This window comes from Setaria viridis, chromosome 3, assembly GCF_005286985.2.
Source record: "Setaria viridis chromosome 3, Setaria_viridis_v4.0, whole genome shotgun sequence".
NCBI lineage: Eukaryota > Viridiplantae > Streptophyta > Magnoliopsida > Poales > Poaceae > Setaria > Setaria viridis.
The window spans coordinates 18936873-19007011 of record NC_048265.2 but is presented as its reverse complement, the minus strand read 5'-3'; the positions used below and the strand labels follow the sequence as shown (position 1 = coordinate 19007011).

The 70139-nt window shown below is 47.5% G+C and overlaps 4 protein-coding genes, 1 non-coding gene and 1 pseudogene across 8 annotated transcripts; 5 read left to right on the top strand and 1 right to left on the bottom strand.

Moving 5' to 3' along the window:
* Positions 1–20522: 20522 nt before the first annotated feature.
* LOC117849115 (zinc finger CCCH domain-containing protein 44-like) lies at positions 20523–24799 on the top strand (annotated as a pseudogene).
* A 2970-nt stretch (positions 24800–27769) lies between these two features.
* On the top strand, positions 27770–37911 carry LOC117848444 (uncharacterized protein At5g08430). 4 transcript variants are annotated; one of them, XM_034729855.2, is made up of 16 exons: positions 27771–28313; positions 29002–29081; positions 29536–29729; positions 31265–32135; positions 32395–32510; positions 32755–32814; positions 34054–34104; positions 34360–34430; positions 34585–34754; positions 35279–35335; positions 35405–35461; positions 35665–35721; positions 36211–36273; positions 36407–36466; positions 36596–36658; positions 37120–37911. In XM_034729855.2, exons 1-16 carry the CDS (start codon positions 28126–28128, stop codon positions 37515–37517), a joined length of 2556 nt encoding a protein of 851 aa, XP_034585746.1. In that variant the 5' UTR covers positions 27771–28125; the 3' UTR covers positions 37518–37911. The 4 variants fall into 4 exon arrangements, with proteins under 4 accessions (XP_034585748.1, XP_034585749.1, XP_034585746.1 ...); XM_034729857.2 differs by lacking the exon at positions 36211–36273 and having other exon boundaries at positions 27770–28313; XM_034729856.2 differs by lacking the exon at positions 35279–35335.
* Positions 37912–38198: 287 nt separating this feature from the next.
* LOC117848445 (uncharacterized) lies at positions 38199–39188 on the top strand. The gene has a single exon (XM_034729860.2). It carries the CDS (start codon positions 38461–38463, stop codon positions 38998–39000), a length of 540 nt encoding a protein of 179 aa, XP_034585751.1. The 5' UTR covers positions 38199–38460; the 3' UTR covers positions 39001–39188.
* A 12202-nt stretch (positions 39189–51390) lies between these two features.
* On the top strand, positions 51391–53361 carry LOC117847261 (NAC domain-containing protein 48). Its single transcript, XM_034728436.2, has 3 exons — positions 51391–51763; positions 51867–52144; positions 52616–53361. Exons 1-3 carry the CDS (start codon positions 51406–51408, stop codon positions 53123–53125), a joined length of 1146 nt encoding a protein of 381 aa, XP_034584327.1. The 5' UTR covers positions 51391–51405; the 3' UTR covers positions 53126–53361.
* A 3071-nt stretch (positions 53362–56432) lies between these two features.
* Positions 56433–59953, bottom strand: LOC117847800 (gibberellin 20 oxidase 2). Its single transcript, XM_034729086.2, has 3 exons — positions 59117–59953; positions 58656–58980; positions 56433–56968 (listed from the first exon to the last, which is right to left on the bottom strand). Exons 1-3 carry the CDS (start codon positions 59689–59691, stop codon positions 56633–56635), a joined length of 1236 nt encoding a protein of 411 aa, XP_034584977.1. The 5' UTR covers positions 59692–59953; the 3' UTR covers positions 56433–56632.
* A 7926-nt stretch (positions 59954–67879) lies between these two features.
* LOC117851135 (small nucleolar RNA Z247) lies at positions 67880–68016 on the top strand. Its single transcript, XR_004639493.1, has one exon. It is a non-coding gene; the product is annotated as a small nucleolar RNA Z247 (small nucleolar RNA).
* Positions 68017–70139: the final 2123 nt, after the last annotated feature.

Genomic DNA, 70139 nt, shown 5'->3' with positions numbered 1-70139 from the left:
GGTAACAGGTTCGACCCACGGGAGGAGCACATTTCCATTTTATTTTACCGTCCTATTTATTAGCTTAAACTTACATGTGGGACCCTCTTTGGTTTATGACATTTTTGTGGAGCTTATATTGTTACAAAACCACCATGTAACAGTGAGTGACGATTTATTTTTGGCTACAATGGCAACTTTTATGACGTTTCATATCTTTGTCACTAAATTTGCTCGGATATCAAACTTTTTGATCTTTTCAGCCAGCAACGTCTTAGATCTATGATGAGAACAAATGTGTCATAAAATTTTCATCATAGATCAACACATTTCTAGTGGAGGGAGCATCAACATGAATGGCTTGAACAAGGGTGATGATTGCATAGCTTGCAAGTGCAAGGGCACAGACAACGTGGATGGCAAGTTGGCAACACGTCGCCGGCCGCGAGATGCACATCCTCCCAATCTGATTTTGTAGTTTGCACCAAAGAGGCAGGCAAAAAGCTCTAGGAGTTGGTATGATAGTTTTCAATCCTTGTTTAATTTTAGAAACTCCTTGCCAAGTCTCATAGATCACTTATGGAGATTAACACCATCCAAAATGCTGCAAAGTAATATGTAATATGTTTTATGTAAAATTTGTGATTCCTTTTATTCAAAGTGGCTTTAGAGGTAGAAATGAATGTTAGCGTGACTGAAATTGCTGCACGGGGCAATTTGATCCATTCCTAACTGAAGCAAGGACCAAAGTTAAATAGAAGACTAGAAAAAGGTAGCCGTAGTGTGCTTTAGAGATCCAACTGGTAAAACCAATGCTATTCTCTGAATTCACATGTATGAAGTGCCATTTCACAATGTGAAACTAGTACTATTTTCCAAATTCTCCCTTGCAGAAATACAACTTACCCATTGTACAAGAGCTCTTTTACGGTACACAATACTAAACTATATTAGTGTTCGAAAAGGACTAGTATAAAAATATTCGACGGTCAAGATTAATTGTATACTACTAAAACCTTCACCTGTGGTATGTGTAGTATACATGAGTAGTATAGGTAGTATAAGGGTATCATGGTAAAAGAACACAAATGACATCACTATGATTTTATTTTTGACACTAGCATAAACTTTTACAATGTAATAATTACTAAATTATCCATAATAATGAACAGTTATATCTTATATATATACTATATGTTCACCAAAGACTTTAAAACGTTGTGGCAATGGTCGTATTCATTTTCCTTATGACACAAAAGAATCCTTCTTAATGTTATGTTGCCAATAAATATTGGGTTTGTCTAAAAGTTTTTTTCCTTGAGATGTAATCATAATGTTTATTGCCTTAGTATTTATTATTTAAGGTCACCTTTTTACATGGTGGTTGCCTTTCATAATGGTAGCATATTTTTTGATGATATGCTATGAATACTGCATCTAGACACGACGGGTGGGTTGGGACTGTCCTGATCGACGCCCACTACTGACACCGGTCACTCCATGCCCAGCAAGCCGAGGGGCCGCGGGCCTACCACCCCACTACACACACTCCGCAGCCGAATCAGCAAGAGCCAAAGAGGCACCCTCCTCCGTCTCCCTTTCCTCCTCAGAATCCGCACTCGGTCGCCACGTCTCGGTGGCCTCGGCTGCCCATACTCTCACTCTCACACTGTCACCCTGTAACGACCTTGGTTAATCAGCCAAGTTAATCTTAATCCAAGTCCCAAACCCCGTTGACTCAGCTCTTCCTAAGCATGAGAGCTCAAGTCCGGTTCTCGGCCCCGACCCCTGAGAACCCGACCAAAACCGTCGGTTCTTTCTAAGTCCCAAAGCCAGTGTTCCTTTCAATCTTCGACGCCCGCCGCTTCACCCAGTCGCCGGCCGCGACAGGATGGATCCACGCGCCCTCTTCCCCAATCGTAGCGGAAGCCCCCTGCAACCCTTTCTGCCTCGCCTCGTCTCGCTCGCATGCTCGCCGGCCGTGCCTAGGTGCCCCGTCGCCGCCGTGGCAGAGTTTTGTCACTGCTGCGTCAGACCGCCTCGCGACTCGCGCCCATCATCTCGACCGGATCCCCGGCTGCAAGACCCGATGCCTTCCGGTTTTTCCGCCTCTTCACAGTCGCGCCGCCCACGAACTCGCTCCATGATGATTCCGCCCTCGCCAACCCCGACTTCGGCCGCGACAGCTCCTTTTTCCGCCTCGCCAGTAATGAGCCCCGGCAAGCCGCTGTTTCGCGCTCGCCCGCGCCGCCGCTCGTCCTGTCACTTCGCCAGTTGCGACCTCGCTTACAGCGCCTTCCTTCCGGTCAAACGCCCGTCAAGTCACCACCCACAATCCGCCGCTTGACGCAACCAGACCACGCCCGCCTTCGCCAAATCTAAATCCCAGCAAAACCGCGCCTGCGCCGCCTTGTCTCCAGTGCCCAATGGCCGAAGACCCTGTCTCCGAAGCTCTATTCCGCCGCCCATCGCCGCTCAATCACGACCATGGCAGCGCACTCCATCCTTTTCTTCCTGGTCTTCGTGCTGCTCAAACTCTCTCTCTTCCACGCAGCTATAAGAAGAAGTACCAGAGTCCCACCGGAGTTTCCTTCGCCATTGCTGTTTCGCCGCCCCTACTCTGAGCGCACTTGAGCCCTGCTACTTGAACTCTTGAGAAGTTCCCATCTCCGCTCAAACCCGCTCCTCCCCAAACCATCAGCCGTTTGCTCCTCCACGCTGTGCTAGAGCTCTCTTGTCGCCCACAAGAAGCTCCGCCGCCGTCGGAGCACCGTCAAACCTCGCCGCCGCCCAAGCCTAGTGCTTTAGTCTTCCGCCCAAGTCTGTTCCTTCCCAACCCCAAAGCTTCACCAGTAGACCTGAAGGTAAGCTGCCGACCCGTTTCCGGTTCGCCCGACCCCTTTTTTTTTTTCCGTCTCGCCCGACCCTGTCTGTTCGCCGACCCCTATCCGCCTCGTCGGAGGGCTCGGCTGTATCTTTTCCCTGGATCCGAGGGCATCTGGGTAAAATATCGGGGACTCCCCGGTGTTAAATCTGAGGACCCCGACACAGTTATTCCTCAAGTTTAAGGGTTAGATCGCAAGTTCATCCCCATCCGACCCTTTTATCCTGTTCTCCACCAACTGAAGTTGAACTTCCCCCACTTTTTCTGTAGACTTGCTACAAGTGTCTGAGCTTAAACTTGTATGTGTTGTTGAAATAACCGTCTAAACACTAACTCCTACATTTGCGTTTGTATAGAGATACATCTCGCCGACGGCACCTACGAGCTACATCCGGCGCCTAAAGACGGACCAGTAGCTGAGCTGCCGATCCCAGAAGCCGAAGCAGCCCCCGTTGAAGACCAGTTCCCTTCCACCCCGCTTGAAGGCAAGCCCCGGAGCATGAACCCAACTTTCTAAACTTGCACATGCCTTCCTTCTCATGAATGTGCATTTACGTATAGGAGTTGTTTGCAACCATAGATGCATGACATAGTTCCCTTGATCTGAACACTAGTCTGTTGGGTCGAGTAGTTGCAATGCCTAAATAGGAATCGGTAAAAGCCGAGTGATTTCCTGTCACTCGCGAGTTATAGGAGTTGGTTGTTATTCTTCTGTTTACAACTATAAGGACGATGGACGGGGTAGGGTTATGGTTAACTCTTTTGGTGGTCGGCTGATCGCCCCGTCTGTTTATTGAATCTGTTAAGGCCCGACAGTGGTGGTGTTCATGATCAAGTGTTTGAAAGTACTAATCTCATACCTATTATGGGATGGGGAAGCCTAGTACCTGATTGAACCTGGACGTGAGCGGTCGCTCCACTGTCTCTGGAACGAAGTTCCCCAACGACCGCACGTGGTGGCAAGTGTGGTCACAGAACGGCAGAGGTCGGGACTGTGGAACCTTGCACTAAGGGAAGTGGACCCGACACGGGTTAGGGAATTGATGGGGAAGGCCGACACAGGAAGCGACCCTCGGTGGTGCGCGGATGTCGTGAGGTTAGGTTTACCATGCATGGTTAAAGAACTTGAATCGATTCGTTTGCTTCTCACAGTTTGAGACTGCTTGATCGCAATACTACACTGAGTAATGAAGGAGTACGATGATGACATGGTCTTGATGATGAGCTTATATACATAAGGTTGGATCTATGTTTGCTTAGTAAAAGTTGCCAATGTAGCCTGGTTGATGAACTTAGAATCTGAGCTAAAACTTGAAAATAAGGACCTAACATAGTGCTTTTGGCAAACAGAACCCCTCAGCCAAAGAGCCTTGCATGACTAGAAGTGGTGGAGTAGTTCTTCCCACCGGTCGGTTAAGTCTTGTTGAGCTTAGAAGCTTAGCCTTGTTTGTGGCTTCTCTTTTCAAGTGAAGTTGCAATTTCAGAGCTTGCTGCTAGCACTTGGCCGCCCCAGCTCCCTCCGGGTTGGACGGTTGAGTGGGATCCTTCCTCGAACGGCGGGGAATGGGATCATTGATGTCCTGTCTGGCCTCACCCGGGACATCTGACCCCGACGATTAGCTTCCGCTATGCTTTTGCCTTCTGCTGTTTTGTTTCGAACCTTGTAAAACTCTGATTTTTTTTAACCAGTGTGTAATGAATTGATTAAGCTAATTGTGGATCTGTTGTATTCTCTGGAATGACTCACCTTCGTGTGGGTTATGCTAACTCGGTCCTGTCAAGTGGTTAAATCAGATGAAATCCAACGGCACGTCCAGTTAACTCGATTAAGGCATGAGGATCGTATGTTAAGCGACTTAACCGTGCTTTAGTTGAGTTAATCTGACGTGTTCCGCCAGAGCTGGTACCAGAGCTGGTTTAGCAGCACAGAGAAAACAATGGGTCCTAAGACACGTTCTTTTTGAATAAAATTTGCAAGAAAAGTGTTGAAAAAATCTCGTACGATCGTTAAGGACGACTTTAGTACGAGAGGCCCTAGGGGATTTTGGGGTATTTTAGGTGGCTATTACTTATTGGTTATTTTGCTAACCCCCAGCACTTCGCCACGTGTATCATACGTATGCCGAGTTCCGCATCACGAGTATGCGAGGGTTGATAGGGAGTTCTATTCAAAAGGACCATATCATCGCGGTTGTTTCACCCACATTTATCATACGTGCGTAGGTTCCATATGTTAACTCATACGAAGGGTGGTATGGTTCAATTCAAACGAGCCTATCATCCCGGTTGTTCGCCCATGTCTATTATACGTGCGCTGATTCCGCATCTCGAGTATGCGAAGGGTTATATGGTTCCATTCAAAGGGGACCTATTTCCACGGTTGTTGTGTTGTCCATGCAGCATTAAACGCATGGGTGCCGTTTCTATAGTGAACGGTAATGCTTGGGGACGCTTTCGTGGGTGCTGGCACGAAAGGTTCAGGTGGTTGTGTTTTCTGCAGGTACACTAACCACGTTCGCTTAGGGAAACGCTACTAGAAATCGACTAGCTACTATAGGGAGAGACATATTGGTTGCCTTGCCACCGACACTGACTGCGTAAGACCAAAAGTTTTTGGCAGTTGTTTTGGTTGAGAGAACGAGGTAGGTCGTGCATGCGTCATGAACTAAAATCTGTGAGATCACCTCCCTAAACCAACCTTGCCTTGGAAAAGCTCCTCTTCGCTTTAAGAATTTCTAGCTACCTTTCCAGCTTGCACTCTGGTCAAGTCCGAGTGCTTTTCCTGCCCGATCTGTTCTTCTTAGAGTTTCTATCCCACGCTTGTTTCGGTTCTTGCTTCCAGATGGCTGCTCCCGGACACGTGTTGTACGGCGCTGATGGCACTTCCCACTCTACGTGCCTACACTTTGAGGGTTTTCCTGCTATTTTGTGGGATACCTTAAGGTGGTTTGGGTACCAGTCCCCGTCTCTGTACGTGGGACGGGTGTACCAGGAGCACAGAGTGCAGAGATGCAACGTGCAGGTGGTTGTACCACCACCCCCTGTGCAGCCCGAGTGGCCCCCGCTCGAGGTCTTGACTTACGGTCACGCTCTGGAGGACACCTGGGAGTCGGCTGCCCTGCAGGCCCTCACCCAGTTTTGCCGGCTACACCCGCTTGAGGTCACTTTGGACCCAATCGGTTTGTTTCCCGCCAGGGATCGGTTGGACCCGGCTTGGCTTGACCGCGTCAACATCATGGAGGTGTTGGTAACCTCCCATTCGTTGGTCACCATCTCTACCACCACCAGGTGCATGTCAGCCCTGTACCGGCTGATTGAGCTTCAAGGCCGAGCTATGGCTGTCTTGGCTCGGATAGCCGTAGACACCCAAGGGCATTTCAACGCCGCCAAGAGCGACTTGGTGGAACGGTCATATTAGCTCATTCAGAGAGGCATACAGATCCATGACATGCAGGCCAGGATCTTTGAGCTCGAGGAAGAAGTGACAAACATGGAGGATGGCATGATCCAGCTTGCCGAAGAGAAGATGGAAGTTGAGATGGAGCTCACAGTTGTGAATGCTCATTTGGACAAGCACCACGCCGAGCTTGATGCTATCCATGCCCTGGAGATGCAGCTGGACGAATAAGGAGACCTTGCGGAGGTAGTGGGAGCGTCCAGTATGGACATTGAAGATGGCGACGCCCCTTCTCCAACTCGTAGTGTTCCCTCAATTGGCAATATAGATAACTTTTAGGTTGAAGACTGTAGGAATCTAATCTTCTGTTGTACTCCTCGGCAACCTAAGTTTTGGATAGTGATGTAATAGGTTAGCCTTGAGTTGAGTGTTCCCCCTGCATTGTGAGAACAGCAATGAAATGATCTTGGTGAAAGCAGTTCTTATTTTTCCTCCTCACTCTTGGCTTGACTTCTGACCCTTTGTGACACGCCTTGGATGCCAAGTTGTGTGAGTTTTGTGCTGTGACCACACACAAGTTTTCTATGGGTCTGACCCAAGCTTGGCCGACCCCGAGTAGTAAGGTCGGATGCGCTCGACCCCTTGAGGCAGGTCTCCGCCTCGCCCGGCCCCGGTTACACGGTATCGCTTCGCCCGACCCAAGTGCCTAAGGTCGGATATAGAGGAACCTCTGGGATACGTTTTGACTCGCCCGAGGTTGTATGCAGAACCGAGCTAGTTGCTAACTGAGATGGCAAGAAGAAGTGTATATCTCCTTAATGAGAAATGTGGTTGTGTTGCACTATCGGCAGGAGTCACATTTGAGGATTTAACGTATATGTTCCCGCATGTTTGGAATACTTCTGAGGTTATGGAATTAATGGAACGTTGACTCTTGCAGATGGCGCACCGCACCCGATCTGGCTCTGTGCCCAGTGGTAGCGAGCAGAGGCAGGATCTTACTCCGCCTTCGCCCCCACCTTCGCGGAAGCCATCTTAGCAGCTCAAACTAAGCTGCTAAGGCATATTGTCCAAGGACAGCAGCAGCAGCCCCATGGAGGGAGGGCTCATCAGCAACCTCAAGTTGCTCGTTATGAAGACTTCTTGAGCACGCAGCCCTCGACCTTCCCCAAGACTGAAGACCCGCTCGATGCCGACGCATGGGTTCGTACGATCGAATCCAAGTTTGAACTCCTCACCGCCCTGTGCCCTACTCAGAACAAAGCCCGGTTCGCAGCTCAACAGCTGCGTGGTTCCGCCCGACTTTGGTGGGATCACTACCATGCTATGCTGCCGACCGACTATGCTGTCAGTTGGAACGAGTTCAAGACCGCCTTCAGAGGGCATCACATTCTAGAAGGTCTTCTGGAACGCAAACTCAACGAGTTCTTGGCCCTCACCCAGGGAAGCTGTGATGTCCTACACTATGCACAGGCCTTCAACGACCTGTGTCGTTACGCCGGCTATCATGCGGATACCGATGAGAAGAAGAGGGATAGGTTCCGCAGAGGCTTGAGCCTGGAACTCAAGGAGAGATTGAATCCCATCAAGGTGGATACCTATAACGAGTTGGTGAATCTGGCCATCTCTCAGGAAGACTGCATGCAGGCTCTCAAGGCCGACCAGAAGCGGAAGGCCTCAGCGGCATTATCGAACCCACCCGCTCGAAGATTCAGGATGGTTCCCCCTCAGGTGCCCCACCAGCCACAATAATCAGGACGATGGATTACTCGCCCTCCACCACCAGCGGCACCTCGTTTCCCCATTTTCCAATCGCAGGCGCCCCGGCCGACCTTACCACCGCCACGCCCTATGAATGGCAACCGCTGTTTGGCCTGCGGAAATGAAGGGCACTTTGCCAAGGACTGCCCCAGGAACAAGAATCAGCAGCCTGGCCAGAACCCCACGGCCAACAGGGGAAGAAGGTCCAAGGTGCAGGTTCGCTAAGGACAGCTCAACTACACCAGCTTGACCAAGCTCCCCGAAGGTGCGCCAGTAATGACGGGTACCTTCCTTGTCCATAATCAAACTGTTGTTGTTTTGTTTGATTCGGGAGCCTCCCATAGCTTCATCGGGAGTAAGACTGGTGAGAGATGTAAGCTGAGTGTTGGTCATACTAAAGTATCATATGTGATATCCACTCCGGGAAGAAAGATAGCATCAGACAAGATCGTTAACTTTGTACCTATCCAGCTAGGCCAAACTCTTTTTAGGGAGAATCTCATCATCCTTTACCTAGAGGGAATAGATATCATCTTGGGGATGGATTGGATGACCCGACACCAAGTGGTTCTGGATGTAGCTGCCCGAGCTCTCCACATCAACTCACCCTTTTATGGCAGCTCTACCCTACGCTTGACCCACCCTGTCGGTGTTTTAGACCGGCAACCCGCCTAGGGGGTACCCTAGGTGGTCTTTTATGCGGTAAGGGTCGTCGAGAATCAAGGAATCAATGGTGACGCAAGGAACACGATTTAGACAGGTTCGAGCCACTAGATCGCGTAATACCCTACATCCTATGTGTTGGTTTGTATTTGATGAACTGGAGTTGTCCTCGTGTGTTGAGGTCTGTCCAGGTTGGGTGTTGAGAGGGGTCCCTGCCCGCCGTTATATACACGGGAGGGCAGGGTTACAAGTCTGAGTCCTAGTCGGGTATTATTACAGAGTTCTACTCGGTAATGGCCCGAGTAGTTTTCCATAAACATACTTGACTAGTCCGAGTAGGATACGCCCATCCTTGTTCTGATCTTGTCCGAGTATGTCCCTTGGTGGGCCGTCCAAGGCCTACTCGTGGACCTGGGGTGTATGCCCGACACACCCTGAGTACGCCACTCCTTGTGCGTACCCTGTATCAGAAGCTCGGATAGAAAACCTTCCTGTTGTCTGCGAGTACCCAGATGTGTTTCCCGATGACTTGCCCGGCATGCCGCCAGATAGGGATATCGAGTTTGCCATTGAACTGCAGCCAGGCACCACCCCGATATCGAAGAGACCTTATCGGATGCCACCCGCCGAGCTGGCCGAGTTGAAAACCCAACTACATGGTCTGTTGGAGAAAGGCTTTATCCGACCCAGTACTTCACCCTGGGGTTGCACAGCCCTGTTTGTAAAGAAGAAGGATGAAAGTCTACGCATGTGCGTGGACTACCGACCCCTCAATGCGGTGACTGTCAAGAACAAGTATCCACTTCCCCGCATTGATGTTCTGTTTGATCAATTAGCTGGAGCAAGAGTGTTTTCTAAGATTGATCTTCGTTCTGGTTACCACCAAATCAAGATCAAACCCTGTGACATTCCCAAAACTGCTTTTTCCACAAGATACGGACTCTACGAGTACCTGGTTATGTCCTTTGGACTCACCAATGCACCCGCCTATTTCATGTATCTCATGAATTCGGTTTTCATGCCCGAACTAGACAAGTTTGTTGTGGTGTTCATTGATAATATCCTGGTGTACTCAAAGAGCGAGGAAGAACATGCTGAGCATCTTCATGTGGTTCTTCAACGGTTGAGAGACCATCAGCTTTATACCAAGTTCTCCAAATGCGAATTCTGGTTAGAGAGTGTCAAGTTCTTGGGACACACCATCTCTCGGAATGGCATAGCAGTTGACCCCAGCAAGGTACAGGAAGTCATGGACTGGAAGCCACCCACTTCAGTTCACCAGATCCGAAGTTTTCTTGGACTAGCAGGCTACTATCGGCGTTTCATTCCGGATTTCTCCAAGATAGCTAAGACGATGACTGAACTGCTGAAGAAGGAAGTCAAATTTGTGTGGAGCAACAAATGTGAAGAAGCCTTCAACACCTTAAAACACTTGCTGACCTCAGCTTCGGTTTTGGCTCAACTCGACCCTTTCAGGTCGTTTGACATATACTACGACGCCTCTGGCACTAGACTTGGGTGTGTTCTTATGCAAGACAACCGAGTCATTGCCTATGCCTCGTGGGCGTTACAACCTCATGAGCTGAACTATTCGACCCATGATCTTGAGTTGGCAGCAGTGATTCATGCCTTAAAGATATGAAGACACTATCTGATGGGCACCCACTGCAACATCTATACCGATCACAAGAGCCTCAAGTACATCTTCACTCAAGCCGACCTTAACATGTGACAAAGAAGGTGGTTGGAGCTGATAAAGGATTATGATTTGGAAGTGCATTATCACCCGGGCAAAGCCAACGTGGTGGCAGATGCTCTTAGCCGCAAGACTCATTGCAATTGCTTGATAGCAACCAATTTCACAGAGACCCTGTGCCAGGAGATGGGAAAGCTCAGTTTGGAAATTATTTCCCATGGGACCCTCGGCCATATATCTCTTGAGTCTGTTTTGGAAGACCGAATTGGGTCAGCACAGTTAGAGGATGAGGAAGTAAGGCGAATCAAAAGGAAGATTTCATGGAAGGATGAAGGGTATAAGCAATTCCGACAGGATGAGAAAGGGAGAGTGTACTATGGAACTCGACTTGTCGTACCATCCGACCCCAATCTCAAGAAACAAATCTTAGATGAAACTCATCTCTCCAAGTTCTCAATCCACCCTAGCAGCAATAAGATGTATCATGATCTCCGTCAAACTTTCTGGTGGAGTGGAATGAAGCCAGAGATTGCACGATATGTTTCAGAATGTGACACCAGTCAACGTGTCAAAGCTAGCCATTTGAAGGTAGCAGGTACCCTACAACCCCTACCTATTCCCTCTTGGAAATGGGAAGACATCAGCATGGACTTCATTGTTGGACTGCCCCTTACATCGCAGCGACATGATTCCATCTGGGTTATTGTGGATCTTCTTACCAAGTCCGCCCACTTTCTTCCTGTTCACACCACCTACCTGACCAAGAAATATGCGGAGTTGTATCTTGACCGCATTGTTTCCCTGCACGGTGTGCCTAGGACAATCATATCTGATCGAGGAGCTCAGTTTGTAGCGTGTTTTTGGGAACAGCTACAAGCATCACTTGGCACCAAGCTCATTCGTAGCTCCACTTATCATCCTCAAACCGATGGTCAGACCGAAAGAGTAAATCAAATCCTTGAAGATATGTTAAGAGCTTGTGTTATTCATTATGACAAGAATTGGGATAAGTGCTTACCATTGGCAGAGTTTTCCTACAACAATATCTACCAGACTAGTTTGAAGATGGCACCGTTTGAAGCCCTATATGGTTAGAAATGTCGAACACCTTTGGAGAAAGACAGACCTATGGCCCTAACATAGTAGTTGAAGCAGAAGAGCAAGTGAAGATAATCCAAGCAAATCTGAAGGCCGCCCAATCTCGACAGAAGAGTTACTCCGATAGGAGAAGAAGACCCCTGCAATTTGACCTTGGTGATCACGTGTATCTTCGAGTCTCCCCAACCAAAGGAGTGCAACGGTTTGGAATAAAGGGAAAATTGGCTCCCCGTTACATTGGTCCCTATGAAATTGTGGAAATTTGTGGACTCGTTGCTTACCGGATCCAACTCCCAGAACAGCTCTCGACCATACATGATGTTTTCCATGTATCCCAACTGAGGAAGTGTGTCCAAGTTCCAACTGAGGTCTTGGAATAGGAGCAACTTCAATTTGAGTCCGACCTGACTTACATCGAGTACCCGGCCAAGGTCCTCGACCGAAAGGAGAGATGTACCCGACGGCAAAAAGTCAAAATGTACAAAATCCTGTGGAGCAACCACACAGAGGAAGAAGCAACCAGGGAAACAGAAGAGTTTTTGAACAAACACTTCCGAGGTTTTCTTTCCAACCAAGGAGGTAAGGACTGCACACCCCCACTGGTTGCCCCTACACCCGAATCTCGGGACGAGATTCTTTTTAAGGGGGGTAGGCTGTAACGACCTTGGTTAATCAGCCGAGTTAATCTTAATCCGAGTCCCAAACCCCACTGACTCAGCTCTTCCTGAGCATGAGAGCTCAAGTCCGGTTCTCGGCCCCGACCCCTGAGAACCCGACCAAAACCGCCGGTTCCTTCTAAGTCCCAAAGGCAGTGTTCCTTTCAATCTTGGAGCTGTGGAACAACCAAGACTGACTGGTGGACCCGCAATCTCTTCCCTCGGTTCTCTCGAGGCAGACGCGCCTGAGCAGCATGCGCCTGCTTCAGAGCTCCCTCGCCGCGCGGCTTGATCTCTACGATGCCCGCCGCTTCGCCCAGTCGCCGGCCGCGACAGGATGGATCAGCGCACCCTCCTCCCAAATCGCAGCGGGAGCCCCCTGCAACCCTTTCTACCTCGCCTCGTCTCGCTCGCATGCTCGTCGGCCGCGCCTAGGTGCCCTGTCGTCGCCGTGGCAGACCGCCTCGCGACCCGCGCCCATTATCTCGCCCGGATCCCCGGCTGCAAGACCCAATGCCTTCCGGTTTTTCTGCCTCTCCACAGTCGCGCCGCCCACGAACTCGCTCCACGACGATTTTGCCCTCGCCAACCCCGACTCCGGCCGCGACAGCTCCTTTTTCCGCCTCGCCAGTAATGAGCCCCGGCAAGCCGTTGTTTTGCGCTCGCCCGCACCGCCGCTCATCCTGTCACTTCGCCTGTTGTGACCTCGCTTACAGCGCCTTCCTTCCGGTCACACACCCGTCAAGTCACCGCCCACAATCCGCCGCTTGACGCGACCACACCACGCCCGCCTTCGCCAAATCTAAATCCCGGCAAAACCGCGCCTGCGCCGCCTTGTCTCCAGTACCCAATGGCCGAAGACCCTGTCTTCGAAGCTCTATTCCGCCGCCCATCGCCGCTCAATCGCCACCATGGCAGCGCACTCCATCCTTTTCTTCCCGATCTTCGTGCTGCTCAAACTCTCTCTCTCTTCCGCGCAGCTATAAGAAGAAGTATCGGAGTCCCACCGGAGTTTCCTTCGCCATTGCTGTTTCGCCGCCCCTACTCTGAGCGCACTTGAGCCCTGCTACTTGAACTCTTGAGAAGTTCCCCTCACCGCTCAAACCCGCTCCTCCCCAACCCATCAGCCGTCTGCTCCTCCGCGCTGTGCTAGAGCTCTCTTGTCGCCCACAAGAAGCTCCGCCGCCGCCGGAGCACCATCAAACATCGCCGCCGCCCAAGCCTAGTGCTTTAGTCTTCCGCCCAAGTCTGTTCCTTCCCAACCCCAAAGCTTCACCAAAAGACCTGAAGGTAAGCTGCCGACCCCTTTCCGGTTCACCCGACCCCTTTTTTTTCCGTCTCGCCTGACCCTGTCTGTTCGCCGACCCCTATCCGCCTCGCCCGAGGGCTCGGCTGTATCTTTTCCCTTGACCTGAGGGCATCTGGGTAAAATATCGGGGACTCCCCGGTGTTAAATCTGAGGACCCCAACACAGTTATTCCTCAAGTTTAAGGGTCAGATCACAAGTGTCTGAGCTTAAACTTGCAAGTATTGTTGAAATAACCGTCTAAACACTAACTCCTACATTTGCATTCGTATAGAGATACATCTCGCCGACGGCACCTACGAGCTACATCCGACGCCTGAAGACGGACCAGTAGCTGAGCTGCCGATCCCAGAAGCCAAAGCAGCCCCCGCTGAAGACCAGTTCCATTCCACTCCGCTTGAAGGCAAGCCCCGGAGCATGAACCCAACTTTCTAAACTTGCACATGCCTTCCTTCTCATGAATGTGCATTTACGTATAGGAGTTGTTTGCAACCATAGATGCATGACATAGTTCCCTTGATCTGAACACTAGTCTGTTGGGTCGAGTAGTTGCAATGCCTAAATTAGAATCAGTAAAAACCGAGTGATTTCCTGTCACTCGCGAGTTATAGGAGTTGGTTGTTCTTCTTCTATTTACAACTATAAGGACGATGGACGGGGCAGGGTCATGGTTAACTCTTTTGGTGGTCGGCTGATCGCCTCGTCTGTTTATTGAATCTGTTAAGGCCCGACAGTGGTGGTGTTCGTGATCAAGTGTTTGAAAGTACTAATCTCATACCTATTATGGGATGGGGAAGCCTAGTACCTGATTGAACCTGGACGTGAGCGGTCGTTCCACTATCTCTGGAACGAACTTCCCCTGCGGCCGCACGTGGTGGCAAGTCTGGTCACAGAACGGCAGAGGCCGGGTCTATGGAACCTTGCACCAAGGGAAGTGGACCCGACACCCGTTAGGGAATTGATGGGGAAGGCCGACACAGGAAGCGACCCTCGGTGGTGCGCGGATGTCCTGAGGTTAGGTTCACCATGCATGGTTAAAGAACTCGAATCGATTCGTTTGCCTCTCACAGTTTGAGACTGCTTGATCGCAATACTACACTGAGTAATGAAGGAGTCCGATGATGATATGGTCTCGATGATGAGCTTATATACATAATGTTGGATCTATGTTTGCTTAGTATAAGTTGCCAATGTATCCTGGTTGATGAACTTAGAATCTGAGCTAAAACTTGAAAATAAGGACCTAACATAGTGCTTTTGGCAAACAGAACCCCTCAGCCAAAGAGCCTTGCATGTCTAGAAGTGGTGGAGTAGTTCTTCCCACCGGTCGGTTAAGTCTTGTTGAGCTTAGAAGCTCAGCCTTGTTTGTGGCTTCTCTTTTCAAGTGAAGTTGCAATTTCAGAGCTTGCTGCTGGCACTTGGCCGCCCCAGCTCCCTCCGGGTTGGACGGTCGAGTGGGATCCTTCCTCGGATGGCGGGGAATGGGATCATTGATGTCCTGTCTGGCCTCACCCGGGACATCCGACCCCGACGATTAGCTTTCGCTATGCTTTTGCCTTCTACTGTTTTCTTTCGAACCTTGTAAAACTCTAATTTTTTTTAACCAGTGTGTAATGAATTGATTAAGCTAATTGTGGATGTGTTGTATTCTCTGGAACCACTAACCTTCGTGTGGGTTATGCTAACTCGGTCCTGTCAAGTGGTTAAATCGGACGAATTCCGACGGCACGTCGAGTTAACTCGATTAAGGCATGAGGATCGCGTGTTAAGCGACTTAACTGCGCTTTAGTTGAGTTAATACGAGGTGTTCCACCACACACCCCACCAACCCACACACACACACATTTAAACCCCTCTCCACCTGATCAACTCCCCCCTCCCCCCGCTTGGCTCCATTTCTACATTGCATTAATAAGAATTGAGCAGAGCATCCCATCCGATTCGGCTCCCCTTTTTTCCGTCCCAGCATCGGTGGTGTTGATCACGCTCGCCAATTGGTAGGCGCCGCTAGGGTTGTGCAGCGATGGAGAATCGGTCGAGGAGTGGGAGGCACTACCATGCGAGCGGCAGCGATGGAGAGGGTGGGAGCAGCACCAAGCGCCCGCGGTGGGTAGTGGAGGAGGAGAAGGTGAAGGAGGTGGACGGGAAGGATAAGAAGACAAGGGTGGTGGATGGTGTGGGATTTTGCTTCATTTGCAAGGACGGCGGCGACCTCTGCGTTTGTGACTTCAAGTTCGGCACCCGGCGGTGCTCCTCTCTTTACCTCGTCTCATGATCCCCTGCACCGCCGCTGGTTATGGAGAGGAGAGAGGGAAATGTTGGTTGGTGAGTCACGGAGCCAGTGGGAGTGAGGTTTGAACTAGAGTGTGTGTAGGCAAGGCGGTAAGGGCGGTTGGGGGATGAGCAAAGCCACATGCTTGGCGAAGCTGCAACAATTGGGAGGATGCCTGTATGATTGTGCGCACTCTTTAGCATTGCGGTAGCAGGGGCTAGTGCAGTGTTTCCTTAATAGTTGATGCAGGGACCAGGGTTCTGCAAACATCTGACCAATTATCAGTTCGTATGTACCTTGATTGGTGCCTGTTGATTTGTGATTGATTCGTCCTGTTTGCGGTGAGAACTGCAACTCTAGGTTGAAAACGGTATCGCTCTTGGTTGCTTTTCTTGCGGCACATGTTGTCAATTGCTCGACTCTTCTTCGCCCCAGCTTCGCGTCGCTTGAGCCAGGTGACTCGGGCGGCCACTGCACCTCCCCGCCGCTAGGCCCGCCTCCACCGCTCCTTGCCTTACTACCACCGGAGCCGCGAGCCAGAAGTCCAGCGAGCGGTGAGGAGGGTGGCGGCGAGGCCACCTCTGTCTCTCTCGAATCCCACTGTAACAACCTGGCCTAATTAAACCATGTTTAGTCTAAAGTAAGGTCATTGGAGCATAAGAGAACAATTGGCAACTGTGAAGGCAAGTAAAAAGACACTTTTGCCCTCACAAGCTAAACAACTGTTTATGCCATAACTCAATTTTTTCTTTAAGAACTTAAAAATCTCTCCAAGTAAGAGTTGTAGAACTCAACTTCCCTAACAACTATTATTTTTTGTGTTTTCTTTGAATCTGAGCAGAAGACCTTCAAAAACTCGAAATAAAATCTGCACCAATTTAAGAAAAACAGATAAAGACCCAACTTTGTAGCTCTTTATCTAAAATTTTCCAATATAAACTCAAGATGAACTCTATACAAAAGTTTTAGAGCTTTGAGCCCTTAACAACTTTGACTAAAGGAGTAAGGTCTAAATCCACACAGAAGGCTTTCAAAAACTAGGTCAAAGTTGACCAAATTGGTCAACTCGGCCCAAGACCTGCAAAACTAGGCTAAGTCTGGAATCAGTTCAAACACGCATCTTGGCATGAGCTTATCTCACAAATCTTGAACAGAACACCAGCAAAACCCTTTATAAAGTTTGAAAACTAAGTTCATACCACAACTTCATCAATTAAACCCTAGTCAAATTCACATAAGAAGCTTTTCAAAATTGAAGCTTAAGTCAGCCAAAATCTTGAAAACAGCCAAAAACCACTGAAATTCTCCCAAGTCTGGAAATCAGGTATTCCCTCAAACTTTGAAGCTGTTTATCTTCAAACCTGTTGCAAATTTGAACTCGGTTCAATTACAAGAATTGAACTTGAACTTGAGGACTACAACTTTTGTAAAGGAAGTTAATGTCGCGCAGTTCAAGAAGCTGAAGTTAATCACACTTAAGGACCGCCCCATCGCCAGATCCCATAGATCCCTCGCGCCAAGAATGAGCCAGAGCGTGCGTGAGCCGCGCTCCACTCGCCGCCCGTCCCGTGGCACAAGCTCACCGGTGTCATTCTATCGCCCCGTCCTCAGCCGCGACAAGTTGGGTCGACGCGCCGGCTGCCCAGTCGAGCGCGCGGTCGTCCTACCCGCTGCCTCACCTCGCCTTGCCTGAGGGCGCGCCCTGCCGTGGCTCTGCGCGCTTGTGCCCCCGCGACGCTGCCGCCTCCGCCAACCACCGTCCCGACCCTAATAGCTCCTCCCCGCCTCGCCAATGACGCGTCCCCGCAAAGCCGTTATTGCCGCACACGCTCACTTCGCCCCACACCTGCACGCCTTGCCTACAGCGCCCTCGCCTGCCGCGCCACCCTCCCTCCTCCGCGCCAATGGCGCCACCGCCATTAATGGCCGAAGCAGCACGCCGGCTCCCCTCCGGTACCATCCTCTGGCCCCGGAGCTTCGCCTCGCCTATATATGGCTCGCCAATCCCACCCGCTGGGCTAGCTCGCAAGTTTACCTCGATTTTTGTTTTGTTTTCGACAGAAAATATTCTGAATTTAAAAATACACCATAAATTGTACAAAAATTGGAAAAATGTCAAATCAATTTTGTTAGACTCAGTATGAAGTATAGTTTTTGATAAAAATACTTTTGGCACATGTATCTACTAGAATTAATGTTATATGTTTTAATCCTTATTTAAGCTATTTAAATCATAGTAAATCACAGAAAAATGCTAAAACGATGAATCCAACTCTCAAGTGTTTGTTTCAGAGGATGGAAGCTTATAAAAATAATTTGGAGCCTAGCTTAGATGTTTAAGTCTCTGTTTTAGTTTTATAATTGCAATCTAAGGGTGCTTTTGTCTTTTGGCATAATAATTCATCCAGAGGTGAGAAAAATGTGAAACCACTTCGAGTAAATCAGTGGTGAAGCCTAGTTCACAAGAAAAAATATGAAACCCTGTCTGAAGGTTCATGGAACCTACCTACCTTTTTAGAGAAAGATAAATAAGAGGAATATATGGAATATAGATGTCCTTCGTTAAAAATCCTAAAAAATTCACCAAAGACTTTGTTGCTTCTTTGTAACTTTCTATTAAAATTTCAGCAACAGACTCTTTGAATAACTTGAGTTAAAAATGATTAAGTACTTGTCACCTTGGGATGATGAAATAATTTTAATTATGTTTGTACTAATTCAATGCGCCCCAAATTTTTACAGTAACCTAATGATGTTATATCTGATCTACTGCTAAATTAGCAATGTTATACCCCACTGTTTGAAGACTGAAATAAAATTTGGAAGATGGACTTAATTAAATGGGAGAAAGAAACTTTAAGTAAGAGTAATGGTCTTTTTCGGAAGAGGTACAGAAAACATTCAGAAATAGGATAACTTTCTGATCTAAAGTTTAATAAATTTAAGTTATATATATGTACACAATCACCATCAAATCAACCCCGGGTTTTATACCACAACACACCTTACCTCATCAAGATAAAGAAAGTTTAGAACCTTGTTTAGGTGAATGTGGTCATAATGTAATTTACACTTCAGCAATAATTCATGTTTTGCATCCTGTATGAGAAAGCATGGAAGTTTGAACTTGATGTATTTGCATTTTGTGTAGAGTTGAACCTTGCTGATGGAACGTACGAGCTGCACCCGGCGCCAGAAGAAGAAGTCGTAGCGGATCTGCACCACGCCGGAGTCGAGCCCGTACCGGAGCAAGCCGAGGACCAGTTCGCTAACTCCCAGTGTGAAGGCAAGCCCTGAAGCATAGTTTCCTATTTTTAAATACTTGCAATACAATTAATTGCTTTGACTGCGCATTTACGTTTCGTGAGTTGATTGAAACCGTAGATGCATGAATTTAGTACTCTTGAGTTGAACACTAGTATATTAAGTCGAGTAGTTGCAATGCTTAATAAGACTAGGTAAAAGTCGAGTGATTGTCTGTCACTCGCGAGTTATAGGAGTTGAATGCCCTTTTCTTTTGCTGCAACTATAAGAACAACGGGCGGGGTAGGGCTCTGTGAACTGTTTTTGGTGGTCGATGGATTGCCCCGTTTGTCTACATGAAATTTGGACTAAGGTCGAGATGTGATGGTGTTTGTGATCAAGTGTTTGAAAGTACTAATCTCATACTTAGTATGGGATGGGGAAGCCTAGTACCTGATTGAACCGGGACATGAGCGGATCACCCCACTATCTCTGGAACGGAGTTCCCTTGCGGCCGCAAGTGGTGACAAGTGTGGTCATAGTACAGCAGAGACCGGGTCTATGGAGCCTGGTACCAAGGGAAGTGGGCCCGACACGGGTCTGGGAATTGATGGGGACGCCTGACAAATGAAGCAACCACTCGTGGTGCGTGGATGTCGTGGGATTAGGTCGCCATGCATGGTTAAGAAATTCGAATCGATTCGTCTGCCTCTGACAGTTTGGGACTACTTGATAGCTATGCTACACTAAGTAAAGAATGCAAGATGATGATGATCTAATATTGTTACCTATATTAATTTCTTGGAACTATACTTAGTTTAGTATAGTTGCTAACTTAGAATGGTAAAACAACAATAGAACTTGTGGCTAAAATATTGAAAGTAAGGACCCATCGATTAAGTCTTGTTGAGCATAGTTGCTCAGCCTTGCTTGTGCCACATCTTTTCAGGTAATGTTGATACTCCTGAGCTCGCTGCAAGTGGTACTTGGCCTACCCAACTTCCTCCGAGTTGGACGGTCGAGTGGGATCCCTCCTCGGACGGCGAGGATAGGGATCATTGATGTCATGATCGGCTTCTTCATGATATCTTGCAATGACGTTTAGTTTCTGCTTATTTATTTCTGCTGCTTGAAAACTCTGCAAACCTTGTTTGAATTTCAAACTGGATGTTGTAATAATTCGATGCACTGGTTTAATTTGGGTGAACTGTTGTAATCTGTAACCACTCGCCTTCGTGTGAGTCTTGCTTTCTTGATCCTGAGTTAAGTGGTTTATCGGATGAAATCTGACGGACGACCAAGTTGACTTGTTTAAAGTACATGATCGCGTGTTAGGCGACTTAAGTGTGCTTTAGCCATGTTAATTTGGGCAGTTCCACCACACCCACCCCTAACCCTAGATCCCCTAGCTGCCGCCTAGGCTTGGAGCGTCGCTCCCCCTCCGCTGCGCCTTTGGCTCTTCGTGATCCGCCACGCCATCGGCCCAACCGCCTGCCGCCGCCTGGATGCCTCCTCCGGATCCCGGACACGCGGGCTGACCTGACGCCGCCACCGCTGGTGTGGTGGCATGGGACGTCGCGTGGGGGCGCTGCCACTACGGCACGAGGAGGACACGGGAAGTGCGGCGGCTCGAGCGGCCGAGGCCAGGTCCGCCATCCCTGCTCCCTACCTCCGCCACCACCGGAGCCGAGGCTTCAACGGGCGACGCTTGGTGGTCAAATTCCGATGGGGCCTCGCCTCCGCCTCCCTCTCCCCCTCCGCCGTGGGGTGGCTCGTAGGCACGGGAATTGCCTACCCCTTCTCCACTGCCATGCTTGGGGCCGGCGGTGGGTCGTGGGACGCGTGCGCGGTGTGCTGCAGGTTTGGGAACCCATACACCATCGCGGCCACCTCCGCATGGCTCGACCTTTTCTTGGGCGCGTTGCGGGAGTCGCCACTGGTGGAGGTTGCGGGGGTCGCCGAGCGGCCCGCACGTGGGCGTGGAGGTGGCGCCCTTGGTGGGGTCATGCTCCGCTCCTGGATCTGGTGCGGCGGGGCTCGTGGGCATGGTCAACCTACGCGGTGTGCTCATCGGTGGAAGACGTCCCCTCACCCCACACCATGGTCGATGGTCGCTCTTCGCCGACTTGGGCTCCTACCTGCCACGCGTGATCCTAACCCCTTCCCCCTACCCTTCCCTTCCTTTCCCCCCTCACTTCACCCCACCTCACCCTGGTCGTGCTCCGGTCGCTTTTCATGGATGGCCCGTGGATGACCCACTTGCCGCCAAAGCCTCCCGCCCTACCATAGTGCGTTGCTTGCTCTTCTGCCGATGGTTGTCGTCGAGATAGCGGTCGTTGATCTGCTTATGTTCCCTATCGTCGTCGTCGTGGACTGCTCGCTACCATCCCATCGATTTGCCTTTCATCCGGGCCTTGGTGGTCGGCTGCGTGGAGTTGGTTTTGGGGACCTTAGCAAAAGCTTTGCCCGGCATTCGCCGGTGCGGACAACGATTGCGTTCCTTAACATTGCTCACCTCGCTGGGGGTGTCGTTGTGGCCACCAAATCCATTTGGTTTTGCCAGGTGAAGATTTGGTCAGCTCCTCCATGGGCAGACGGACGATGGCAGCGTTGGTGTCGCTTCCCCTCTTGGAGGCATCGTCTTGCTTGACATTCTCGCTCTATCTCCACTAGCTCCGGGTTGTTAGGCTATCGATGATGTACGTATGTTCATGGTGTCCTTATCTCCTGCAGGTTTCAATCGTCTGAGGTCACATTTAGTGTGGTAGCAGTGTGGTGGTTTCCTTTTAGTATTGTTGTGCTTCTGTTGTTGATCGTAGGTGGTGGTTCTTATAACTCCGCGTTTTGGGTCTCTCCTGAAATTATATCGTTGTAATTCTCTTCTTCCTAATAAAAAACGTGCCATGCATGTCTTTTTTGTTCGCTCATCCAATTTCAGTGGCCGTTAAGGTGTTATGCCTTGTAATTAGCGAGCTCATCAAGGTTGTCGTGTAGTTAAAGTTTGATCGCATACCATTGAATTGGACAATTCAGGAGCGGAGCCACATGTAGGCGGGGTGGGGCGGCCGCCCCAGCTACCGGCGTGCTGGCCCCGTTACCCCCTCTACCTCCATTGAGCCATGGCCGACCACTTCCCCTCCGTGTTTTTGTCGAGCGGGCGTCGGCCGCCACGAGGAGGACGAGCGAGCCGTGGCACGAGAAGAAGATGATGCCCCCGGTCACGTTGTTTGCTGGGGCAGCCCAACTGCATCACAAAGGTGGAAGCCCAAGTCAATGATAGCCTACTCCCCGTCGACACTCTCCATCGATCCTGATTCTCCATCGCGGCAGAGCAAGAGCGGCGGCTGGCGGCGCGGAGCAGGCTCAACCAGCCGAGCGGGAGCGGCAGGGCGGGGCGTGGTTACTGGGTACGACGCGCGTGGCAACCTAATGGAGCAAAAGGAGCAGCAATCCGGCGCTACGCCTGGACGCGGCCGCGAGCAAGCATCTGGACTTGTGGAGGCGGAGCAGGAGCAGGGTAGTTCTGGGCTTCTGGCAGTTGCGGAAGTTGGATGATGTGCCAGCAGCAGCACGCCAAAGACCAAACACAAATGGTATGTTTGTTCTATTAGTTTTTATTGTCTGATGGGAAGCATTTGCAAATCGCAATTCGATTACTTCTTTGGTAGTAGAGCATGTTAATTTTTACGTAGACTTGAAGAATTTTTTTTTTCAAGCTTGAGTGCCCGTTCAAGTGGCACCCGCCTAAGCACACATGAAAGTGGCATAGCTACCGATTCGATAGGTGGAAAAGTTGTTTAAAAAATTGAAGCTTTTACAATATGTGAATGCAGTACGAATTGATGCGTTCTTACCATTGGTTTAGTCTCGTCCCACCTACAATTTTTTTCTGGCTCCGCCACTGGGACAATTGATGTTGCCGTTATTAATTGTTCATTTCTAGGGCGGTGGGTCACTCTGTTTTTATTGCTGTAGTCCATTTTCGTGTTCCCGAGATTTTAACCAATTATTTCATCTTTCTTGTTTCTTCCAGGAGCTGCCACAAAGCTTACCATCCTGTGTGCGTGGGGAAAGATAGCGACATCCTCAATTCAAATGAAGAATTCATTTGTGGTGAGCATTTAGTTGACCTTTCTTTAATCTTGCTATGAGAGGGGGCGCGCATCATTGTTGTGAAAGTGCATGTGACTCTGTCCAGGAACAGACCGGCTTGGTGAAATTCGAGAAATCATTACCTTACTTTTTAATGAACAAACCATATAGGATTATACATTGCTTGTTATTTGATTGCAGCTTTAGGAAGTTCCTACAACTGATGCTGACAGGCCTGTTTCTTTCAAAGAATGAAATGCACTGGTGCTTCAACTTTTCCTAGACTCTCACGTTGGTCCATAAAACCCAGATCCTCACTTCGGGAGTTTATTGACCTGTGTGAGAATGCATGAAAAGTGTAAACCTTTAAGGACCACAAGTGCATTTCACTCTTCAATTTAGTTGCTTCTGTATTATTTGTTTTGATTTTTTTTTGAAAATTAGTCTATGATAGTCTAAATCTTGGGATTTTGGCTCAACGCAAGCATTTACATTTTTTAGTTACCTTACCTCAGCCAAGTATTGATGGACTTTAGCTATTTTGTTCGGATTCCATTGTCTGGAGATCTCTTATAAGCTTCTGTGCTACGAATAATTTGTTGTCTATGGTCTTGTAGTATTTGCTTGTCGATATTGTTTGGAGATTTCTTATACCCTTCTGTGCTGCAAGTAATTGATTGCTTGTGATTGTAGCTGGTTCCTGCAAATGTTATTTAGCATGCGCTTTTTCTTTCACAATTTTAAATAAGTTTCCTTGTAGAATTAACCTAGGGTACCTTAAATTTTGGAGATGATCTTTTTGAATGAAGGCAGTCCATGACATGTAGAATCTGTGCTTTTCTCACTCCCCCTGTACATCTACATATAATAATGGTAGTAACTCTGCATTTTCTAGGAGAGGGCCGATTTCAATGACAGGGCACCTTATGAATTTCTATTCAAGGAGTATTGGGAGATAGTTAGAGACAAGGAGGGCATGACTCTGGATAAACTTGAAGAAGCATATGCTATTCTGATAAGAGGCCAAAACTGCAAACCAGATCCAGATTAGAAAAACTTCCTGATGAAGATCGTAACTCGGATGATGAGTTTGTGGGCTACAGTGATGATAGTGATGAAGACCGTCTTCCCGAGCCAAATTAAATGGAATGACAATGAAAATAAAATCAGTCAACGAGGAAAGGCTTTGTAGGCTGGGGTTCGAAAGAACTCATTGAATTCCTTTCGTCAATCGGGAAAGATACATCAGAAACTCTAGATCAATATGGTGTTGCTGATGTTGTGAAGAACTACATTCGACAAAATGATCTATTGCAAAAAGATAAGAAAAAACTTGTCATATGTGATGAAAAGCTCCAGCCTTTGTTTAGGAAATCAAAAGTGAGGTACAACAAGATACATTACTTGCTAGAAAGGGATATTGCTGCGAACATGATATCGGAGGATGAAGCCCTTGCTAGTTCTGAGGATAATACTGATTCAGTTATGACAAAGAAAGCAGGTATTGCAAGCTATCAGTCCAGTGCCCCGAAGCGTACTCCAGAATTAAACAAGAGATGTTTTGCTTCTCTTGTTTGTGATAACATTAATCTAATCTATTTGAGGTTGCACCTACTTAAGGAGCCAGATACATTTGACAGTAAAGTTATTGGCTGTTTTGTTAGAATAAATAATGACCGCAAAGATTATAGTTTCCACATGCATAAAAAGTTGTACCAGCTTGGACAAGTAACAGGTTACGTTCGACTTTAGCATTCTGTGTTTGAGCTTTCGCACCCCACACACCACATAAACTAGATTACAAACACGCCATAGATTATTATTTGTCTGGCCTGACCCCCTTCTTTTTAGGAATATATTTATGCATTTTCCCATAATTATGGATTAAATAAAAAGGTTTATTTCCAATCGTAACAAAATCTTCTTTTGTTTAACTTTCCAATTACGAGTACGAGAATTGAAAGACATGAAAATTACAAAGTCTTTTAGTTCTGTACTTGTGATACTAGCAGCAAACAATACTGGAGAGAATTACTCTCCTATTCATAGGCCATTCCCTGTAGTTATCACTTCATAGATATCTGTATATTTCTTGCTGTCTCAATTTCACCATTCTAAATGTGTATTTTGTAAAGTTTTCATCTAATTAAGTAGATTTGACTTGAAACCGATCCTTTGCCAATTAAGCTGTTGGCAAAATAAAGTACTAAAAAAGGAGAATTGATATACTATATAGTTTTACTATTGGTTATTAGTTTATATAAATATAATGAATTATTTGAGCCTTTCCGGATTTGGAGTCAAGTGCAAGGACTGACTATGAGCAGTCTAAGAATTTGAGCATTATATATCTAGAAAGATTGCATTATAAGAAATGCAGGCTCACAAAATGCAGGAATTTGCACTACATCGAGTACAATAATATAATATATTGACCTATTGAGTTAGATCATGCATTGTCGGTGCGGCATGGTAATTAATAAGGCATATGCTTGTTTGTTTTAACTGAGTATTTTGTCTGACTTATGTGCTAAGGTTCCTCTAGTTGTCTTAACGTGCTGAATTTTACAGGGTGATCTTGAGGAGAAAGCAAGGAGTTTACGCAGGGAGATAATGAGTCATGTAAGTGCGCTACATGATCAGATCAACTTTATACATTATGCTTTACATTCTTAAAAATGTTTGCATTTCGAATTGAGATAAACTTCATTTTCGGTTAAGTCTGAACCACTATTTGTATCCCAATACTCATTACGTGGTTGCACTAAAATCTGCACTTTCGGTTCTCAGAAATGTTTTGTTATAGATACTCTTTTAATTTCACCTGTTGATTTGTTTGTTAGACATTTTAACCGAGTGGTCATTTTCTCCCTTTCAGTGGATTAATAGAGAACTTCAAAGACTGGATAGATTAATTGACATGGCGAACGAGAAAGGTTGGAGAAAGGCATATCCTTGCTGTATGAGCTATTTTGAATTTTGGATGATGCACTTATGTTTCTTAATGCGGAAATCCATCTTGTTTCCACGTTCATCTCTGTCAATGTACTTTTGACTCACAAGTGAACTTCGCGTTGTGCTGTTATATCCTTGACTGGTGATATTTTACTAAGGATGAATACCTGGATAAGAAACAGCTCTTACACAAACCATCAGAACAACGTCGTCTACTTGAAGAGGTCCCACGAGTTATTCCAGAGATAGAAGATAGTAAAGATACTGAAGTTTAAGTTACAACAAGTAACCGGGCTACTAAGAAGAGCACTGTCGCTTTTCATGGTAACACTCCTAGGAATTGTTTCCAGAATTTTCTATGATCGCTAATTGTTACTGAATTGAATCTGTGTCACGTCAAGCCTATATCGTACCGTTAGTATACCAAATTATATAAACATATGATATGAAGTGATCGCTAAACCTGCAAACTTTTTCTTTCAGGCTGGTAATCTTGCTACTTTAAAAAAAAAGTATCAACATTCAACCGCTGTGGTTTGGAGTATAGTCAGAGTCGAGTCCATTCAATATGTACAAGACCCTTGTCATCAAGAACGTTTCTTGTAGCATCAAGTTCGTCTTGGAGAAGTATTGCGCCTTTGCCATGGTGCATTTTCATAGCGGTTGCAAGTGCAAACCAAGATTGGTCACCTTGGCTCACGCTTGAGACACAAATAAACAACTCTTGGATTAGGAGATGTCTCCTTGGTCGCCGCATTTGCAAGAACTTCCTCCACGAGGGAGTTCCAAAGATATGCAACGACTTGTTCTTGAGCAACCCGTTTCGCATATAGGCTTGTTTGAGACAGTCTTGTTCATCTTGTTTGCATTGGGACGGTTAATAAGGTCTCTCCTCGTGAAACTCTTTATGTTGTGCACCACAAAGAGTAGGAACTACCTATGCTTCCCACAAAGAGAGCTCTCTCTCGTAAGCTTCTCGAGAACCAAGCACCGGTGATGCAAAAGAAGAGGACGAGTTCACCATTCATTAGATGCATATGAAGTTTGATAAGATGTTACCTCCTATGCGAGTTTGGTTACACGTAAACTTCCAAGTTTAATCGAGCCAATTTGATCTCTAAGGAATCTATAGATGCCTAGATAAGGACGGGCCATAGCTTAGAGTCGATTTACAACGTGATATAGATTACACAAGATTTTCCTAACATAAAAGATGGAGTTTAATACTAAGGCTATACTCTCGGATCATGTACGTGGCTCATGTCTCATATTTGTAGAGCACCGCTTTGTGAACTCGGTTTGGTATACATACCGTGCTGCCACCCAAATGAAATAAAACGAGCATGAAAACCGCCCAATGAAGTCATTTAAAATAAATCCCACTGAACGACGAGTCTCCATGATCTCGGTCAAACACTTTCGGAGTGACCTGTGAGTAGCTGAGTACACAGTAACGCACACAACAACAACACAGCAGGGGAGGGGCTTGAACATCGGAGGCCGGCCCAAGCCCACCTCTCGTCTTTATAAAAAAAGCACACTTCTCGTCCCATCAAAGGCCAGTTTGGTGCAGATCCTCCTGGCTCTGGCTCCTCGTCATTGTTCATCTACCACGCAAAACTGACCCTAAAAACCCTAAAAAGAAAAAAGCCCACCTCTCGTGCACAGTGGGACCCACCCATCCCGGGGGCAGGGACCCACGTCACCGCCATGTGGTTCGAGGACACACTACTGACAAGTGACACCGGTCACTCCACGCCCAGCAAGCCGAGCCCGTGGGCCCACCACCCCACTGCACTCCGCAGCCGCATCAGCAAGAGCCCAAGAGGCGCCCTCCTCCGCCTCCCTCCCTCCTCGGCCGCCCCCGGTCGCCACGCCTCGGCGGCCACGGCTGCCCACAGTCTCACTCTCTCTCACACCACTTAAACCCCTCTCCACCTGAACAATCCCCCCGTCAACGAATCCAGAAAATTCCTCACCCCGCTCACGGCTCCGTTTCTACATTGCATTAATAAGCATTGAGCAGCACATCCCGTCCGATCCGGCTCCGCTTTATTCCGTCCCGCGGCACCGGCGTCGATCGCGCTCGCCGGCCGGCGGGCGCCGCTAGGGTTTGGGCGGTGATGGGGAATCGGGCGAGGAGCGGGAGGCGCCGCCGTGCGGGCGGCGGCGACGGCGGGGAAGCGAGCAGCAGCAAGCGCCTCCGGTGGGTAGCGGAGGAGGAGCAGGAGGAGGAGGAGGAGGCGGTGGATGGGGAGGACCTCTGCTTCGTCTGCAAGGACGGCGGCGAACTCCGCGTCTGCGATTTCAGGTTCGCCCCCCCCCCCCCCCCCCTCCCCCCGAAATGTTGGTTGGTGGTAACGGAGCCAGAGGGAGTGAGGTTCGAGGTGGGGTGTGCGTAGGTAAGTGCGGGGTGGGGGATGAGGAAAGCCACATGCTTGGCGGAGGCGCAAAATCAGGAGGATGCCTGTATGATTGCATTGCGCGCACTCTCTTTAGCATCGCTGCCGCAGGGGCTAGTCGGGGTTGGTGCAATGTTACCCTAAGACCCTAGCCATTGATGGAACGACCGGGGTGTCGGGTTCTGCAAACATCGACCAATGATCAGTCCTGTTGGTACCGTGTCCAGTGCCTGTTGGTTTGCGATCGATCCGTCCTGTTTGCAGTGAGAACTGCAGCTCTAGGTTGAAAACGGTACCGGTCTTGGCGCTGGCTTCTTGCGTTTCTTGTGGCGCACGTTGTCGGTTGCTCGCTCATCCAATTTCAGCGACCGTTAAGGTGCATGCCTTGTAATTAGCGAGCTCGTTGAGGTTGTCGTGTAGTAAAGGTTTGATTGCTTAACATTGAATTGGACGATTGATGTTGACTTATCCCTTGGTGCCATGCCGTTATTAATTGCTCATCTCTAAGGCGGTGAATCACTCTGTTTCGTTGCTGTAGTCCGTTTTTCGTGTTCCTGAGGTTTTAACCAATTATTTCATCTCTCTTGTTTCTTACAGGAGCTGCCACAAAGCTTACCATCCTGTGTGCGTGGGGAAAGATAGCGATTTCCTCAATTCAAATGAAGAATTCATTTGTGGTGAGCATTCAGTTGATCTTTCTTTCATCTTGCTATGATAGGGAGCGTGCATCATTGTTGTGAAAGTGCATGTGACCCTGTCCCGGAACAGACTGGCTTCGTGAAGTTTGAGAAATCATTACCTTACCTTTAATGAACAGACCATATAGGATTATACGATGCTTAATCTTTGTTCTTTTCAGCTACTTTTTCTTACTCTAGTCATCCTATGATTAGGGACATCAATATCCTGCTCAATATTTGGAAAAATGAGTTTTTGGGAAACATGAGCCTACAGCCAACTAAGTGGGGTGAGCACATAAATAAAGTAAATGGGCATGATCGAACTAAAACTCATAATTGGAAAGCTATCTCACCTGTAACTTTTGCTCCTTGTTTCATATGCGTGTTCTGTACTTCTATTCCACCATATATTGTCAGTTATCCTGAAAATTGGCTAAAATAAATTTTGCAGAATGGCATACATGCTTTATTTGTAAAGGGCGTTCACGCTACTATTGCTATTGCTGTCCATGGCACACCTTCTGCCAAGGTTGCGTGTCACAGGCAGAATTCGTTCCAGTCCTGAGGAAGACAAAGGGATTCTGCATTAACTGTTTAAGGATGGCAATCATGATTGAGAAGAATGTTGATGTTGACTCTGATGGGGTAATTACATGCATGGCCTCTCTGAAATTTCCTAGTTTTGCATACTGTCATGCCATACATTGTTCCTGTTTTGCTATTGTTTGTCTTCCCTCTTTTGTCATGTGGAAATATCTGATAATAATCTGTACTGGAAGTAATGATTTGATTACAGCTTTAGTAAGCTCCTACAACTGATGCTGACAGGCATGTTTCTTACAAGAGTGAAATGCACTGGTGCTTCAACTTTTGCCAGACTCTCACGTTGGTCCATAAACTCTTTTTTTTTCTCGAATGCGCAGGAGAGCTGCGTATCATTGCATTAAGATAGAAGAAAAGGCTCAGATAGCCATACAACCACACACCACACACACCTTGGGTCCTAAATTACATTCACGCTCGTTCTTAGTATAAGGCGACCACCACCTAACCAACACACTGCTAACCCCCAGGTCGAGCAGCAACCAGACCACCAAGGCCTTTGGCACCTGCCAGCATCCAGTGATCAGCCTCATCCTGGGCAAGGAGAAGCATTTGATCCATCCTGGGCAAGACACCATTAAACACGATATCATTCCTCATCTTCCTAAGAGTCCAAGCCACTAAAATGACCAACGAGTTAAATCCTCGCCGAGCTTCCTTGTTTAATCTTTCACCTGCCTGCTGCCACCATTCAAAAAATCCAGTCAAGATTGTTTGAGGAGAAAGATCAGGGAGTCTGAAACGGCACAGCAGCTGATGCCAGAATTGCCGGGAGAAAACACAAGCACACATGATGTGCTGAATTGTCTCATCATCCTGATCACAAAAGGGGCAATGTTCAGGATGGGGGAGACCGCTTCTAGCGAGCCTGTCAGCTGTCCAACAGGCTCCAGAGGAAAAATTTGCACTTCCTTGGAGCCCAAGTGCTCCAGATAATTTTGCTCAGTTATAAAGAAATTGCTCCATGGAAGAATGCCTCATATGCTGATTTGGTGGAGAATTGCCCTCAACCTCTGGTTGGAGCACTACCTCCTGCACCAAGTCCCAAATATCTAGGAATTCAGCTAAGACCGCAAAAGAGTAGTGGCCTTGGATGTCCTGCAACCAGGAGTAATTCAGAAGGGTTTCCTGAACCGTGCGCCTTTTTACACGTCTTTTCGGTACACTTGCAAACAGATGAGGAGCAACGAACTCAATAGAGCACCCATTAAGCCACCTATCTGTCCAGAACTTGGTGTTTGCCCCATTGCCAACTTCTGTAGTCACGGCAGAAGCAAAAAGAGACTGGAAAGTGGGATAGTGAGAATATATGCCCTCAAACTTTTTAAGTGGTTTACTCCAAGTGAGAATCTGAGTTGCAGGTCCATTATTGGACCTAGAATGAACCACTTAAATTTGAAACCCAGATCCTCACTTCGAGAGTTTATTGACCTGTGTGAGAATGCAGGAAAAGTGTAAACCTTTAAGGACCAGAAGTGCATTTCACTCTTCTTACAATTAGTTTCTTCTGTATTATTTGTTTTGTGAAAATTGGTTACATCTACATATAATAATAGTAGTAACTCTTCATTTTCTAGGAGAGGGCCGATTTCAATGACAGGGCAACTTATGAATTTCTATTCAAGGAGTATTGGGAGATAGTTAGAGACAAGGAGGGCATGACTCTGGATAAACTTGAAGAAGCATATGCTATTCTGAAAAGAGGCCAAAACTGCAAACCAGATCCAGATTTAGAAAAACTTCCTGATGAAGAGCGTAATTCGGATGCTGAGTTTGTGGGCCACAGTGATGATAGTGATGAAGAGCTGTCTTCCCGAGCCAAATTAAATGGAATGACAATGAAAATTAAATCTTTCCGGAAGGGAGCTAAGTCAATGAGGAATGGCTTTGTAGGCTGGGGTTCGAAAGAACTCATTGAATTCCTTTCGTCAATCGGGAAAGATACATCAGAAACTCTAGATCAATATGGTGTTGCTGATGTTGTGAAGAACTACATTCGACAAAATGATCTATTGCAAAAAGATAAGAAAAAACTTGTCATATGTGATGAAAAGCTCCAGCCTTTGTTTAGGAAATCAAAAGTGAGGTACAACAAGATACATTACTTGCTAGAAAGGCATATTGCTGCGAACATGATATTGGAGGATGAAGCCCTTGCTAGTTCTGAGGATAACCGTGATTCAGTTATGACAAAGAAAGCACGTATTGCAAGCTATCAGCCCAGTGCCCCGAAGCGTACTCCAGAAATAAACAAGAGATGTTTTGCTTCTCTTGTTTGTGATAACATTAATCTAATCTATTTGAGGAGATCATTAGTTGTGCACCTACTTAAGGAGCCAGATACATTTGAAAGTAAAGTTATTGGCTGTTTTGTTAGAATAAAGAATGACCGCAAAGATTATAGTTTCCACATGCATAAAAAGTTGTACCAGCTTGGACAAGTAACAGGTAATGTTCGACTTAGCATTCTGTGTTTGAGCTTTCACTATTCTGTGCTTAATTCGCCTGCATTATTGGCATTCATTTAGCAGATGATTGAACCAGCTTCTCATGCATATGCTCCTTTTATTTTGTTGTGAATTCATTATTGTCTTTCTGTGGATTGAATAAGAACTGTGGTGAATTCCATATATGAGCCATCCATGCTCTGTCGCTTTAGCATCCAAATATTTGTTTGTTATCCGCTCATCAAAGATATGCATAACAGGCATTAGGAAAACCACTGAAGAAGACAAGATAAAAGACATTTCAGATGTTCTTTTATGTATTTTCAACATGCCTGACATCAGCATTTCGATGTTGTCAGATGAAGACTTTGATGAGGTACAATTTACTGCGCCCTTGTGTGTGCTGACAGTTCTTGATGGCAGTTGTTAAATAGGGGAAAACAAATCCATACCTACACTTGTTTTAAAAGAAACTATTTATAAAAAAATGTATGTACTATCAAACTGCATTTGTTACTATTATTTCTCAATTGGAATAGTATTGTTTCCTCCCTGTGCAATTTCATATTTTTCGATGCATGCATGACGCTGTGCAAAACATTTATTGTTTATTATAACAGGAAGAATGTCAAGATCTTCGTCTGCTGGCCCAGAATAAATCCTTTAAAAGGTATACTGTGGTAAGTTACTCATCTTTCTTGTTTCCTTTAACCAAAGTGCTGGCTTTGGTAGATTATAATGCCAGGCATTTAGGTTCTAGTTTGATTGGCACTCTTTGCTGATAACAACAAACAGCAAAAAAAATCAATAAACTGCAAGAAAGCCTTTTAGGCTAGAGATAAAAACCAACTCGAGTCGAATGCCTACTTCTATATTGCCAGAGACCATACCTTTTCCTGTCTCACAGTTGTATCTTTATTGATCACAGCATTCTGAAGGAATTTGCACTTCATATACGTAGACTAATCAGATGTCAAGTATTGCATGTTCATGATGCTTACGCCAAATCATGTCATAGATTATTATTTGTCTTTTTCTCGAAAAACGCTGGGGAGCTGCGTGTCATTTCATTAAGAAAGAAACACGTATAACAGGACTGGACGAGGCCCAACCTGAGTACAAAACACCCACCCCACACACCACAGAAACTAGATTACAAACGCGTCACAGATTATTATTTGTGTGGTCTGACCCATTTCTTTTTCAGGAATATATTTATGCATTTGCCCATAATTATGGATTAAATAAAAAAAAGTTTATTTCCAATCATAACTAAATCTTCTTTTGTTTAACTTTCCAATTACGAGTACAAGAATTGAAAGACATGAAATGACAAAGTCATTCAGTGCTGTACTTGTGATACTAGCAGCAAACAATACTGGAGAGAATTATTCTCGTGTTCATAGGCCATGGCCTGTAGTTATCACTTCATAGATATCTGTATATTTCTTGCTGTCTCAATTTCACCATTCTAAATGTTTATTTTGTAAAATTTTCATATAATTATGTAGATTTGACTTCAAACCGATCCTTTGCCAACTAAGTTGTTGGCAAAATAAAGTACTAAAAAGGAGAATTGATATACTTTATAGTTTTACTATGGTTATTAGTTTATATAAACATAATGAATTATTTTAACCTTTCTGGATTTGGAGTCAAGTGCAAGGACTGACTATGAGCAGTCTAAGAATTTGAGCATTATAAGAAATGCAGGCTCACAAAATGCAGGAATTTGCACTACATTTGAGTAGATAGCATCGAGTACAATAATATAATATATTGACTTATTGAGTTTGATCATGCATTATCGGTGCGGCATGGTAATTAATAGGGCATATGCTTTTTTGTTTTAACTGAGTATTTTGTCTGACTTATGTGCTAAGGTTCCTCTAGTTGTCTTAACATGCTGAATTTTACAGGGTGATCTTGAGGAGAAAGCAAGGAGTTTACGCAAGGACATAATGAGTCATGTAAGTGAGCTACAGGATCAGATCAACTTTGCACATTATGCTGTACATTCTGAAAAATATTTGCATTTCAAATTGAGATAAACTTCCTTTTCTGTTAAGTATGAACCACTATTTGTATCTCAATACTCATTACGTGGTTGCACTAAAATCTGCAGTTTTGGTTCTCAGAAATGTTTTCTTATAGATACTCTTTTAATTTCACCTATTGATTTGTTTGTTAGAGATTGTAACCGAGTGGTTGTTTCTCCCTTTCAGTGGATTAATCGAGAGCTTCAGAGACTGGATAGATTGATTGACATGGCGAACGAGAAAGGTTGGAGAAAGGCATATCCTTGCTGTATGAGCTATTTTGATCATGCACTTATGTTTCTTGATGCGGAAATCCATCTTGTTTCCACCTTCATCTCTATCAATGTACTTTTGACTCACAAGGGAACTCTGTGTTGTGCTGTGTTATATCCTTGACTGGTGATATTTTACTAAGGATGAATACCTGGATAAGAAACAGCTCTTACGCAAACCATCAGAACAACAACGTTTACTTGAAGAGGTCCCACGAGTTATTCCGGAGATGGAAGATAGTAAAGATACTGAAGTTCAAGTTACAACAAGAGACCGGTCTACTCAGAAGAGTACTGTCGCTTTTCAAGGTAACACTCCTAGGAATTGTTTCCAGAATTTTCTATGATCGCTAACTGTTACTCCCTCCATTTCAAATTGTAGGTCGTTTTGGCTTTTCTAGATCCATAGATATAATTATGCATCTAGACATACACTATATCTAGGTGCATAGCAAAAAATATGCACCTAGAAAAGCCAAAACGACCTGCAATTTGGGATGGAGGGAGTACTGAATTGAATCTGCGTCACCTCAAGCCTTTTAAGAGAAATCTACAGAAATAATTTCTGGATGCACTTGATATTTTCTTTACATCATCAGTTTTCCTTTCTGCATTTTGCTTAGATTTGTGATGTTAATTTATATAACTTATTTACACTAGGGTTGCCTTGCCTAGTGTTCTTTATTTTGAATACAAATACACTTAACTTAGGTCATTGGATACGTCACATTGACAGAAAGGAGTCACTTTTATTTTACATTCTCTTGTTTATATCATTGACTTCTTTAGTAACTTCATTTCGTTAAAAAATGTAAACATTTACCTTTTTGCAGGTACCAATGCAGGGAGCACCGTTTCTTTAAAAAGATGCTCGGAAGAAAAATATAAAGGTTTTGCTTATATAATTTGCTTTCAACCGCTTTCAATGCAAGGTGAACATTGTGATGTTTTTTTTTTAGGTACCAATGGGACAAGAGCATCATTTTTTAAGAGTACCGCAGAAGAAAAATTCAAAGGTTTTACACTTTGCTTATATAATCAGCACTTCTGTTTCGAACTTCTAGAGGGGTTTAATATTGTGTTTTCTTCTTGTGTTGGTAATGGTTGGAAGAGAGTTCTTTGCTTGAATATTTTTCAGAATAAAATTCTAAAGGTTTGCTTATATGAAGTATGCTCAAATATTTTGAATGGGAGAGGTAAGCACTGTAATTTTGTGTAGGTACTGGTGGGGAGAGAGAGCTTTCCTTGAAAAGTTTGTCAGAAGAAAAATCTGAAGGTTTGCTTATACAACATACATTTGCTTTTTTTCTGTGGAGTTTTGTCTCTTTTGATATATTTTTTTAGTTGGTACTGTGTAGCATTCTCAATATCTCACTGCGTCTGTCTATTTTGCGACATCAAGGACATTGGAACTTAACACTATGGAACTATTAGGGTCCGTCTGGTTTGTAACTAATTTTGTCGCACGATATTGGATAAACTCAGACTTGCCACACTTTTGTGGCCACTGAGAAGTGAGAACACATGGATATTTGTTTATATTTGTATATTGGTTAGACCATATAGCAAATTGATGAAAAGTTCTAGCCTCCACTGTGAGTCAATATGGAAAGATTTATTGGTTTTAACAAATAACTTTTCAGTTATTGGTTTGAAAGGAATTCCTGAGTCATGGATTATGCTTTGCTGTGAGTAGGATTTAAAATTGGAGCAAGAGGATTGAGCTTACCTTACTGGTCCTCATTGCTGTTATTGTTTGACGCAGCTACTAACGCCAACACTGATGGTGGTACATCTGTAACACATACTCAGAAACCGGGCACTGAAGGTTTTATCTTGTTATCTGTATTTTCACTTAGTTTTCTAAGGATCGGTCTTCTAGTGTTCCACTACCAGTATATCTGCCATGGTGCCATTACATTTTCATTCTGAGCTATCTGAGTATTTGCATTGTCATGCAGCCAATAATGTATGTGGTATTCCATCTGTTCAAAACCTGGACAATAATGCAGCCGATAAAGGTTAGCTTTTACTAACCCTGCATGTCTATATACGTGTAACTTGATAGAGGCATAGGCATCTTGCTTTGCATTTGGGGAAGCCCTAATCCCTGGTTTTCTTGTTTCCACGTTTCGCTTTGCATGATGCAGGTGCTGAAGTGAGTGTTGACGGTGATACAGCTGGAGCAATTGTTCAAAGGCAGAGCATTGAAGGTTTGTATGTGATAACTTTTGAGGATGGTCTTCTATAGTTCTATCGCCTTTCCTCTTGCTGCTATTTTATTTTCTGACGTACACAACATGTTGAGCTACCTGACGCTTTTACTTATTCGTACTTCACACAGCTACCAAAGCCAACACTGCTGGTGATGTATACCTGAAACATTTGTTGAAAAGCAGGGTGCTAAATGTTGGTTCTTACTAGCTTGTCATTTAAGTGGTTATGTTTAAGTTGGTAATTTTATGGAGGCAGATCTATCTTCAGTAGTTTAAAGTAGCTGTGAAGTTTCTAGCAATTCCTTTCAAACACATGTATAACACAACCCAAGAGTACATGAAAATGTCCTTGTTGCTGGCTTGCTGATTGCTGCTAGTGTGTTGTCTTGCTGATTGATTGAGCATGGTATTCCTATGAAGTTTTAATCCCTTCCCTCCCTCTGTTTGACTTGTTTCAGCTACTGATGTTATTACCATTGATGATGATGATGATGATCACCCGCGTGAGAAAAGTGGACAAGCAACAGTTGATCTAGATGCTGATGACGCTGGGGATACTCATCATGCGGAACACAAGACAAATAACATATCACGCAGAGGCCACAGAAACGTGAAGGTGAAGCGGGGAGCCTCACTGCACATGCGCATGTGGCATTACATCGATCCTCAGGGCGATGAGCAAGGGCCTTTTACGATGGAGCACCTGCGCAATTGGTGGAACAATGGCTACTTCCGCGATGATTTCAGAGTCTGGAGGACAGGCCAAACTAGCGACACTGCCATTAAGCTCATAGATGCTCTGCAGTTGATTGACGAGGTAGTGGCAGTTACGGGGCCTCATGTTGTAGATGACTAGATGTACTTATGGATATATCGCGGAAAGGGGGGGAGAGAACTTCTTAGTTGTAAATATATGTAGGGCTTTTGTAACATGTAGCACCCTACCCTCACCCCAGCCCCACCAATCCCAAAACTCAGTCACCATGCAGAACCTATGCTTTGCCTGATCCTGCCAAGGTGTGGCCTAATTTGGACCATATAAGCTGCCTCACCATTTGGCCTAGGTGTATTTTGTGTCCGGAAACTGCTGTAGATGTCTGCACCCTGTAAACTTAGTGACATCTGCTTGGCACAAAGCAGTTGCGATCAGATACCATGGGTCTGTGTGCATGATGGACAAGGCTTTGCGTGGTGGTTTGATGGGGAAATTTGCTTTTGGTGGGATCAAAGTATTTCTGAATTATGGGGTACTGTGATGATGTTGCTGAAATGTGGTCCTATCTGGGTCATGTTACTGAGCCCTTGACTTCCTTGTGGCTGGGGCGTGTGTTTTGTCATCAAATTTTGCCTATTTTACAATGTGAACCAAGACGAATCAATCAAAAAAAAATGAAGCAGTTTTACACGCACGCATGCGTAATTGCGTATTGGTTGCTGATGCGGATCGCAGCGCGGCACGCGATATGCGAAGCCATGAGTGTGATCAGCTGAGCAAAGCTACATGAGGTCAAGAGCTGTCCGTGTCCGACGTACATCCCAAGTCAGGCTGGGTCAGTTCATCCCCTCACGCCAAACCAAACCGATCGCGACATGATCACACCTGACAGCCTCCTCCCGATCTCCATCAACCCAAACTTGAATCCAAATCTACCTCGCTTACGCCTCCGATCCCAACTCCTCCCAAACCAAATCCCTTATAAGCGTCGCCGTCAGCAACCAACCCCGATAAACAGCAGCAGCAGGTCGCCAGGTCGTCAACAACACCCCAAGAACCCAGCCAGGATTAATCAGCCGCCGCCATGGCCTCTCGGCGGCGCCTCGGCCTCCTCCTGCCTCTCCTCTCGCTCGCCCTCCTCCTCCTCACCGTCTCGGCGTCCGACCCGACGGCCCCGGCCGTGGCCGCAGCCGGCATCTCCGGCCAGCCGAGCGCGTACGAGATGCTGGAGGGGTTCGGGTTCCCGAGGGGCATCCTGCCGGAGGGCGTGACGGGGTACACGTACCGGGCGTCCGACGGCGCGTTCGAGGTGTTCATGGGCGGCGACTGCGAGTTCGACGTCGACGGCGGGTACCGGCTCACGTACCGGCGGAGGATCTACGGCAACGTCGAGGGCGGCAGCATCCGGAACCTCGGCGGCGTCTCGGTGCGCATGTTCCTCCTCAACTGGGGCATCGACCGCGTCGTCATGGAGGACGCCGGACACCTCATGTTCTACGTCGGCCCGCTCTCGCAGGCCTTCCCCGCCGACAACTTCGAGGAGTCGCCCCAGTGCCGGGGCCGCCGCTGCGGCGGCGTGGCTGCCGGTGATGGTGGTGCCGCCGGTGGCGTGGCGGCGATGTAGGACGATCCGGAGCTACGTGGTGGGTCCATGTGGATTAATTATTGAGGCGCCGACGACGGAGGAGAGGAGGATCAAACGATCGAGATGTTGATTCCATTGTAGTACGTGTACAACTTAAAAGTCAATTGTATTGCACCACGACGCTCTGTTTGGTTTGAGGAGATCTGTGCGTTTGCGACTTTGCGTTACGTGATTTTTTAGTGGTTTGCCTTTGGTCTTTTGGCTTGTGTAAGTTGTGTTGTGTCACTCTCGTGGCCACGCTAACACCAGTACCGCGCCACGTGATCTTGTCTACCCAAGCTTCGCTGCGCTAGCTCCAGTGCTCCACCGCAGACGCTGTGTGCCTGCTCCAGTACGCACAGGCCACACGCCCACACGAGACCAAATGCTCCATACGAAAACAAGAGTACTGTACTTTGATACTAGTTGATAAGGTTCATTGGATTATGATTTTGTGATCTGATACGGTTTGCTAGTACGTTTTCGACTATTGACTATTGATTGATTGGAGGAGCTCTTCTTCTAGTAAAACTAAAAGAGATGGGAAATTTTAGTTGAATGATTTAGAGGCTCTGATTCCTGAGTTTTAATCCATCAAAATTGTGCCGAGATCTAATTTTGGTTCACAAATTTGGTTAGATTCATAATCGCCAGACTTGTCAGCTGGTGAAACAATTTTCAATGCCAAGGTGCCGCAGGGGCACAATCGGCGCCGGCAACGTGGCCCAAGCGGCCTAGCCTTGTTCCTCACCCTGGGCCAAGCGGAGATGTGCGCCACGTGTGGGCTTTATTCTGGGGGTGTATATGTAGATAGGCCTCTCCGGCCCACCGGGTTGGTTTGTAGGCCGTGTGTGGCAAACTGGCTGAACAGGTTGCTCTAGTAAGCTTTTTACGAAGCTGAATGATCCAAAGATTACGAGCCCCCTTTGGCAAGGTTTCAGCTTTTCATGCGGCTTCGGCTAGAGTTCTACTAAATAGTTTGGTCAAAAATAGCTCCACATCTGGAGCACTAGAGGAGCCGGAGTCATTTTGTATGGAGAAATCGAAGCTAAAAAAATGACTCCTCCCCGTTTTAGGAACCGAAGCCTTGCTAAAGGGAGCCTATATTCCTGACATCAAAAGAACGTATGATTGAAGATTCCACTATATACCGAATCCGCCTTTTTGTGTGCGTGTAAAAGGTGCACATCTGGCATTGCCTGAGCCGCCACTTCAACTTAATTAAAACGAAACGTGTTTGGATGCAGATATTGAGCCTCACAATTCGGAATTGGTATTGGTAGCTCTAAATGCCGCTGTTTAGATGGCTTGGAATTCGGAATTGGAAATGAACCCCAATACCACCTGGCATTCACCCCACCCTCACCCCTCACCTCCCAATACTAAGCCAACCCCACTTTGTGTTACTTGGAATCATCCTCTAATCCTCCCCACCGTCCTCCGTCGTCTCCCTCTCCCCCACTTCAGCACGTTGCGCCGCCCTCCCTAGGCTTCCTCCGCTACAAGGCGCGAGTCCCTCCCTGTCTCCTCCGCCGGTGGGGCCACGCCTCCCCTTCCTGCCTTCTTCGCTTGCAGAGCCGCGCGCGCACCTTCCTGCCTCCTTCGCCGGCGGGGCCACGCCGCCCCTCTCGTGCCTCCCTTCATTGACGGTCCGCGCCGCCCCCTCCCGTACGTCCCTCTGTCAGCTGTTCGCACCACCCCCTCCACTACCTCCCTCCGTGGGCAGGCCACGTGGCCCCACCCCTACCTCCCTTCGTGCGCGATGAGCTTGGCTGGGCAGACGGCATAGATTTGGGTGGTGGAGACAGTGGATGTGGTCAAATTTCAATTCATTGTTTTGCATATCCAAACAGGAATTGAATTGTCATTCTTCTAAGATTCCAAAAGTCAATGCTTAGTCATCCAAACAATAGAATTCGAATTGCAACCCAATACAGTACCGTGGCTGATTTAGTATTGGAACCAATTCAATGGCATGGTCTCCAATATCGATATCCAAACACAGCCTCATTGATTCTACAATACTAGTTGACTATTGTGCATACCAACCAGATCATCAACTGATTAATTGCTCAAGGCTGAAGCTTGGAGACTAATAAACATGTATTGAATCATCGTGAATAATTGTGCAGGTAACCAACTTCAAATAATAGTAGGATTTAATCAACCAAAACTAATTTTTAGTTGACTTATGACTAGAGTTTAGCTATCATGTTTGTACCCTAAGATTAAAAGTCTATTTTACTCCTCTTGCCTATCCACTTTGTCCACTTAACCTCTGAATAAAATTTAGGCTCACTTTACTCCCGTGAATTATTTCATTTAGCCCAATCTACCTCCTAATTAGATTTCTCTTTTTTATTTTTTCGTGTTTGAGTTGAATTTTAAGTTCAAATTTTATGAGCAGATACAAAACATGATGCCTTATGTTAAAAAATTATGCTAAGAATTTTTCATGTTATTTTCATAGGTTAGGAATATTTAATAAAAATTAATGTTAGATATTCAAAACTGTGCGAAAACTAATCATGAAAAAATTCTAATGTATTTTTCCATCGTAGAGCATCATGTTATAAGTTTCAACTTGTACTTGAAGAAATAAAAAATAGGAAATAGGAATATAATTAGGGGGTAGATTGAACCAAATGAAATAGTTCGGGGGAGTAAAGTGAGCCTAAATTTTGCATAGGGGTTAAGCGGACAAAGTAAATAGGTGAGAGGAGTAAAATGAAGTTTTTCTCTTACTTTTGGGATATGTGAGAGGAGAGAGAAGGGGATAGGTTTGTGGGTTGGGCAAAAGTGACTTTTATATATTAGCTACTTTTAGCTCGAATTAGATGATTTTGGTGGATAATGAACTAAATTTTAGTTGGGGTGCAACTAAAAATTAGTTCACCTTTTAGTTCACCCGTTTGGAGTATTTAGAGCTATTTTTTAGCCAATTAAAATTTAATTGGGTCTGCAACAAGGCTTAAGCTTTGTATGGCAAAAATGTGTCCGTAACAGTGTACTAAATAGCGGGCTATAACGGTTTTTTACATCTACAGCTACAACATCGTTGTACTAAATAGCGGGCTATAGTGACTGAGAAAACTTTCCACTAAATGTCATAACCCGCTATTTGGAGCATTAGTACGTAGGCTGAAACTTTGTGCAAGGCTCGTATGTATACTATAGTACCGTCGTATACAAGTCTAATGTTAACGAATGAAATGTTTTGCTGAGATCGTGACTCAGACAGATAAAGAGTGTTTCTTATGTCCAATAATTCAGATCAGATACCGGCGATTACGTGTAATGAAGCCATATATGATTTTTTTAATTCGGATTACTCATGTTACTTACGAGTAATCTGGCCCACAGCTACTTGTACAGTCACCGTCGGCAAAAAGAGGGATGATTCTTGACAGGGTAGTCTCGATCGGTCTTCGGATGAGACAGCGGCTGCAATGTGACTTGGGAGGCGATATGTGGCTTCGCCATACTCGTACTGAAAAGATTCCAACAGTATACGTGTACCCATTGTCCATTGACGCTGTCCTTTTGTGTGCGTCGTGTAAGCGCAGCTCTAGCAGGTGCGCCTCTAATTGCCTGGCTTTAAAACTAACCCATGGCGGCACAACCCTGGCCTCTAATTCTGATTTGATTAACTCGTTAACTACCCTGGCCTGAATATATATGCTCCTGATTCTAATTGTTGACGGCTATAGGTAGCAACCGTATTCTTTCATTGATGGCATTAAAATATTAAATGTTACCGTACAAAGCATGCACAGGCAAGTAATCGAGAATCGTCAAGAAAAGCCAGGTAAGCAAGCACTTCCAACCACATCAAGTTCTGCTTTGAGATTGTCGTTGCACAGTAGTTTAGGTCAGCATGCACCATCAAATAGTATAATGTCAGCAGCACGCGTGCGGCTGGAACTTTATGGAGCTAGTACTCGTATTATTCTGCAAATATACACCATCAACTGCTCATCAGCGTGCCGTCACGCTTGTGCCGCGCGGTTAAGGGACAGCGCGACGTACGACGCTAATGAGCCTAAACAATTTGGATTAGATGCCGGTTTAAGTACGTGTCGGGCATGCTTCAAGCCACACGATTATTCTAATTCTTGGATTAGACTAATGGAAGATGGATGCGGGCGTAAGAGTCACCTATCATCATCATCATATCTCTAGCATGGCGGTATCTTGGCCCTTTTTCTTTTGCTTGATTTCGTTCTCTCCTCTAACTTTTTTTTTGTTTTTTGTTTTTTGTTTCTCTCGCTCTCTCGTTGCTGTCTCTCTTTTGTTTGACGCCGAAACGGTGTCCACGCAGCGACCATCCACGTACGCTCACGGTTCACCTGTCGCATGCACGCGTAAGATAGGGCGCAGAGCAGACGCTTTGGCCTGCAACAGTGACCTCCATTCCTCTCACCGGTCGATCAATATAATATTTTTCCAGCCCTCGATCTCGATGACCATATACCCTGTGCATGTAGTACTATCGCAAAGATACGATTATATCTACTAATATCATTTATTTATTTATTATTAGTTATAAGCCAATAAGCCATATGACGGCTCGTTTGGCAGGACTGCGGCTGTAACTGAAACGGCTGCGGCTGTAGCTTTTTCGATGAAGCAGTTTTTTTGCTTCAGTAGAAAAACGTTTGGCAAAACAGCTTCTCCTAACTATGTTACGTGGATAAAAATGTGAAATGTCCATAATACCCTTCCTCATTTTTTCCTTTCCATTTTTTCTCCTTTCTTTTTTTTCTCTTTCCTTCATTTCTTTCCTCACACAACGCCAGGTTGCCAGCGGCCTTATCCACTTGCTGCTTCCATCCGCTTACGGCTTGCCTTATCCACCCGCTGCTACTCCACCTCGTGACTCGTCCGCGCCGCCGTCGACCTCTCCACGTGCCGAGCCCGGCCTCCCGCCTCTCCTGCACCCACCGGCCGCCTTTCCTCTCCACCCCTACCTCTCCTGCGCCCGTCGACCACCGGCCGCCTCGCCTCTCCGCCGACCACTGGCCACCTCTCCCCTCCGCCTCGCGCCTCAACACCCATCGGCGGCCGATCGCCGCCACCCCTCGCCCTTGAGCTGCATCGTGCTGGCGCCGCCCACCGCCTACTCCTCCTCCCCCGCCTCTTGCTCCCAGCCGTTTCTGCCACCGCCCAGGCACCCACCGCCATCTTCCTCCACCCCGCCTCACCCCGCGCAGCTACCTTCCTCCATCCCCGCCTTCTCCGTTGTCCGTCGTCCTCTGCTGCTGCCTCGCCTAGCCGCTTAGGGGCAAACTCGGAGCTTTGGTCCCGCAGACGGGGAGGAGCCGCGGGGAGCCGGTTTATTTCCGCACCTCCTCCTGGCTCCTCTCAGCGCATTTTCAGAGGCTTCTCGGATGAAGCCGTTTGCCCTCCTACCGTTTGGTAGGGCTTCAGCTTCTGCTGGTGGAGAAGCCGCAGCCGAAGCTCTACCGAAGGGTGCTGTAATATAGCTTACTGTAGCTCGGAGATAATATCAGGCACATCGGCGTCAGCTTTTAGTAGCCCACGTTCCCATCTTTACTCGATCGCTCTCCGCCTACGTGTCCCCTCCCGAATCCGGACGTGCATTAAACAAACTTTCGTTCAGGGACGACGATCCAACCAAAATAATTGAGTCCAATAATATTATTCCGATACAATCACATATCGTCATCAACATCAGCTTAACCGATCAATCAATGCGACCCATATGCATAGCTGCGCAGGCCGGCCGGTTTCTCCCACCGGTCGAGCTAGGAAAAAAAAGGTGGTGGCGTGGCGAGACGAGATATACGTACGCGTCGCCCGCACTGTGCGGCGATGCGCACGCGACACGCGTTCCCGACGCGGCGGACGCTAGCGCACACGACGCCGGCCGGTGCCCGTCGACGACGACCCATCGTCCCATCGGCGGCGGCCTCGCGCTTTCTCGCCGGTGATCGTATCTGTTAGACGTACGCCTCGGACAGCTAGCTAGCTAACCATCCGCCGCCGGCACGTTGCTGTCACGCGCATGCATAAAGAATCTCTCGACAAAGCAGCTGGCTTGGTTTGCAGGATAACCACGTATGACGTATTCACCCATGCTTATAGCAGCATATCGTACTAGTGAACAGTAATATTAATTGTCATGCTATGGGTCAGAGATGAGATAAAATGATCGACATGGTAAGATTGTCACGGATTGGATCGATCGATCTCGATGTGCAAAGAATTCATTCTCCCTGTTGTTGATTCTTGATGAAAGCTACAGGGTCCTAACAGTGCGCGATAAGCCTGGCAGCCGATGCCGAAAGCACTTTCTGGGAGATTCGAAAGTGGTGCTTTGACTGGTCTAATTGGATGGTAATGCCGAACCTAATCTCCAGTCACGCTGAACATCTCCCGTTCCAACGATGGAGCTTGGCTGACTCAGCTACAGGCCTACAGCCATACGTTAACGTTACTGTTAGTGGAGGCATCGGAGAAAAAAAAAAGTGGAGGCGTATCTACCTCTACATGCACGGGTGGGCGTGTCAGCCACCTCAATCAGGTGGCCAGCGTGCGCAGACTCGTGGGGGCGCGTGGGTGTGTGCGGCGGCTGGGTCTGGGCACGGAGTCTTATTTTATTCGAGTCTTCATTATTACATGGGTCGTATTGAGTTGAGTTGAGTTGATATAAAAAAATTATATTTTTTATTATAAATATTTACTACTTGATATTTTGAGTATTGCTATGTATAAAAATTCCTAAATACAATCACACTATTAAAGATATTAAATAATTATTCTAGTCCATGTTATTAATTTGGGTTGACATTCGCTAAGTTGAGTTAAGATACAAAATTATATTCTACGATGAATACTAGGTAGTTTATTTATAGTTTAAGACAACAAATTTGAAGTGTAGTTAAAGATTTATTGTGCCCATTTAAGTGTATTTTCTTGATGCCCTTCTATTTGGTGGGATAAATGGAAATTGAGTTGAGTTAGTTGACCTTCGAAATATTAAAAAAACAAGATTTTATGGAACCATTACATGCCAAAAAAATATCATCAATGCTCCATGATTGCTATATATACAAAATCAAACTATATAGAGACACGTTGTAGAAGGTACTTATTGTGACCAGTGTAATGATTTGTGTATGATTCACACATTGTCATGGATTTCTAGGGTCATGAGAACATGAAAATATCTTGGACATCATTGCAATTTGGTTTTATGGGACTTCCCATCTTTGGATGTAGTTACTGGGTTACGGGGTATATGCCCCTTCCCCGTGCTCTTTGGCGTGCAACTTAAAACAAAAAAAGAAAAGAGAAAAATTGAGTATATATAACTTGAATCAATATTATGATTATAGCTTTTGTCTAAACCACTCAAAAGTCATTAAATCTTCATAATTAATATTATGATTATACGCATATATTAGAACTGATAACTGAGTTTCTAAGTTATCATATATACCCATTATTGAGGAATAATAAGAATCAAGTAAAATCAACAAATAATGACATAGGGGAACACACGATATAGCCTGTGCATTGCCAGTACAAGTAGATCCTACAACTTCAAATACGAGCATATAGAGAAAGATTAAGTAGAAGAACATATCCATGTGAATTTTCCATATAGTATCCAAGGAAAATTTTCATTACACCCCTTGTCCCCTTTGGCATCTTTATGTACATATTAGGCCACTTGCCTCCACCTAGGGATCGCAACGGGTCGGGCAAGCCGCGGGTAAGGTATTTTTCCGTCCGACAGCATGCACATGCCCATTAAACACTTCGGATGAATTTTCTTGCCGTGCCTGTCGGGCACCCGTCGGGCATCGGGAAACCCACCTGGTCTGATGAGAACAATCAATAAATATACCAATAGTAGATTTAGATCAATGGGTAGAGTAAGAATTTCACAATGACATAGTCATCTAAGCAGTCCAATATCAATAGCACATGTATCAAATAATGAGGAATGAAAGTATCAAACCATTCATAATTTTACATGATACATCAGTCTCATTCTCACAGTCTCACAAGCCACAAGCTAAACAAGCATTACATCTTAAAGGCCAATTAATTCCAGGCAGCAGCAAGAAACCAAATAATTATTACAGCTATTCAAATGTTCTGCCACAAACAAGTCAAATAAAGATAACAACATAACTCATATAGCATCCAGCCATAATGCCGGATTCAAGATCATCCTAAGAACAAAAGAAAAGATAGTACCAGCCAAGTCAGTCCAATGCTTCCATTTCATCTTCAAGACAAGTACAACATAATTTAGAAACGATGAAAAATATAAGAAGAGTAATTCCCGAGACTTTCTCTTTGTCATCCAGAAGTTCGGGACCAAGCATCCATACACATCAAAACTTCCACCATGTTTGGGCAATTCTGCTATGGCTTAGGCTAATAATCCTCCCACCTGTAATAAAGACATATTCAGATCCCACTTTTGTAATAGGAATTGCCAAGATATCTCGAGCAATCTTTCTCAAAGTAGGATCCTTAGGCACAGATGGAGCACCTGATGATGGAGTTGGACCTCTAGAAACACGAGCACCGGATGATGGAGTTGGAGCTGTAGAAACACAAGTACCATTGCTACTATCTCTAGGAATTGACATTACAATCAACTATTCACTAGATGCTAGAATAAAAAAACAACATTGGATTAGATCGGTGCATGGCCTAAGCTTGGCTAAACAAGTAAGCACTAATAGATCAAGCATTCAAGCCCTAAACACTAACAGATCAAGCCCTAAGCATTGCACTAACAGATCATGAAAGGTAGGAAACTAGGAATTAATGAGATTTGTGGATTACCGACGAGGACATTGGATGAGGAGGCTTGGTCATGGCAGCGAGGGGAACAAGAGCCTGTGGCCGGCCATAGAGGGTGGTAGCGTAGGCGGACGGTGGCTCGCCGCGCGCTCCTGGAGGATGGCTCACCGCTGGCGGGTGGCGGTGAGGGGCCATAGAGGGTGGCGACGTCGATGGATGGGGAGAGGATGGTGGCGTTAGCGGATGGGGAATCGGGCCTCAAGGGTGGCAACGAGGGCCAACAAGCAGAGGAGCAAGGGACGAGGGCGATGCCTTACCTGTAGCACGCCGCCACTTGTGCTCGTGTAGTTGTGCTGCCGTAGGGACTGAGGGAGGCAGGAAGCTGGAAGGGAGTGATCGAATGAGGCTGCGAGGGGTGGGGATGTGACTGGGAAATGATATGGTATATGGGGTGCCTAGGGTTTCTTGGTGGGCTTGTGATACATTTGCATTGTTGGACCTCAGGTGGTTGAATTTAGTGGACTTTTATGCCCGACAGGTACTCGCGGGTGAGGTTTCTTGCCTGCACCCTACCCGCGGGTGAGATTTCGTACCCGTACCCTTGCCCGCGGATGAGATTTCATGCCCATACCCCTTGTCTATCAGGTACGAAACCCGCAGGTACCCGTGCCCACGGGCAGAATTGCCATCCCTACCTCCACCCCGTCACCTTAGCCCACCCCACCAAACACACACACACAAACAAAGATGAAAATGTGTACGACATTCATCCAAGACTAAGGTAAGAAGTGCCATGTATATAAAAATGATTTTTTGCCACAACAATGGCCGTCGTCGTGGTGGCGATGTTGACCTTGGCGTCTATGCAGCCCTGGCATAATTGATGACTGCCTTGCAGTGACTGCCATCACGTTTCGTGCTGAGGCACTGGTAGGTTCCACTATCTCGGCGGAGCGTGCCACGGTTGAGGCCAAGAACTGAAAGATGGCCTCCCTTGTCTCCATAACCAAGAGGGTCGCAGCCTCTATCATGGCCTTGATAGTGGCCTTGATGGTCATGGCTTCCACGACCGCTCACACCACCGCGCTCTTCTTCTCCGTGGTGGCGGGGAGGAGGGATGCGGTGGTGTGGAGGAGGGGGATGCGGCGGTTTGGAGGGTAATGTATACTGTGCAACTTAATTATTATGAAGCAAGAAAATCCACATTTTCACACCACATGTCAATCCACATTGATGATCTGCTCATGTTGCTCGCCGGCTATCATTACAACACGAATGGGCTTTCATACCAATGCACTTTTGAGCTGGAGTGAATAAACCGAAATGGATGAGGTGCTCTTTAACATTGTGCCCCACACATGTGAAAAGTTCATGGCACCTTCCCATAACCAATACCGGAGCAATCCTTGTAGCTGCCAAAAACAAGGAAATCAACAGGCCGTTAAATGGGAACATGTCAACACTTTGTTTTCCATCTTTTCTGGTTGTTAAATGGGATAAAAAAGAAATGTTTGCCATTATCTTTTCTATGTAACCCATAGGACTCACGTGTCACAAAAAGTTATGTAAAACAACTTTTGAAAAATAAAAAAAAAAGAAAGAAGGAATTGGGGCGCTTCACCAAAAGCTCGCCGCCTCGCTGCTAAGGATCATTTGCGCACCCTCCCCCACGCTAGGCTCGGTGGATGCTTGCCAACTCACCTATTGCATGCTGTCAGCACGTGCCCTACCGCCATGTCGCTCTTCTATTGGACTGTTACAATGCTGATATGCACCTGCTTCGCTCGCCACTCTCCGCCGCTTCTTTGTTGAAGTGCTGCCGCTGCCCTGAGAGCATGCCACCATAGCACCGTCTGCTGGAGAACAGATCGGGTGCACCCGGCCCTTAGGGTGGGTGCACCTATCTATTCTCCTGCCAACTATTGTGTTGGTTGGCGCTTCACTGGATGAGGCTAAGAAGGATGGATCAGGACTAAAAAACCTTGGTCATGCCACATCTGAGAGAACATGAAGTTGAGAAACGGGGGCACTTTTAGAAAGAATACCATTGGCATTTCATAAAACATACTGACAGCTAATCATGATTAAAACCAACAAAATTGGTAGAAATAGTACTAGAGTTTTTTTTTCAAATTAGCGGCATGTAGGGATAGCAAGTTTTTTCCGTTGGCATTAGGTCTGCCACTGGTGTCCATACCCTTTCCCTAAATCCACACCCACTTCAAATGGGGAGGGTATGGGTAGAAAATTATATACCCATTAGAAATGGGGAGGGTAGGGTATGGAGAGGGTACAATTAATCAATTGGATAGGTATATATATAGTACAAAGTAATTTATCCATTGGATATGGGTAAGGATGGCAACAGGGCGGGTTCAGATCGGGTGGAGTGTTTGGGCACCCAAAACAGAAACCCAAATCCAAAACCCGAATCCGCCCTGAACACTCATTCGGGTGAAATCCATCCCCGAAATTGAAACCTGCATCCCCAAAACCCGACAGATTAACCGAAACCCGACGGAGGCGGGGTGGCTTGGCGACGACGGCGGTCTCGTCGTGGAGGCGGTCGAGCTCGTCCATGAGGTGGTCGACGTCGTCGTCGGAGCTGACGGAGATGAGCGAGTTGAGGTCGTCTGGCACCAACTGGTACTTGAGGGATGGCCTGGGCACGCCCGGGGCGAAGAGGGCTAGGGCCACCTTGCTGAGCGCGACGACGAGGGTTGCGAAGGAGGCCGCGGTCCGCGGGAAGGAGACGATGCAGGTCGTCCTGCCGACGTAGCGCAGCTGGTGCCTGGCGGTCCCCCAGGCGCGGCTGGGTGCGGGATGGCCCTGGGTGCGAGGAGGCGGAGGGGGGCGGCGGGTGGGTGGCGGTGGCGGGGAGGCGGAGGAGCGACGGGTGGGCGGCAGAGCGGGGTGGGGGGTGGCGGGGGAACGACGGGGGAGCAGCAGGGAGGCGGAGGGCGGCGGAGCGGGGTGGCGGCGGGGGCTGAATGTCAGGCTTATATACTTAGGGTTCCTAGGTGGGTTTCTAGTGGGCTGAATGTTTTAGGGGCCCAATGGAGCTCCACGGGTGAATTTAAGAATCCGCCCCAAACCTGCAGTATTTCGAGTATCCGAACCCGCAAATCCGTTGGCGAAAACTAGGAACCAAAATCGAAACCCGCATACCCGAAACCCACGGGTATCCGCCCCAAACCTGATCCGCTGCCATCCTTAGATATGGGTGGGGTTGGAGAGGGTAAGGAGTGAATAATAATTATATGGATTTGGGTGTGAATAAGAGTGGGTTTGCCCGTACCCTTCCCAGTGGCAAGTCTAAGTGCCATGCTTTCTTAAAAAAATTTAGACACGTTATATTGTTTTATACATTTTTATTCATCTTACCCGTTCATCCTTCCGTAAGGCCCGGACTTTCCGCTTCCGCGGCATCCTACCACGTGTCGCCCTGCTGACGGACGCACGCCCCCGTTTCTCGGCCCAAAACGGAACGCCTTTCCTTCCACTGGAGCCGCCATTCGGTGGGCCCGGCCGTGCCGCCTCACCGCTTCCGGCCGCGCGCGCGTGCCCCCGTCCAAGCGCCCTGGCGTCAGCAGTGACTGAAGCCGCGGCCCGTCCATGACCCGCCGCGCGCTATATATGGCGCGCGTGCCGCACGGCGCACGGTTTCATGCCTCCTCGCGTCTCGCTGCAGGACTAGAAGAGAGAGGGGGGATCGAATCAGCCGCTGATTTGACCTCGCAATTCGAGCTGCGAAAGCGAAACCAACCACCAATCGAGGAGGAGGAGATGAGCGGCGGCGGAGTGCCGGCGGCGCAGCCGCAGGAGCTGCAGCTGCCGCCCGGGTTCCGGTTCCACCCGACGGACGAGGAGCTGGTGACGCACTACCTCTGCCGGCGCTGCGCCGGGCTGCCCATCTCTGTGCCCATCATCGCCGAGATCGACCTCTACAAGTACGACCCCTGGCAGCTCCCAAGTACGTCTCGCTCGCATACCAAATCCACGCGTACACACACCTGTACAGTTCCAAGTTTCTTATCTTAGCTCTGAATTGCATACTGATTGGACGCCGTACGTAGGGATGGCGCTGTACGGCGAGAAGGAGTGGTACTTCTTCTCCCCGCGGGACCGCAAGTACCCGAACGGGTCGCGGCCGAACCGCGCCGCCGGCACGGGGTACTGGAAGGCCACCGGCGCCGACAAGCCGGTGGGCACGCCCAAGCCCCTGGCCATCAAGAAGGCGCTCGTCTTCTACGCCGGCAAGGCCCCCAGGGGCGACAAGACCAACTGGATCATGCACGAGTACCGCCTCGCCGACGTCGACCGCTCCGCCCGCAAGAAGAACCACAGCCTCAGGGTACGGTTCAGTTTCAGAGTCCACCCCAAAATTATCTTATTTTTCCGGTTAATACTTTCTCTTGTCATGTCACTTGTCACTGCGCGCCGTAGCAAAAAGTTCAGATAAGAACGTAATCAGGATCACCAAGAACAATTAGCGATCGAATTATTACAACTAAGCTAGTAGGCGAAAAAGATGCATGGCGCCGAGCCTTTGTGAATGATTCCTGCTGCAAGTGTGAACCCCTGGAGATGCTGCGCCGTGCGTCATCTCCTTCGCCCGCCAATTATCTATTTCTTACGCTCTAGCGAGCCGAGACAGCGATCGGAGGATACGATCGAAAGCGACGCGTCAATATACTCAATAATGCATTTGGGTTTTCATTAAGAAATTCGTACATGATTATTCCTCTTTTTGGAAGGGATAGATTGGGTTCTGGTGTGGTTGTGATTATTTCTAATTTTTATTCATCGTTTTGTTTTGTTGCAGCTAGATGATTGGGTGCTGTGCCGAATCTACAACAAGAAGGGCGCGGCGGAGAAGCCGTCGTCCGGCTCCAGCGACGGGGCCAGGGCGAGCGGCAGCCACGGTGTGCAGGCGCCCATGGCCATGGGCTCGCCGCCGGAGCAGAAGCCATCCGTGCTGCCGCCCCCCGCCGCCGGGGCCGGGTACGCGCCGCCGCCGTTCTCGGAGCTGGCAGCGTACTACGAGGTCCGGCCGTCGGACTCGATGCCCCGGGCGCACGGCGCGGACTCGAGCTGCTCGGGGCACGCGCTGGCGGCCACCTCGTCCTGCGGCGGCGGCGGCGGCGAGCGGCCCGAGGTGCAGAGCCAGCCCAAGATCGCCGAGTGGGAGCGCACGTTCGCAGGCGGCGCCGGCCCGGGCGTCAACCCGGCCGGCGCGTTGCTCGGCGGGCACCACCAGCTTGGCCCGGCGGCGGGCGGCGGCGGCGACCCGCTGCTCCAGGACATCCTCACGTACTGGGGCAAGCCGTACTGAGGAAGGCCGGTGGCAGGTGGTGGTTACCAGTTGGGATAGATGGGATCGGGGTGGCTCGGCCTAGCTGCCGGCGATGAGGCCGCGTGGAGCCCTGATCGAGAACAGAGCAGGAACTCGATCTGGTTATAGCTACTGAGAGTGGAATTAAGCTGTGTATATGCGATTAATCTTGGCGCTGGGATTTTTGTGTACTTATTATTAGTAGTGTTACTAATTAATTTTGCTCTGCTCCTTAATCACGTTGGCCTGCTGCGATATACTATTTGCTAGCCTGCATGCAACGTTGGTACAGATCGAGAATTCGAGATCGTGCCTGCACGTTCGATCGAACCGTAGCTGTTAATTAGTATCGCTACGCTTCGTGCCAAACATGGGTTAAGAGGTGTTACAGCTATTGCCATGTGCACTCGTGCAGCGAATGTTGTAGCGAGTTATTGTTGGATGCAGCAACGCATATCCTGCAGTTCTGCTCATACCAATACGTGTGGATGTCGTTCATTTAAAAGAGTGAACCATCCGTCTATATCACAGGCTTCACGTTCTGGCGCGGGGGCTGCTGCCTAGCCTTTATCCGGCTGGCGGCGACAGCTTGTCACCGGCGGCAGCAGGGTTCTGGCGAACCCGACCACCGCGGGCCCTGCGGCGGCGGGTACGGTGCTGGTAGCAGGGTTGGCGACGACATCAGCCATCGCCCATTGGGTTCGGTGGCTGTTGTGGCCACTTGTGAGCCTCCTTCCTCCTGGATTCACCTCCCGCCGTCGCAGGCGGTCCTTTGGTCGTCCACGCGCCGGTTCTCTCTACTCGCATAGATCCGGGCAGGGACCAGGAGGAACTTATCCCTTCCACCCCTCCACTATTCTCCCGGTAAAAACCTTGTTCTGGTCTCCAAATAAACAAGGGGGTAACGGCGCATATGCCACATTCTATTTGGAGGTGCCGCTTCCAAGGGATTTCTTATAAAGATCGATAAACATTGTCGTGCCTGCGTTGGTCTTGATGTTCGGTTGGTGACCGTGGAGTTAGAGCTTTTTGTGCTATTTAGGCGTCTCCATACGTGGTTTTGGAAAGTAGGAGCTGCTATGTCTAGTGTTTCAACGAGCTTAGCACTGATACTCAAAGTTATAATGGAGGTGGTCGACATGGAGACCTTGCGATCGTCTTCTCTTTATCAGTGGTTCAGTTGGCGCTCGGTGTTGCCTCCTGAGCATTGTTTGAGCCGGCGGTATTAATTTGCGAAGAAGGGGTTTTTGTAGGTACTTCCCTCTAAAAACCGTTGAGATAGGGGTTAGTAGAAGTCTAGTTGGGTCGTGTTTCATCACGTTAGCTTAGTTTTGCTACTTTTGCATACCTGAGCATGTGGGGGTGTAAAGTTGTCAGGCGATTCGTTGTACCATAGTTGGGTAGAATGAGTGGCACAACCTTACATGTACTTGTGAGAAAGGTTCAAGTGCTCCCGCAACGGTGCTACCTTGCTCCCAACTTGCGAATTCTCACATTTTCGTAAAAAAGAAAAACTAGGTCATCACTTTTCATTTTTTTATTCTTCCAGTCAAAATCGTCATAATGTAAAGGTTTTTGCCATCCTTTCGGGAAGAAAAAACAATATGTTCCACGTTTTCTTGTAGAAGAAAGAAAGAACAAATTTTTGCTTGAATCGACCATCTACGCCCCGGCGACGAGATGCCGGCATATCACCAAGAACCCTCTCTCGTGCGTACGTGCAGGACCGCAGGCGTAGTGCAGGTGCAGCACGAGGAGTACGCCGAATTCGCAGTAGGACCTCCGACCTCGCCTCCACGCCGGATCAGTCGGAGCGCGACGTTTTTTTGGTGCGCGGCGCGGCGCGGTGCGTGCGTGCTCTGCCCACCGCGTAACGTACGGGCACCAACCAAGGACGGGCATCTGCAAGACTGCGACGCTTGGAAATTCCACCGCCTATAACGCGCAAAAGTCCCAAAGCTTTGCGAGGAACTCGTGGCACGCTCGGCGCATTCGTTCGTTCGCCGTCGGCTTCGCAGATAAGCACGGCGACCTCCCCGGGGCGTACGTGGCGGATCCCAACGCCTGGCGCGTGCGAACCGTGACGCCCTGGACTTATCCGGCACGCAAGCCTGCGGAACGGGAGGGGGGTCGTCGCGAGCGCGCGCGTACGTGTGCGGCCACCGAGAGCCGGGAGGGAGAGGGGGCACGTTCCAGGGCGCTCGGTCAATGGGCACGTGCGCGTCGGTACAGAGCGTCGCCGCTAAAGAGCCGCGCCGCGCCACGCGGTGTGCGAGATGCGGGTCGCCGTCGCGGTGCGCCGTGCCGTACGACCGCGGTCTCTGCTTGCGGGCGTGCGGGCGGGCGCCGCCCGAGTGCCGTACGCGCCTGCGCGCGGTCGCCGGTCGGGATCGGGGCTCCTGACCTAAACAAAGACCGCCCCGCCAGGTCGCGCTCTTGCGCGTGCCACGTCGTCGTCGGCTCGTTGTCCCTTCTCTTTTCTTTGGCGCTGCAAGCTTTGCGACTTGCGCGCGCGTGCGCGAGCGGCGAGCCATCCGTCGTGCTTGTCTTCTGGAAGCTTTGGATATCCATCACCGGAGAAGAACAGCGTGTGTTGGTGCTAATGGGTTTACATCTCGTCGGAATTTGCGTGGGCCGCGGCCCGGAGTGGCAGGACTTCTTTTAGACTGGGCTTTCTCATCTGGGCTGCGCTTATGTTGCTCGACGGCGGTCCATTTCTGACTTCATTCCGCACAGAAGTTTAGCCGGATTCCATCGACTGTGACCTAATTTTACTTTTCAGGTGGTTATAAATCCTCTCAAAAAAAAGTTGTTAGTAAATTAGCGCATATAAGAATTTGGAAAGCTACACTTTAGCCATCGAATTTTACAGTATATCGTCAACTGTTACGAAATCAAGACGTTAAAAGATATGTGAAATGTGAATCGATTGATACAACTTTTACCAACTAAACATGTGTATAATCGTGAATATGGTTCAAATTTGAATTTCTAAAATTTTAATACTCCGTATATTTTGATATTAAGGGCGTATCTTTGGATATTTATTTTTTTGAAGCATTTGAATGTAAGCTTATATCCACGGACGGCTTTAGTTGGTGGTTTTGCTGGCATTTGTGTTGTTGCGGTGGTTCCGTAGCCGATTCAGCCATAGTGCGAATGTTATTTTTTACTTTGTTGCATGTTTCTATTTTTGTAATAAGTTGCTTCTTGTCTATCAATACATGCCTTGAAATTTCTTGTAAATCGTTTTTTTAAAAAGCAAGCTTAGTTGAAGCATTATTTTAATGGATTCTTTTAGGCCATATAAGCATCACACACACGCCTTTTAACTTAGGAAAAGTGATTACATGCAAATAGACGCATGATGCACATACACATCTAGTAGATGAATTATTATGTCGTGGGCTAGCTCCGAATAAACGGGCTAGAGCAATTGATACAGAGATGCTACCACCACACTAAATCCAGTAGCAGCACTTCACTGGCCAAAAGCCCAAGGGTAAGCTAAGCTGTCTCTTGCGCCTTGTCCTGGCTCTGGGACGCCGACGTCGCCGCGGCGCGGGAGGTAGGGGCCGCGCCGAGCCAGCGCGCGAAGGCGTCGAGCGTGCGGGCGTCGGCGCGGTAGTGGAGCTGCGTGAAGCGCGCCAGGTCGGCCCACGTGAAGTCTGGGTACAGCCGTGGCTGCTGCTCCTGGTCGTCGCGGGCGGCGAGGAGGCGCGGCGGCGGGCGCACCACGCGGTCGTCGCGCGGGCAGAGGAAGAAGGCCAGCGACCGCCGCTCCCGCTCCCGGTGCACCACCGCGCGGTGGACGCAGCTCCGGTACCGCCCGTTCGACAGCGCCTGCACGCACGCAAGAGGTCAGAGAGTTCCGTACGTGGAGATCGATCGGGATCTGTGGCGTACAATCTCATGTCAATTTCTGGCAGCATGGCGCGGTACTACTGGGGAAAAGGTTAGTTGGAACTGTGTGGGGGAAAATGACAAAACGGAACGCGACGACGGGAAAATCGCTGGGAAACCTAGCCTAGTACGACGGCCGTACGTCCTGGACGCACGCTCACCGCGAGCGCATGCGGATCGCCGGATCGGACGCCGTGCGATCTCAGGCGATGCTGCTGCCGCGCTTCGTCTCGGCCAGCGTGCGCCGGAACTAGCTCTGGGAGAAGAGGACACGGCATGCGCATCAGGTAACCGCGCGCCGCCGCCCGCCCCGCCCCGCCCCCCCCCCCCCCCCCCCCCCCCCCCCCCCCCCCCCCCCCCCCCCCCCCCCCCGCGTCGGATGCCTCCGAGAAGCGACGGGCTAGAGTCCAAAACAGACAAGCGTCCAACGGGGCCAAAAGAGAAAGGACCCTGTAGCCATTTCCAATCTATCCCTCCATGGATGGACCGGAGCTAGGAGGCGCGGGCCGTGAAAGAGACGAGTACCCACCCGGGTGTTTTGGGCGTAGGTTCGCACTACACTTTCGGCGGCGACCTAGTGGTCGTGCTTGAAGTGAAATGCTCGAGTTGGATGCACGACAAGGCGATCTAAGGCTATATCCGTAGTGGTTTCATATTGTGAAATGAGACTGCTGACTTTGGTGTATGTAGCATATGGATATCTCAATTTGTTCGTGATCTGATATATACATTCCATGAACTTTGTTCTCCCAAAACAACTATGCTAGTGGTTTCCCTTATGCCACGACATGGGTGGGCAACTGCCACTTGATGAGCTCGTCTACATTCGTTAAGCTAACAGACAACAAAAAAAGCTCATGAGCCTCTAGCTTATTTTAGCTCTAGCAATACTTAAATTAGCCCTTACCAGGTAAGGTGGTGTTATAGATCCATGACTCGATTAACCAGGGTTTAAATTTAAAAGTGCCTATACATATTTGAAAAGGATGAAATGACTATGTTTGTGTATCCTTGGTTCATTTTTAGAAGTCGAAGATCTTACCTTCTTTATCTAAAAAAAATTACGAAGTATTGAGTATTGACTAATGATCAATAATTTAATTACTTTCATAACATAATATGAGCATAAATACCGTCGCAATCCTTTAGCTACCAACTTAATTACTGGTTATCTTATTTTTGTCCCTTAGATATAATGAATAGCACAGCTCCTACTCTTTCTTTTTTTTATATATATAAAAAGGAAAAAAATAAAACTTCGGAATCGCCGACGTCGACTAGCTAGTGACAAGAATAGGAGGAGCACGAAAGTGACGTGTGCTCCGGATAAACTTCCCATGTGTTATGTGTACCAGCAACAACCAGCTTAAACCAACAACGTAGTAGTAGTAGTAGTAGCCGCAGCTTGCTAAAAAGTGACCTAAAGCCCGTAGAAGTGTAGAACTAAACGACAGCGCCACTACGTGACGAACGGGAGACACTGCCACGGCACTTACACATGCGTGCTTAGGCTTCGGAAACTGATACCATCGAGCAGCGCGGCAAAAATGAAACGGATCGGAGATCGACCAGCGTACGTGGCGACACGTACACATACTCTAGCTATAGTAAAATATACGTAACGTACCATGAACGTGTCCCCGATGTTGACGACGAGCGCGCCGGGCCTCGGCCGCACGGGCCGCCACTCGCCGTCGACGAGCACCTGGAGCCCGTCCACGGCGCCGTCCTGCAGCAGGAGGGTGAGCGCCGACGGGTCGCAGTGCGGGCCCGTGCCCAGCGTCCGCTCCGGCTCTGGGCACGGCGGGTAGTAGTTGCACCGCATGATGGCGCCGCCGTCGGCGAAGAAGTCCCTGTAGCAGCTCCGACCCACGCCCAGGCTCGCCCCGATCACCTCCATTATCGCCAGCGACACCTGCTCCATCGCCTCGCAGTAGTCCTGGTACACCGCCCTGCAGCATATATACATATATACACGTCCATGCATGCATGGCACATGTATACACCCATGTCATGTACATGTGAACATCTATCGCATGGAGGATCGGATCGGAGTAGCTATATCTGCAGCAGGTTGATTTACCGTACCCTAAGGGTTTGAAGTCGCTGCCTAGGACGGAGGCGAAGTAGTCGACGACGACGCGGCCGCCGGACGTCCGGTGGCCGAAGGAGAGTGTCTCCTTCCAGGGCAAGTTGGCCGTGAAGCGGTCTACATGAGCGGCGGCGTAGCCGGTCACGTTCCCTGGGGCGCGGCGGGCGCGCTGCTTCGTGGCGAGCGGCAGGCGGAAGAAGCCCGCGGCGCCGTCGAGCGCAGCGCGCGCCAGCACCGGGTCCAGCCCGTGCCCGGTCACCTGGAAGAGCCCGTGGCTCGCGCACGCCGCGGCGACCTGCTCGGCGGCGCGGCGCATCCCGGGGCCGTCGCCGCGCATGGCGGCCCCGACGTCGACCACGGGCGCGTCCAGCTCCCTCTCCGACGAGGCCAGCGCGTCGGCCTGGGGCCAGACGAACGGGTCCGGGATCTTTGGCTGACCCCAGCAGAGGCTGATGACGGCAGCGTCGCCGTCGGCGTCGGCAGGAGGGACGGGGCGGAGTACGCGACGAGCAACATCCATGCCAACTGGGTGGACAGTGCCGCGGCTGCTGTGATGTGGATTCTCTGGCATTTTGTTCAGGAGGAATAGGTAGAGCGCGCTCGTGTCCCTGGCCCAGGCAAGTGGTTAGCGAATGCCCGTGGACGAAGGCCTCCTGAGCAAGTAGTAGCGCTATATGTAACGGCCGACGGGAAGGCTTGAGGCTCCAGTCGATGAGCAAGTGTGACCTCGTATCTAAGCGAGAGGCACAGGGACGTGCGAGGGATCGGAGGGAGAAATCGGTGATGGAATCGATTTGGACGCGTCTGGCAGGGTGGGTGATGTGTCGTAACGTCGTACCCTGCCAGTGCCTGACTGCCTGTTAGCAGTAGGGTAACTGGAGATGGAGTTGATATTTGATAGCCGGAATTTGGGAGAGGCAGCGAAGAATATAATTAGGGCAGGGAGATGAACTTTGGGTTGGAGAAGAAGTTGGTAAATTTGTTTTTTGAAAAAAGAAGCAACTTATTTATATTATTAAGGAAAACAAGAACCCACTACAGAAAAGACCATGTTAAAACATAGAAGTCCGACATCACCACCTCAATTGTCGATGGCGAGGAATTTAAGATGAATGCTTTGTTTTGATGAAATCTAAACTACTAACTACTGCTAAATATACTGGAAGGATGGGATCCCCGCTCCCGCTCCCTATTGGCGACTCGCTGTAGAGAGGAAGAGGGAGGGGACCATAGGACATGGCTAAGGCATTCAAAGGACATGTGTCACTGTCAGTGAACTTTTGCATCAAAATGTAGCAAAAGTGTGAAGGTACCGAATCTATTCAATATAAAATAAAAAAAGTAATCGTTATCGTACATACATCTATGGGTCCACCAGAAAGTTTGGACAGTCCTATATACAAAGTTGGACACCGAGACGTATCTGACATGGAGGTAACGGTGCAGGATGGCGTAGTCTACGTGGCAAGACAAGACTAATCGAGGATTAGGAAAACTACTCTTAGCAATTAGAGTAGGACCCGCCTAGTTAAATCCGACTAGTGTTCTTATAAATCAACCGACCCGTAACCCTGCCCCTCCATATATAAGGAGAGGCAGGGAACTCCTCTAAGGGGGTGTTTAAGAACAACTTGTTAAGTCACATCGGATGTTTGGATGCTAATTAGGAGTATTAAATATAGACTAATTACAACACTAATTGCACAGATGGAGTATAATTCGTGAGACGAATCTATTAAGCCTAATTAGTCCATGATTTGACAATGTGGTGCTACAGTAACCATTTGCTAATGATGGATTAATTAGGCTTAATAGATTCGTCTCACGAATTAGCACAGGGTTCTGCAATTAGTTTTATAATTACCTCATATTTAGTCCTCCTAATTAGCATCCGAACATCCGATGTGACACTGTTAAAGTTTAGCACCTCGTATCCAAACACCCCCTAAAGCAATTCAATTCAACCAACATATAAGACGCAGGGTATTACGCAATCTAGCGGCTCGAACCTGTCTAAATTGTATGTCTGTGTTCACTTTTGAGTTCCTGATCTCGGCGAGCCCCACAAACCAAACACTACCTCGGGCACCCCCTCGGTAGGTTGCCGGGTCTAAACACCGACAATCGTACATAGGATCGAAACAAGAGAGGGGCCAAGCAAATTATGACATGCAAGTTTGTTAGAAATTAGGACCAAACCGAATAAATTTCATTGCAAACTAAATAAACTATAGTGGAAAAGTTTTGAGCATAGGAGGGGGCATGGCCCCTTCCAGCCCCTCCCTAGCTCCGTCCCTGATCGTACCATTTTGAACTTAAGGGTAGGTCATTATGTACTATGACATATGAACGGTTTGAGGACAGTCTAATTTCCTATAAATAAGATGGTGGGTTGGTCCTAAACCATTCACCCAAGAGCCACTTTCCATTTTTCCTACCACTTGGGTTGAGAGAGCTTCAAGTTTTGAGGAGAAAGAGAGAGCTCTAGATATACACGAGTGTCGGTGTTTTATACACGGCAATCTACCGAGGGGTATTTCGAGGTAGTAGATTGGTTGGTGGGGAATCGTCGGACCTGCAACTCGAAGGTAAAAGTGAGGACATAAGACATGAATTTATACAGGTTCGGGCCGCCAGAGTAGCGTAATACCCTACGTCCTGTTTGGGATGTTAGATATTGCACCCTGCGCTTGGGTGTTGTTTGGTGTTGAGGATTTGGTCCTCTGTTGTAGTTGTATGAGGTCTTGGCTACCGATCTAGGGACCCCTGCCCTCCTTTATATACTCCAGGGGGCGGGATTCCTAGTCGGTTATAAGGTAGGAATCCTAGTAGGATTACATGGTATGAGTCTTAGTAGGATTACAGAGGAGTCCTAGTAGGAGTCTGTCTTCTTCCTTCCTTTCGGTTACTGGGGGTCTATCCCGACAAGTCCCCGAGCACTTCGTAGTCAAATGCAGCAGTCTTCGAGTACTTTTCAAATCCTCGCCGAGTAGTTTAGTGCTTCTCGAGTACTTTGTCTGGCTGAATCTTCAAAGTTCCTCAAAGCTGCCATGAGGCTATGGTGTGCTCAAGCCCTTGATTGTCTTGATTTTTAATCTTCATCTTTGGAATGTGATATGGAGGGTGGTGGAAGTCACACTCTATATGGAGTAGCCCCCAAGCCTTAGGTTGAATCAAACAATCAGGCTAAGGGTCAATAAAATCTTGAATCTTCTTTCTTCATCTTGAAAAAAAATCAACAGTTGGGTGTAGCTTATCAGCCCCCGAGCCTTGGAATGATTAAATAATCAATTCGAGGATCTTTAGTTTTCACTCAAATCATCATCCGAGTAGTATTGCGATGTCCAACCCCCGAGGTTATGAGCTAGGTGAGCCGTAGAATCCACGTTGAGTAGTTATTGGCGCTTAGCCCTTGAGCTTGTAAGCTAGCTGAGCCACTAGAGATATTCTGAGTAGTAATTGGCGTTTAGCCCCCGAGCCTGAGAGCTAGCGGAGCCATTATAGGTACTCTGAGCATTCTGGAGAGTCATCGCCGAAGCTTGACCTGCAAAAAGAGATGCATACATTATATAGCATATTTGTAGAATATTAAAATTACTGAAATTTATTCAGTGATGAATATAATGTAAATGTTGTGTGTCATGCTCTTGTTTCGGCTATATTTTTCCCGAGTAGTTAGTCTATTACTCTTAGGCTTCCGGTCCCTATTTAGCCATTGCCACTGCGTGTGAGATCTTTGTCTCGTGTACACGTGCTAACACTGCTGCTATGAAGATCTTTGCCTCGCGTCCTAGCGTTTAGGCATGACAGAAGATCCGAGGCTTTCACGAATTGAGACGTGTTCTGCTTGAGGATATTGGCAATTGCTAAGAGAAGACAATTAAAATAAGTAGTCGGCATTGCAACAAAAAGACTACGCGATTGCACTTAAAGTAGTCGTTGAGACTTTTCTGCCTTTTGGCGAGAAGAGCGCGTGTTGCCGCGCATTGGATTTGTGCCTCCTTAGGGTGTAGCCGTTGCAAACCTTTAGCACTCAGGGCACCAAACTTCATGGCAGAGCCTCCTAATTTGGCGAGCCTGTGGCGGAGCTTTCGGAACTCAGTGCACTAAACTCGTGGCGATAGCCTCCGTGATTCGGTATACCAAGCCCATGGCTGTCGGTCAACATGCCCCAAGAATAGTCGGTGAAGTGTAGATCTGGAGGGTAATTACCGTCGAGAGGCGTACACAAATAAGTACTCGCCGCGTTGCCCTACATGCAGAAAATAAGCTGGAAAAATTATATAAAATAATTAAAAAAGTGACTTAGCTTGATTCGTGAATGATTGTCGATGAAGCTGTGTCGATTGTTGATGAAGACAACTAGTTGGAGTCGATTCCGACTAGTTGTTGATCACGTGTAACCCACCATCGACTAGTTTTCTAATCGAGACGAGTAGTCGAAGTAGACCGTCCTCGACTAGTTTTCTAGTCGAGATGAGTAGTTGAAGTAGTCATCGACGACTTGATATGGCCGAACATTGGGTAGCAGTGCTCGCATATATCTTCTATGTATGTTAGGCTATGATTTTGAGGTCTTGTGGTAGCCTTCCATGTGTGTGTAGCACAAATCCCTCACAATTGCTTTTCACGGAGAGTAGTCGGAGCTGATTATTTGCCTCAATCCTCGCGTGACTATAACAGATCTTTGTCATCTTGGGAATTATGGCTTGGGTCCCTCGGTCTACCTGATCTCCCAACTCAAATCGGATTTGCCTCAGCCTTGATCGACGAGCCGTATGCAGCAGCTTGCAGTGGAAACCGACTCGGTCTTCGACTGGAACGCAGAGCGCATTGATTCTGTATCGGCATAGATTTTTCTGCTCGAAACTCCGAATCGGCGACTTGCTTCTTGTCGAGTAGATTGATCTTGATGATGAGGTCCTTCAAGCTCGCCCGATGATCTCGATGATCACCCCTACCTGACGCGCCAGATGTCGGTGTTTTATACCGGCAACCTACCAAGGGGTATCCCAAGGTAGTAGATTTGTTGGTGGGGAATCGTCGGACCTGGAACTCAAAGGTAAAAGCGAGAACACAAGACACAGATTTATGTTCTGCCCGCCAGAATAACGTAATACCTTATGTCCTATTTGGGGTGTTGTATATTGCACCTGCGCTTGGGTGTTATTTGGTGTTGAGGATTTGGTCCTATGTTGTAGTTCTATGAGGTCTTAGCCTACCGATCTAAGGACTCCTACCCTCCTTTATATACTTAGGCAGGATTACTAGTCGGTTACAAGGTAGGAGTCGTAGTAGGATTACATGGTACGAGTCCTAAATCCTAGGAGGAGTCTGTCTTCTTCCTTCCTTGTTAGTACTGAGGATCTAATCTCGACAGCGAGAGGAACGAAGTGGGTGACATCGAAGCCATGTACTCGTGAATCTGCTTGTGCTCAGTCCAATTCTTTTTGTTGTTATCAAATTTGTGATGTGCTCGTTCCACTATTTCTCCATGTGAATTTCTTGATTCGTAGAGCTTTTATTTTTTGTGAATCGTGTTAGATTTTTCTTTGATGTAGGACGCTCCACTAGTTTCGATGCTTTTACTAAAAAAAATCCCTTGTCAATATTTGTGTACCCAACGCTATCCATTTTATTGATTTTTTCTCATCTTCTCTACTTGTCCGGAAATGTTTTGGCAGGGGACACTACCAGAAAACAGAGATTTAGTGAGAGTGAAATCCTGTTACGGAAACTATAAATACCACCATGAAATTAATTCGAGACCGTCAACTGTCACCAATAATCGTGACCAAACTTGGGGCGTTGTAATGTTTTTTTGGAAACGTATTCATGGTGGTAATTTGTAGCATCCACCTTCAAGAAAATAATTCATGCGAGCCAAAACCACACCTCAAAAAGTGTGATGGCATTGGTGGGAGCTTAATTATTTTCATGGTGGGATAGTGATTTTCATATGGGTTTGATAACTGCCACACTAATGATAATATTATTTGATGGTTTTCCACACTTGCCCTTCTTGAAACACTCTTAAGGAAAAAATGATTTCATGGTGGTTTGTCCATGCCTCCCACGAAATCTCCATTTTCTGGTAGTGACATAGCGTGTTGCCCATCTTTAGACTTTCTAATATTATTGAACATCACGATTATCCTTCAACAGTGTAATTTGTGTCTTGCAATGTACTCCCTCCAATAAAAATTAATTGTATAGCTTTCTCCACTAAAAAATTAAATATATGGCACGTTTTGAGTTGTTGTCCTGTCCCGGTTGAACTTCGTCCATAGTTTTTTCTTGCAGCATATGTTAGTAGTCATAAAATCCTAACCATGGGAGACGTGCTTTAAAATATGGGAACATATCTAGTGCAAACCAGATACCCAGTGCAACTTTGGAAACTTTGCAAACTAGATACCCTGTGCAACCTTGGAAACTTTCAATCAAGGCCACAAGATGCTCATCCAAGGGGTAGGGGGAGGGGGATATCGCAAAATTCCATTGGAGATGCCGGTGGCGGGCGGTTATGTGCAAAATAACCCCCTCCCCCCTGCCCCGTAGATGAGCATCTTATGATCTTGATTGAAAGTTTGCAAGGTTGTACAAGGTATTTGGTTTGCACGAGATATGTCTTAAAATATGGATGCAATGGTGCAACGTATGTTGGTTGAACTTTCAATAGTTTAGATTTTAAGATATTTGTGCTCAAGCATTTGTGTGTGTGTGTGTGTGGAGGGGGGGGGGGGGGATGGATTAAAAACATTATGTACATTTGCAATCAAAACAAAAGGTCTGAGCTATTTTTTGGAAAGATTTCTGCCTGTCCCTTTTCATATTACTTGTAGCAAGTTTTGCATCTACAGGTTATAATGCACGCCAGAAGTTTGTAGCTACTAGTAGATCTTTTAAAAAAAGATGCGCCTGTGATGCTGTCAACGAAGTTCAAGATTCATGAACTAGTTCGATCGGCTCGTCTTAGGCTTATTATAAGACCAACTCGAATTCTAATCTATCCAAGCTAAAACTTGATCAAAGCTCGTGACTCTAGCAAGCTCGAGGTCTTAAAAGCTCGACTATAACTCTTTGACGTATATACAGATGTATTCTAATTTTCTTCCCAATTATATTGTCCAAATTCCAAAGTTTACAAGCACGACAACGCCTTAAGTCTAGTTACTATATAGGCTTTGATTAAGTTAAGTTTATGACTAATATAAATCCCAAACCTCGTGAACTAACTATGCTTGGTTGACTTTAAACTAGACTCGAGATCAGCTCGAATTGCAAAAAGCTAAGTTGGAGCCTAGGGGCTGTTTGGATCGCTTCCGACGGATGCCTCACCAATTATTTGGTCATTGACCGTCTACAGGCAAGCATTTGGATCGACACCATAAATTGGCGCGTCCTGACACCCGTACCCACGCGCAGTTATTTTTTCACCCACACTCGGCGAAATCATGGGCGGAGGAATCCATCGTCAAAAAATTGGCTAGCGGCTGTTTTGGCGAAGATTGGCAGGGCGCGCATAGGTAAAAACCAAACGAGCCCCAAGTTCTTGAGATGATGAGGTCAATTGAGCTCGGCTCGTTTGCAGCCATAACACCACGGATCTAGCCAGGATCTTGACCCTGCAGTTATCTCCGGATCGATCGCCGGCGTGTCCCCGGAATTGTCGTCGTGGAACACGACACGACTAGCTCTATATACCTAGGCAGAGGCGGCAGCTCTGGCATTCATTCGTACCAAAGTCTATGTGGGTGCTTCCACCGATCTGACTGCCCGCCCCGATCAACGATCATTAGTCGATCGTACGATGATGTCGTTTCCTTTCTGTCCAAATAACACTACGCTCTTGCTGGTATACAAAGGTATTGAACGTGATGAAACGAGGAGGGGCACGGAATTGAACGCCGCGCGCGAGATGGAGACGGCATGGTCGTCGCGACGCGAGCGCCCACGCCAATACCGCGGCGGGATTTGCATTCGACCGTTCCCTGCATGCATGTGCCAAACAACACGGTATTCTCTGCAAAAGACAACGCTGTAGAAGTATATGTGTATTAGGACTAGAGTCCTTTCCTTACTATTATCTCATGTAACCTTCTCCTATCAGGAGACTATCTTGTACCTATTACGCTGGTTCTCCCGGCTTATATAATGAAGCTACCTGGCGCCCTATGGGTCAAGCCGTTCCATTGAATCTCACATGGTAACAGAGCCTCTTCTCCAAAAGAGCATCTAGTCGCGAGTTGTGAGCGTTCTTCTTTTTTTTTTCTCGTCGCCGATCTAGATGGCATCGACGAGTATGGGGGGCTTCGATTTCGTTTTCCATCCCAGTGTCAGAGAAACTCACCCAGGACAATTACCTGGTGTGGCGAGCCCAGGTACTGCCCGCCGTCCGTGCTGCACGGTTGGTTGGGATGGATCTATATTGCAGCCTCCGCCGACTACCAAGATCGAGAAAGCTAACAAGACCATATAAAAAGGTTGAAAATCTGGCGTATGTCCAATGGATCGAACAAGATCAACAACTCTCGTATCTTCTCTCATCAATGACCAAGGAAGTCTTGGTGCAAGTTTCCTCCTGTGAACATACTGCTGAGGTATGGAGTGCTGTCACAGAGATGTTTTCCTCTCAATCCAAGTTTAGGATATTGCAAATTCATCAGCTGTCTCGAGAGAAGAAAGGAGATGCTTCTGCAGCCGCATACTACTCTAAGATGAAAAGTCTCGCTGATGAAATAGCTGCCGCTGGGAAGAAACTTGACGATGATGAAATCATCGAATATATCCTCAATGGCCTCAATGCGGATTATAATCCGATTGTCTCTTCAATGGTTGCTAAAGACAATCTTACACTGACTGATATGTACGCTCAGTTCCTTTCTTATGAAGCTCGCTTACGTCAACAAGCCTCGGATGAATTCAGATCTTATTCTTCTGCCAATGTTGCATCAAGGGGCCGTGGTCGTGGCAACTTTCGTGGTCCTGGTCGAGGCCCTTCTGGTCATGGTCGTGGTACTGGCTCTGGTGGCCGTGATGATCGCTCTGGCTATCAAGGGTCTGATGCACAAGATGATGATGGTCCTATCTGTCAATTGTGTGAGGGCATTGGGCACATGGTGCATGATTGCTGGTACCATTTCAATAAAAAGTATGTACCTCCGCGTGATGGTGGCACAAGGTCGTTCAAGACTGGTCCTCAGAAGTCAGCTTCCTCTGGGGTTCCTTCTTATGGGATTGATACTAATTGGTACTTTGATTCCGGTTCTACTGATCATATTACCAATGACCTAGATCGCATTACATCACGAGAATGTTATGGAGGCAATGATCAAATCCATGCAGCCAATGGCAAAGGTATGAGCATAAGACATGATGGTACATCTAGTTTTCGTACCCCTCATCGTGATTTTTCCTTTAATAATGTGCTTCATGTTCCTGATGCAACCAAAAATTTAATCTCCGTTCATCAATTCACCTCCGATAATGATGTTTTTCTTGAATTTCATTCCTCTTTCTTCTATGTTAAGGATTTGGACACGAAGAAAACTCTTCTTCACGGTAGATGTCGTGATGGCCTATATCCTTGTACGTCTCGGTAGCATCATCGTTTAGGCCACCATTCTCCTGCCATTGTTAGTCATGTCCTTAGGGACAACAAACTCTCTTTTGTTAATGACTCCATTGAGTCTATTTGTGATGCTTGTCAAAAGGCAAAGAGCCATCAATTGCCTTACCCCCGATCGGATAGTGTCTCTTCTTTTCCTTTACAACTAGTGTTTTCGGATGTTTCGGGTCCAACACCTACATCCATTGGTCGGTATCAATATTATGTAAGTTTTATTGATAATTTCAATAAATTTACATGGATCTATCTCCTTAAAAACCAATTTGATGTGTTCCAAGTCTTTCTTAACTTTCAGCAACAGGTTGAACGTGCTCTTAACAAGAAAATTATCACTATGCAAACCAATTGGGTGGTCAATATCAAAAACTTAATTCGTTCTTTCACAAAATTAGCATTACTCATCATGTCTCTTGTCCTCATGCTCACCAACAAAACGGATCCGCTGAACACAAGCATCATCATATTGTTGAAGTTGGCCTCTCTCTCTTAGATCAAGCCTCTATGCCTTTAAAGTTTTGGGATGAAGCTTTCCTAACCGCCACATATCTCATTAATCGTACTCCTAGTCGGGTTATTAATTTTTGCACTCCCTTGACATGATTATTTGGCTAAACCCCTTCTTACTCTTCTCTTTGTGTTTTTGGATGTGCATGGTGGTCTAATCTTCGACCTTATAACAAACATAAACTTCAATTCCATTCAAAGAAACGTGCTTTTCTTGGTTATAGTAATACACATAAAGGCTACAAGTGTTTGGCCATTGCCACTGGCTGAGTTTGTATCTCATGAGACGTTGTGTTCGATGAAGCTTTCTAGCCTTAATCCCAATGCCTGCACTCGGCTTAATCATGAACTCCTTTTTCCTAAAAATAATCATGGTGAGGCTATGAATACTGATGCTACTAACTTGCCTGATGCTTTACCCGATTGTTGTGAGCTGCCTTCTGATGATCCAGGTGCAGGGGTGATTGTTTTGCCGTCAAAAACACCTCATATGGTGTCCTTTCCGTTTTGGCAAGTGTTTGGGCGTCTGCTTCCCCTTTTGAGCTACCGTCCGAGGCTGACACGATCCCCGATGCTGATTCGGAAGCAAATCCCAGTGTTGATCTCCCAACATGAGCGTCTGATTCGCTCCCCTCATCTCTTGCGGTGTCGCCTGTCGCAGATCCTCCCGGCGCCAACCTGGAGCTGCCACATGTCTCCACAGCCCCGCCTGCATTCGATGCTTCGGGATCTTGTGCGGACGCGCCCTCCACCAGCGTCACGCCGCACGGATCCTCTACGGCGCCTTCCGGATCCTCTGCGCTGAATCAAGCTATGGCTGGTTCTGGTCGCCGGCGTCTACCTCCTCCACCTCTAGGATCGCCTTGCCCGGTTCATGGTCCTAT

Excerpts from the sequence above, each read along its gene's own strand:
- LOC117848444 (XM_034729855.2), top strand. The coding sequence starts at position 28,126 with ATGGGGAATCGGGCGAGGAGCGGGAGGCGCCGCCGTGCGGGCGGCGGC. Across the intron at positions 35,462-35,664 it reads CGCAGAAGAAAAATTCAAAG|GTACTGGTGGGGAGAGAGAG; the intron begins GTTTTACACTTT and ends AATTTTGTGTAG. Across the intron at positions 36,659-37,119 it reads TCAAAGGCAGAGCATTGAAG|CTACTGATGTTATTACCATT; the intron begins GTTTGTATGTGA and ends GACTTGTTTCAG.
- LOC117847800 (XM_034729086.2), bottom strand. The coding sequence starts at position 59,691 with ATGCCAGAGAATCCACATCACAGCAGCCGCGGCACTGTCCACCCAGTT. Across the intron at positions 58,981-59,116 it reads AGCGACTTCAAACCCTTAGG|GGCGGTGTACCAGGACTACT; the intron begins GTACGGTAAATC and ends TATATGCTGCAG. Across the intron at positions 56,969-58,655 it reads ACATCGGGGACACGTTCATG|GCGCTGTCGAACGGGCGGTA; the intron begins GTACGTTACGTA and ends GCGTGCGTGCAG.
- LOC117848445 (XM_034729860.2), top strand. The coding sequence starts at position 38,461 with ATGGCCTCTCGGCGGCGCCTCGGCCTCCTCCTGCCTCTCCTCTCGCTC.
- LOC117847261 (XM_034728436.2), top strand. The coding sequence starts at position 51,406 with ATGACCCGCCGCGCGCTATATATGGCGCGCGTGCCGCACGGCGCACGG. Across the intron at positions 51,764-51,866 it reads CGACCCCTGGCAGCTCCCAA|GGATGGCGCTGTACGGCGAG; the intron begins GTACGTCTCGCT and ends CGCCGTACGTAG. Across the intron at positions 52,145-52,615 it reads AGAAGAACCACAGCCTCAGG|CTAGATGATTGGGTGCTGTG; the intron begins GTACGGTTCAGT and ends GTTTTGTTGCAG.